At 37.3% G+C, this 63,687-nt stretch overlaps 1 protein-coding gene across 1 annotated transcript; it reads left to right on the top strand.

Annotated features, from left to right (window-relative positions):
• Positions 1 to 22,834: 22,834 nt before the first annotated feature.
• LOC121372864 (zinc carboxypeptidase-like) lies at positions 22,835 to 58,894 on the top strand. Its single transcript, XM_041499304.1, has 11 exons — positions 22,835 to 22,935; positions 27,362 to 27,437; positions 32,136 to 32,269; positions 37,345 to 37,435; positions 40,518 to 40,616; positions 42,980 to 43,087; positions 43,659 to 43,766; positions 53,197 to 53,293; positions 54,258 to 54,463; positions 57,970 to 58,054; positions 58,547 to 58,894. Exons 1-11 carry the CDS (start codon positions 22,859 to 22,861, stop codon positions 58,765 to 58,767), a joined length of 1,302 nt encoding a protein of 433 aa, XP_041355238.1. The 5' UTR covers positions 22,835 to 22,858; the 3' UTR covers positions 58,768 to 58,894.
• The last annotated feature ends 4,793 nt before the right edge of the window (positions 58,895 to 63,687 follow it).

The raw sequence follows: 63,687 nt of genomic DNA, 5'->3' as shown, positions 1-63,687 counted from the left end.
GCTAAATAGAGCTAAACAGAGTAAATAGTAAATAGAGCTAAATAGAGTAAATAGAGCTAAACAGAGTAAATAGAGCTAAACAGAGTAAATAGTAAATAGAGCTAAACAGAGTAAATAGTAAATAGAGCTAAACAGAGTAAATAGTAAATAGAGCTAAACAGAGTAAATAGAGCTAAAAACAGAGTAAATAGAGCTAAATAGAGTAAATAGAGCTAAACAGAGTAAATAGTAAATAGAGCTAAACAGAGTAAATAGTAAATAGAGCTAAATAGAGTAACTAGAGCTAAATAGAGCTAAATAGAGTAAATAGAGCTAAATAGAGTAAATAGAGCTAAACAGAGTAAATAGAGCTAAACAGAGTAAATAGTAAATAGAGCTAAACAGAGTAAATAGAGCTAAATAGAGTAAATAGTAAATAGAGCTAAATAGAGTAAATAGAGCTAAATAGAGTAAATAGAGCTAAATAGAGTAAATAGAGCTAAATAGAGTAAATAGAGTAAATAGTAAATAGAGCTAAACAGAGTAAATAGTAAATAGAGTAAATAGAGCTAAATAGAGCTAAACAGAATAAATAGTAAATAGAGTAAATAGTAAATAGAGCTAAATAGAGTAAATAGAGCTAAACATAGTAAATAGTAAATAGAGCTAAACAGAGTAAATAGTAAATAGAGCTAAACAGAGCTAAATAGAGCTAAATAGAGCTAAACAGAGTAAATAGAGCTAAATAGAGTAAATAGAGCTAAACAGAGTAAATAGTAAATAGAGCTAAACAGAGTAAATAGTAAATAGAGCTAAATAGACTAAATAGTAAATAGAGCTAAATAGAGTAAATAGAGCTAAACAGAGTAAATAGAGCTAAACAGAGTAAATAGTAAATAGAGCTAAACAGAGTAAATAGTAAATAGAGCTAAATAGAGTAAATAGTAAATAGAGCTAAATAGAGCTAAATAGAGCTAAACAGAGTAAATAGAGCTAAATAGAGTAAATAGTAAATAGAGCTAAACAGAGTAAATAATAAATAGAGCTAAATAGAGTAAATAGAGCTAAACAGAGTAAATAGTAAATAGAGCTAAACAGAGTAAATAGTAAATAGAGCTAAATAGAGAAAATAGTAAATAGAGTAAATAGAGCTAAACAGAGTAAATAGTAAATAGAGCTAAATAGAGTAAATAGAGTAAATAGAGCTAAATAGAGTAAATAGAGCTAAATAGAGTAAATAGAGCTAAACAGTAAATAGAGCTAAATAGAGTAACTAGAGCTAAACAGAGTAAATAGTAAATAGAGCTAAACAGAGTAAATAGTAAATAGAGCTAAATAGAGCTAAATAGAGCTAAATAGAGTAAATAGAGCTAAATAGAGTAAATAGAGTAAATAGAGCTAAACAGAGTAAATAGAGTAAATAGAGCTAAACAGAGTAAATAGTAAATAAATAGAGTAAATAGAGCTAAATAGAGTAAATAGAGCTAAATAGAGTAAATAGAGCTAAATAGAGCTAAACAGAGTAAATAGTAAATAGAGCTAAACAGAGTAAATAGTAAATAGAGCTAAATAGAGTAAATAGTAAATAGAGCTAAATAGAGTAAATAGAGCTAAATAGAGTAAATAGAGCTAAACAGAGTAAATAGAGCTAAACAGAGTAAATAGAGCTAAACAGAGTAAATAGTAAATAGAGCTAAACAGAGTAAATAGTAAATAGAGCTAAATAGAGTAAATAGAGCTAAATAGAGTAAATAGAGCTAAACAGAGTAAATAGAGCTAAACAGTAAATAGAGCTAAATAGAGTAACTAGAGCTAAATAGAGTAAATAGAGTAAATAGAGCTAAACAGAGTAAATAGTAAATAGAGCTAAATAGAGTAAATAGAGCTAAATAGAGTAAATAGAGCTAAACAGAGTAAATAGTAAATAGAGCTAAATAGAGTAAATAGAGTAAATAGAGTAAATAGAGTAAATAGAGCTAAATAGAGTAAATAGAGCTAAATAGAGCTAAACAGAGTAAATAGTAAACAGACCTAAATAGAGTAAATAGTAAATAGAGCTAAATAGAGTAAATAGTAAATAGAGCTAAATAGAGTAAATAGAGCTAAACAGAGTAACTAGAGCTAAACAGAGTAAATAGAGCTAAACAGAGTAAATAGTAAATAGAGCTAAACAGAGTAAATAGTAAATAGAGCTAAATAGAGTAAATAGAGCTAAATAGAGTAAATAGAGCTAAACAGAGTAAATAGAGCTAAACAGAGTAAATAGTAAATAGAGCTAAATAGAGTAAATAGAGTAAATAGAGCTAAATAGAGCTAAACAGAGTAAATAGTAAATAGAGCGAAATAGAGTAAATAGAGCTAAACAGAGTAAATAGTAAATAGAGCTAAATAGAGTAAATAGAGCTAAACAGAGTAATAGTAAATAGAGCTAAACAGAGTAAATAGAGCTAAACAGAGTAAATAGTAAATAGAGCTAAACAGAGTAAATAGAGCTAAATAGAGCTAAACAGAGTAAATAGAGCTAAATAGAGTAAATAGAGCTAAACAGAGTAAATAGTAAATAGAGCTCAACAGAGTAAATAGTGCTAAACAGAGTAAATAGTAAATAGAGCTAGACTAAATAGTAAATAGAGCTAAATAGAGTAAATAGAGCTAAACAGAGTAAATAGAGCTAAACAGAGTAAATAGTAAATAGAGCTAAACAGAGTAAATAGAGCTAAATAGAGTAAATAGTAAATAGAGCTAAATAGAGTAACTAGAGCTAAACAGAGTAAATAGAGCTAAACAGAGTAAATAGAGCTAAATAGAGTAAATAGAGTAAATAGTAAATAGAGCTAAACAGAGTAAATAGTAAATAGAGCTAAATAGAGCTAAACAGAGTAAATAGTAAATAGAGCTAAACAGAGTAAATAGTAAATAGAGCTAAATAGAGAAAATTGTAAATAGAGCTAAATAGAGTAAATAGAGCTAAACAGAGTAAATAGTAAATAGAGCTAAACAGAGTAAATAGAGCTAAACAGAGTAAATAGTAAATAGAGCTAAACAGAGTAAATAGAGGTAAATAGAGCTAAACAGAGCTAAACAGAGTAAATAGAGCTAAATAGAGTAAATAGAGCTAAACAGAGTAAATAGTAAATAGAGCTAAACAGAGTAAATAGTGCTAAACAGAGTAAATAGTAAATAGAGCTAGACTAAATAGTAAATAGAGCTAAATAGAGTAAATAGAGCTAAACAGAGTAAATAGAGCTAAACAGAGTAAATAGTAAATAGAGCTAAACAGAGTAAATAGAGCTAAACAGAGTAAATAGTAAATAGAGCTAAACAGAGTAAATAGTAAATAGAGCTAAATAGAGAAAATAGTAAATAGAGCTAAATAGAGTAAATAGAGCTAAACAGAGTAAATAGTAAATAGAGCTAAACAGAGTATAATTTTCGTGATAAATCGGATGGTAGATGTACGCTGTCATTGGGAACCAGAATTTATAACGATGACAAAATTCCGAAAACTCGTCCGATATGCTGTCACTTGGTCTCACGTGTGGTGTTTTCGTTAGTATATTTATTCCGCGCCTTCCATTATATTTAAATGTTGTTAAAATAATTTTCAAACATATTACTAACTTCAGATCAATATGATGTTATTGTTCTTATTTTATTATTATTTTGTGCCAATGTAATTTTTAACACTTCGTTCGCAGCAATGAACACCCACACTCCCAGAGTAAGGTCCGGTCCCTGATCGATCGCACCAGTCAATTCAATCATGTGTCTTATTGCCTGCTATTCTAGTCTGTGTTACCAAAGTGGCACAAGAATTTTCAGCAGAAATAATTGTATCACAATCCAAAGTACACCATTTTTGTTTAGAACATACTTTTTGGGACAATAAATTTGATAAAGAAGACAAAATGGAATGACTATCGATTTTGTAAACACAATTTTAAACAACTGTAACTGCTTTAAAATAATCACAACATTTTGAAAATAATGCTTACCATTTTGTAAATGAATATTATTTTATGTATTTATAAAAACAATAAGTGAAAATACGTCAGTAAAAGTTATTAATTTGTAGACCTATCCCATCAAAGTGGTTCTTGGTAAAAATTAATCCAGGCGAATTCCTCGAAATAATTCAATATGAGGTTAAAATACCACTTCACAAATGTAAATTCCAATCATATGCATACGTTTTGCAACATAAAATTAACAGCAAACAACAAAATAGTTTAATGTATCCTGTATTACAAGAAATTATGTTCAAAATACAAACTACAATACTAATAAATCTGCCTTTGCTTCGCTCCTAAGACAGTGAAAGAAAAAATATATTACGTCATAATTTTACTTACTACAAGTACAAGCGTTTTCATTGAATATCGGAAGTAAGGAGAATAGATAATTGGTTTTTAAAATTTGTGGGATTTCTTTAATAAAAATACAATAAAATGTGTTACAGATACTCCGAATAGGTGTAGTATTAGAATAAAGATAATATCACTGTGTTTCGTTGTTAACTATACGGATTTATCACCAAAAAAATTGGATTTAGGGACGATGATATTATCCCCTAAATAGAGTATATATAGCTAAATATTGTAAACTGAGCTAAAGTATTTCACGTTTCAGTAACTATTAATTTCTTAGAAGAATGCATTTGCACTTTAAATCAAAAGTACGTCGCTTTCATTGGTTTAACGATGCTTTATCATTTAAATTATAAATACTCAATTTTCATTGGTTTGACGATGTTTTATTTTACATTTTTTTCTTTCCAGCAAGAGGTGTTCGAAGTGAAGGTGGACAGAAGTAAAGTATTCATCAAACATTTCTCCGAAGTGTCTTTGTACCCATACTTATAAGAACCAACCAGAATGCCACTTTAATCGTTATGGACGTTCACTATATCTTGTTGTTTTCAAAGACAAATTTCCTTGAGTTAACCTCTTAAATAACACAACAAGATATTGCTTTAAAAATATAAAGATAAAATTTCCCAGAAAAGTGCTTTATTCAGTAAGAAGCACAGACGTTATATTCATGTTTTATCGACATTTTTGTAAATAATTGACTTATGGCAACGTAATCAATAAAAATAAATTAATTAATTTGGTAAACAACAATAAATACATAAATATATCTATATCTATATATCTATATATATATATATATATATATATATATATATATATATTATATAATGTTACATTTTCAGTGCAATCCAAGTATGTGATATTTTTCAGATCACATACTTTAAGAATTTGATTACTTTGCAAATTATATGTAAATCAGGGCCGTACCCTCCTGGGGGGCAGGGGGGGCAGCTGCCCCCCCTGAGAATCTTGTCCTTTTTTTCTTTTTTTTATATATCTCCAGTAATAGCATAGAAATGTTTAATCTTTATAGTATGTTAAAAATTATTTATAAAATTTAGTGCCCCCCCATGGATTTTGGTCAGGGTACGGCCCTGTAAATTAGTTGAGGTCTCGGCACTAGGTTTATTGACATTTAAGCAAACGTACTTGGGTGACACTCCATGATTGACTTATGCATTCATAGTCATCAAATAAAAAAAATTCAATGGCAATTTGACAATGAAAGCTGTCCAGCGTTCAGAAAACAAAAAACGTTAGGCATATCTTTATTTTAAAGTAAGGACATCCAAAATGACGTCAATCTAGTTTGACGTCATTTCCATTCAAAAATACACCGCGCCACATATTCTTACGTCATTTGAATATCTAGTAATGGCGGAATGGAATTAAAGTTGCGTGTTCAGTTTACAAAAAGACGTTGTATTAAGCTTGAGCTTATATGATAAAGAGATTATTACCCTCGTGTATTTCGGTATCGTCAGTATCATATATTAGGAATAAAAATAATATATTATGCTCGCCAGAGGCTCGCATAATACAATTTTTATTCCTAATATATGATATCGACGATACCGAAAAACACTGGTAATAACCTCTCTCTCTCTCTCTATCTCTCTCTCTCTCTCTCTCTCTCTCTCTCTCTCTCTCTCTCTCTCTCTCTCTCTCTCTCTCTCTCTCTCTATATATATATATATATATATATATATATATATATATATATAATAAAATAAAAAAATAAAAAAATAATTTATTAAGTGACTAATAATTCACTAGATTTGTTTAATGTACGAAAATTATTCAAAGTGACGAGCGTCTAGTTAGCAGAATAGTGTCGTGCATTCGGTGCATAATTATTTCAAGTCACGTGACACGCGGAACTCGGTTTTTAGTGGGTCATCTGCGGTGTGACCTTGTCTCTAGACATACAAAATGTGCTTGATGCATTCTACACTAACCAGGGGCTCATAGCTCAGTGGTAAACTGCTCGCTTGAAGCGCAGTCGGTTTTGAATCGATCACCGTCGGTGGGCCCATTAGGTTATTTCTCGTTCCAGTCAGTGCACCACGACTGGTATATCAAATGCCGTGGCATGTGCTTTCCTGTCTGTGGGATGGTGCATAAAAGATCCCTTTCTACAAATGGAAAAATGTAGCGGGTTTCCTTTCTAAGACTATATGTCAAAATTACCAAATGTTTGACATCCCATAGCCGATGATTAATAAATGAATGTGCTCTAGTGGTGTCGTTTAACATTTAATCTACAGCCGCAAGTATTTTTTAAAATCATTCTTATTACGCCATTATTCGATACCCGTGGACAATGCTCGCTACCTTATCCGAAATAAAAACAAATTAATCTGCATTTTATTTTCAACATTCAGAAAACTGGCACCATTCCATTCTTTTATTATCTTTATATTTACAGAATTATTAAAACTGAGCATGTGTTTGTATTTTACACCGGTAAATGCTGTTTTAATATCGTCAGGCAAACTTTCAGCTTTAAAAGTGCATTTCATAGACCAAAGTAAGGTTGTTGGTATTATTTGTGTGTGTGTGTTTTGTTCTTGTTCTTTTGATATTATTTTTGGAAATGAAGATTCAGTTTTTAACACTTAAAACACAGGAGTGATAGGTTGTTTTCTTTAAACTGCGCTGGTGGAGTCGGGGGTTTCGTGAGTGCAGAGTGCGATGCCCCATATAATCAAGTTCAAGTTCTTTGTCAGCATAAACATTGGACTCGAGTACTCGAGGGTCAAACTCGACCCGGACCCGAGTTCCTGACACTTACACTAGGTGTTAATGAGACTAAGGAATAAAGTAAAATAGCATTATACATCTTAATTCTAGCGCTGAACATGGATGTCACATCATGCCATTGTATTACATTCCACACATTCGACTTTTGTTTTCCCTTCATTTCTCATAGCCCTATATAATGTCACCGGCGGTAAGCGTATGACATAATTTATCCTATAGCTTATCATGTGTTGAGTGCCTCGTTAAATAAAACATTTCCTTCCTTCCTATAGCTTATCATGTGTTGAGTGCCTCGTTAAATAAAACATTTCCTTCCTTCCTATAGCTTATCATGTGTTGAGTGCCTCGTTAAATAAAACATTTCCTTCCTTCCTATAGCTTATCATGTGTTGAGTGCCTCGTTAAATAAAACATTTCCTTCCTTCCTATAGCTTATCATGTGTTGAGTGCCTCGTTAAATAAAACATTTCCTTCCTTCCTATAGCTTATCATGTGTTGAGTGCCTCGTTAAATAAAACATTTCCTTCCTTCCTATAGCTTATCATGTGTTGAGTGCCTCGTTAAATAAAACATTTCCTTCCTTCCTATAGCTTATCATGTGTTGAGTGCCTCGTTAAATAAAACATTTCCTTCCTTCCTATAGCTTATCATGTGTTGAGTGCCTCGTTAAATAAAACATTTCCTTCCTTCCTATAGCTTATCATGTGTTGAGTGCCTCGTTAAATAAAACATTTCCTTCCTTCCTATAGCTTATCATGTGTTGAGTGCCTCGTTAAATAAAACATTTCCTTCCTTCCTATAGCTTATCATGTGTTGAGTGCCTCGTTAAATAAAACATTTCCTTCCTTCCTATAGCTTATCATGTGTTGAGTGCCTCGTTAAATAAAACATTTCCTTCCTTCCTATAGCTTATCATGTGTTGAGTGCCTCGTTAAATAAAACATTTCCTTCCTTCCTATAGCTTATCATGTGTTGAGTGCCTCGTTAAATAAAACATTTCCTTCCTTCCTATAGCTTATCATGTGTTGAGTGCCTCGTTAAATAAAACATTTCCTTCCTTCCTATAGCTTATCATGTGTTCAAAAAAAAGAGTAAAGTTTGTTTTATTTAACGACGCCACTAGAGCACATTGATTTTTAATCTTTTCATCGGCTATTGGACGTCAAACATATGGTCATTCTGACACTGTTATTTAGGGAAACCCGCTGTCGCCACATAGGCTACTCTTTTACGACAGGCAGCAAGGGATCTTTTGTTTGCGCTTCCCACAGGCAGGATAGCACAAACCATGGCCTTTGTTAAACCAGTTATGGATCACTGGTCGGTGCAAGTGGTTTACACCTACCTATTGAGCCTTGCGGAGCACTCACTCAGGGTTTGGAGTTGGTATCTGGATTAAAAAACCCATGCCTCGACTGGGATCCGAACTCAGTACCTACCAGCCTGTAAACCGATGGCCTGCCACGACGCCACCGAGGCCGGTATCATGTGTTGAGTGCCTCGTTAAATAAAACATTTCCTTCCTTCCTATAGCTTACCCATAATATCGATGTCATAAATCCGTATTGAATATTGAACATTGCTAGATCGAGTGTTCTCTAGCCCTACCCTGGCTATAGATGATAGGGCTGAGACGATGTCAGTTTTCCACGGCCAAACCGTCGTTGAGTACTGTCTAAAATATACAGTTCCCTAAATCTGACTTCAAAGTAGTTTTAAATGATTATTTTCGTATTCACTCATTGCACTAATTAACATTACATATTAGTGGGTAGTACTAACGTTACAAGAATCAACCCCACACCCCCATCTTAAATTGGCCAACTCTGTGATTTCGATATGCCATACCTATGACTACATATTCATATTTTACCTATCCAACACCAATTTATTATTATTATTAATATTATTATTATTATCAGCATATTTCGGATATTTAAATGTATTATATACATTCCGTTATTTTGCCAGTTAATGTTTGTCGTTACATGTTTACAATTGCGTGTATGTTTAGCTTTAGTATAACTTTTATGTTGACATGATTTCATTGGCATAGCCAGGATTTTAGTCACGAGTTGGGGAGAGATGGAGGTGGTGGGAGTATTGGTGGGAGGGGGGGGGGGGGGGGGGGCACAAACACTGTGTTTTACACGTCTTATGGCGCGACAGGAAATTATATAAGGTAGTGGGGAAAAACGATCTTTAGTGGGGTGTATGCTGTGGCATTCATGTCTTCCACCCCCTGGCTAGGCCAGAGCATGATTTATAAGGTACGCTCACACCATGTGACTTCTACTAACAGGTTAATGTTTTTTACTAGTGGCAATATAACAACCCCTGCAATTGTCCGCGGCAGTTTGCAATACCGTGGGGATAGTCACATGGTTTTTCATTCTCCGCGGCACTTTTTGCCGTGGATTGTATTTGATTTGTTTTCATTGGCATTTTTTTTTTTTTTTTGCCATGGACATTTTCCTAATTACAGGGTTTGGTATATACATAACATTCGCTTCAGTTCCATTTCAAGATTTTCCTTTTTTGTTTGTTTGTTTTTGTTGTTGGGTTGTTGTTGTTTTTTTTGGGGGGGGGGGGTTGCATACACCATTCCAAATCGTGTTCATATAACATTGACATGCAGTTTTGCATTGCAGAAATGTTTTACTGAGCATGGACATTTTACTAACTAAAGCTCGATTAAAACTTATGGCTTATTTCCTATTCACGGATTCCACTGCTATGTTTATATTCGTTTTAACATAAACGTATACTCACATATTTATACTTAACATGTTTCGTTTTTAAAAATGTGTGTCTTGTTAGCTGTACCATGTCGTATACACCTCTTTTGTACTAAAACATTCTATATTTTGTTGATTGTATATTTTGGGAAAAACAAATTTCCTTGGTCTGTTTGGTATTCTGTTATTTATATCACTTAGACACTTATTCTACCTCATAGTGATCACCTACATCGGTTACATGTTAAAACGTCCAAATCTGACTGTCTACCTCATAGTGATCACCTTCGTCGGTTACATGTCAAAATGTCAAAATCTGACTGTTTATCTCATATGTCAAAACGTCCAAATCTGACTGTCTATCTCATAGTGATCACCGTCGTCGGTTACATGTCAAAACGTCCAAATCTGACTGTCTATCTCATAGTGACCACCTTCGTCGGTTACATGTCTATCTCATAGTGACCACCTTCGTCGGTTACATGTCAAAACGTCCAAATCTGACTGTCTATCTCATAGTGATCACCTACATCGGTTACATGTCAAAATGTTCAAATCTGACTGTCTATCTCATAGTGATCACCGTCGTCGGTTACATGTCAAAACGTCCAAATCTGACTGTCTATCTCATAGTGATCACCGTCGTCGGTTACATGTCAAAACGTCCAAATCTGACTGTCTATCTCATAGTGATCACCGACGTCGGTTACATGTCAAAACGTCCAAATCTGACTGTCTATCTCATAGTGACCACCTTCGTCGGTTACATGTCAAAACGTCCAAATCTGACTGTCTATCTCATAGTGATCACCTATGTCGGTTACATGTCAAAACGTCCAAATCTGACTGTCTATCTCATAGTGACCACCTACGTCGGTTACATGTCAAAACGTCCAAATCTGACTGTCTATCTCATAGTGATCACCTACGTCGGATACATGTCAAAACGTCCAAATCTGACTGTCTATCTAATAGTGATCACCGTCGTCGGTTACATGTCAAAACGTCCAAATCTGACTGTCTATCTCATAGTGATCACCGTCGTCGGTTACATGTCAAAACGTCCAAATCTGACTGTCTATCTCATAGTGACAACCTTCGTCGGTTACATGTCAAAACGTCCAAATCTGACTGTCTATCGCATAGTGATCACCTACATCGGTTACATGTCAAAATGTTCAAATCTGACTGTCTATCTCATAGTGATCACCGTCGTCGGTTACATGTCAAAACGTCCAAATCTGACTGTCTATCTCATAGTGATCACCGTCGTCGGTTACATGTCAAAACGTCCAAATCTGACTGTCTATCTCATAGTGATCACCGACGTCGGTTACATGTCAAAACGTCCAAATCTGACTGTCTATCTCATAGTGACCACCTTCGTCGGTTACATGTCAAAACGTCCAAATCTGACTGTCTATCTCATAGTGATCACCTATATCGGTTACATGTCAAAACGTCCAAATCTGACTGTCTATCTCATAGTGACCACCTACGTCGGTTACATGTCAAAACGTCCAAATCTGACTGTCTATCTCATAGTGATCACCTACGTCGGATACATGTCAAAACGTCCAAATCTGACTGTCTATCTAATAGTGATCACCGTCGTCGGTTACATGTCAAAACGTCCAAATCTGACTGTCTATCTCATAGTGATCACCGTCGTCGGTTACATGTCAAAACGTCCAAATCTGACTGTCTATCTCATAGTGACAACCTTCGTCGGTTACATGTCAAAACGTCCAAATCTGACTGTCTATCGCATAGTGATCACCTACATCGGTTACATGTCAAAATGTTCAAATCTGACTGTCTATCTCATAGTGATCACCGTCGTCGGTTACATGTCAAAACGTCCAAATCTGACTGTCTATCTCATAGTGATCACCGTCGTCGGTTACATGTCAAAACGTCCAAATCTGACTGTCTATCTCATAGTGATCACCGTCGTCGGTTACATGTCAAAACGTCCAAATCTGACTGTCTATCTCATAGTGATCACCGTCGTCGGTTACATGTCAAAACGTCCAAATCTGACTGTCTATCTCATAGTGATCACCGTCGTCGGTTACATGTCAAAACGTCCAAATCTGACTGTCTATCTCATAGTGATCACCGTCGTCGGTTACATGTCAAAACGTCCAAATCTGACTGTCTATCTCATAGTGACCACCTTCGTCGGTTACATGTCAAAACGTCCAAATCTGACTGTCTATCTCATAGTGACCACCTTCGTCGGTTACATGTCAAAACGTCCAAATCTGACTGTCTATCGCATAGTGATCACCTACATCGGTTACATGTCAAAACGTTCAAATCTGACTGTCTATCTCATAGTGATCACCGTCGTCGGTTACATGTCAAAACGTCCAAATCTGACTGTCTATCTCATAGTGATCACCGTCGTCGGTTACATGTCAAAACGTCCAAATCTGACTGTCTATCTCATAGTGATCACCGTCGTCGGTTACATGTCAAAACGTCCAAATCTGACTGTCTATCTCATAGTGATCACCGTCGTCGGTTACATGTCAAAACGTCCAAATCTGACTGTCTACCTCATAGTGATCACCTTCGTCGGTTACATGTCAAAATGTCAAAATCTGACTGTTTATCTCATATGTCAAAACGTCCAAATCTGACTGTCTATCTCATAGTGATCACCGTCGTCGGTTACATGTCAAAACGTCCAAATCTGACTGTCTATCTCATAGTGACCACCTTCGTCGGTTACATGTCTATATCATAGTGACCACCTTCGTCGGTTACATGTCAAAACGTCCAAATCTGACTGTCTATCTCATAGTGATCACCTACATCGGTTACATGTCAAAATGTTCAAATCTGACTGTCTATCTCATAGTGATCACCGTCGTCGGTTACATGTCAAAACGTCCAAATCTGACTGTCTATCTCATAGTGATCACCTACATCGGTTACATGTCAAAATGTTCAAATCTGACTGTCTATCTCATAGTGATCACCGTCGTCGGTTACATGTCAAAACGTCCAAATCTGACTGTCTATCTCATAGTGATCACCGTCGTCGGTTACATGTCAAAACGTCCAAATCTGACTGTCTATCTCATAGTGATCACCTATGTCGGTTACATGTCAAAACGTCCAAATCTGACTGTCTATCTCATAGTGACCACCTTCGTCGGTTACATGTCAAAACGTCCAAATCTGACTGTCTATCTCATAGTGATCACCTATGTCGGTTACATGTCAAAACGTCCAAATCTGACTGTCTATCTCATAGTGACCACCTACGTCGGTTACATGTCAAAACGTCCAAATCTGACTGTCTATCTCATAGTGATCACCGTCGTCGGTTACATGTCAAAACGTCCAAATCTGACTGTCTATCTCATAGTGATCACCGTCGTCGGTTACATGTCAAAACGTCCAAATCTGACTGTCTATCTCATAGTGATCACCGTCGTCGGTTACATGTCAAAACGTCCAAATCTGACTGTCTATCTCATAGTGATCACCGTCGTCGGTTACATGTCAAAACGTCCAAATCTGACTGTCTATCTCATAGTGATCACCGTCGTCGGTTACATGTCAAAACGTCCAAATCTGACTGTCTATCTCATAGTGACCACCTTCGTCGGTTACATGTCAAAACGTCCAAATCTGACTGTCTATCGCATAGTGATCACCTACATCGGTTACATGTCAAAATGTTCAAATCTGACTGTCTATCTCATAGTGATCACCGTCGTCGGTTACATGTCAAAACGTCCAAATCTGACTGTCTATCTCATAGTGATCACCGTCGTCGGTTACATGTCAAAACGTCCAAATCTGACTGTCTATCTCATAGTGATCACCGTCGTCGGTTACATGTCAAAACGTCCAAATCTGACTGTCTATCTCATAGTGATCACCGTCGTCGGTTACATGTCAAAACGTCCAAATCTGACTGTCTATCTCATAGTGACCACCTTCGTCGGTTACATGTCAAAACGTCCAAATCTGACTGTCTATCTCATAGTGATCACCGTCGTCGGTTACATGTGAAAACGTCCAAATCTGACTGTCTATCGCATAGTGATCACCTACATCGGTTACATGTCAAAACGTTCAAATCTGACTGTCTATCTCATAGTGATCACCGTCGTCGGTTACATGTCAAAACGTCCAAATCTGACTGTCTATCTCATAGTGATCACCGTCGTCGGTTACATGTCAAAACGTCCAAATCTGACTGTCTATCTCATAGTGATCACCGTCGTCGGTTACATGTCAAAACGTCCAAATCTGACTGTCTATCTCATAGTGATCACCGTCGTCGGTTACATGTCAAAACGTCCAAATCTGACTGTCTATCTCATAGTGATCACCGTCGTCGGTTACATGTCAAAACGTCCAAATCTGACTGTCTATCTCATAGTGATCACCGTCGTCGGTTACATGTCAAAACGTCCAAATCTGACTGTCTATCTCATAGTGATCACCGTCGTCGGTTACATGTCAAAACGTCCAAATATGACTGTCTATCTCATAGTGACCACCTTCGTCGGTTACATGTCAAAAAGTCCCTGGGGCAGCAATAAACAGGTGGCTAAGAGCGTTTACATGACAAAATTTACCACCGGTGGAAAATATGCCCACCAGGGTAAAAATACCCCATGGGTAAAACGTTGCATATAAACATGACTTTAGTGAGGAAACCCACTACATTTTCCCATTAGTAGCAAGGGATCTTTTATATGCACCATCCCACAGACACGACAGCACATACCACGGCCTTTGATATACAAGTAGTGGTGCAATGGCAAACTTCAGTTATATTCATGGAGCTAAAACTTGCAACAAATTGATAAGGCGACTTATAAAGAAGTTTTAGCAATACAAACCAAGACATGCTATACCAGTCAAGGGCCACTGGTTGGACCGGGGAAATAGCCCACTGAGGGTGATCGATCCTATGACCCACCACTTCTTAAGCGAGAGCTCTGCCATTGAGCTGTCCCGATTTAGAAAGAAACCATAAATTAAATAACTCTATCGGTGACGCAGCTACCTTGCCCTGTGTTCTGTCGCTGTATGTAACGAGAATCTCAATCAGAAAATATATATTAAATACGAAATATGATTGACAGCAAAAGACAATGTTATTTCATCAACGTTTGACTTGGCCTCAGATCATAGTTATCTGTCGGCGCAAGTGGTCTGCTATTTATTACCGGCTCCCACCCAGAGCTCAATGGGTAGGTGCTGTAAGGCCGCTACACCCTTTTCCCTCTCACTAACCATTAACAACTAACGCACTGTCCTGGACAGACGGCCCATATAGCAGAGGTGTGAGCCAAGGACATGTAGTTTGCAATCGTGTAAGGTTTTTTTGGTAGTAATTCTGGCCCATACAAGAGTAATGCTTTTTGTGCAAAATGAGTGTACTCCGGTCAGATTTAGTGCGTGTGTTTGTTTAAACCAATATCCTGGGAGAAAGAGCTGGACAACAGGGGTTGTCCTTTTCAGGGTATGCTGCACTCAAGTAGGCAAAAATGCGTTACAAAATCCATAGGACTACTGATAATAATAAAAATGCTGTAGCCACTGACGCAATATAGAAACATATAGCGTAAATAAGTAGTTTATGGCCACTTGGTGTAAAACATTATAGGGGAGGCAACTATGTTTTTGTAAATGTGCTCATGATCCAATGGACGAGCGGTATGTAACTTAGCCGTGTGTGATGAGTCCTCTTGGAAGGAAGTAAATGGTTTATTTAACGACACACTCAAAACATTTTATTTACGGTTATATGGCGTCGGACATATGATTAAGGACCACACATATATAGAGAGAGGAAACCCGCTGTCGCCACTTCATGGGCTACTCTTTTCGATTAGCAGCAAGGGATCTTTTATATGCACCATCCCATACACAGGATAGCACATACCGCGGCCTTTGATGTACCAGTCGTGGTGCACTGGCAGGAGCGAGAAATAGGAGTCCTATTGGAAGACACACTTAAACTAGTGTTTATCGACTGTCAAAAGTCGTGATAGTGCTGTCTTGTACGTGAGAACGTGAAAGAAAGTATATATCTATTGTCAGATGCAGACTCTCTCTCTCTCTCTCTCTCTCTCCCTCTCTCTCTCTCTGTGTGTGTGTGTGTGTCTCTGTCTATGTCTCTCTCTGTCTCCTAGTACGTGTGCAAATGTGCAAACACAATGCAGGCTCGTATGAACCAGAGGGAGAGGAGAGGCATGTGCGCCCACCCCCCACCCCCATCCCCATTCCACTCGAAGACGAAAATGTATAAAGATGTAAACATGGCTTGTGCCCGCTCGCTAGAGGTTGTGATCTCCCATTAGATATTGTGCACCCCCCCCCCCCCCCCCCCCCCTTACTCCAGATGTCGTTCCTAATATCCTGCAGTGTAGGCACTTAACGTTAACAATTCACAGTCCTATTTCTGTATTCTTATGACAGAATATTAAATTTTATAAACCAAAATGATTTTGGCAGGGTTAGGGTTAAGTAATCAATATAGGCTACGACCTTTTAATAGACTGATCAGCATATTTAAGCTCTGGAGGCGGACCACGTCTGAGGTTGCACAATATATCAAAAATGGCGACGAGATTTGTTAAATTTACAACACATTATCTTTAAAGAGAAAACACAAAACGGGCGGGGTTTAGTTCAGTAGGTAGAGCGTTTACCTGGGGAGCTTGGCTTGAAGGATAGAACCCATCGTGGACGTGTTGTCTCATTTTTTTACCCGTCCTCATCAGTGCTCCACGACTGTTATATAAACGGTTATGTGCCGTTCTGTTTGTGACGAAGTGCATATAAAAGATCCCTAGCTGCCAATGGAGAAATACAGCGGGTTTCCACTGAAAACTACATGCCAGAATTACTATGACATAAATAGCCGATGATTCATTAATCAATGTGCTCTAATGGTATTGTTAAACAAAACAAACGTCTAATTTTATGGGCATAATAGTCCGCTACTTGAAGTATGACAGGTGACATATATTTGCATTCCTATGAGTGTTTTCAAACACTGGCATGAGGTAAAAGTATGTATTTATTACACATTGTTGTTAAAATGGGTTATCAGTGTCAGTTTGTTTGCATTAAACAGTTTTCAACAATATGAGTGATATATAAATCACCTAATTTCTGTCTTTCTTTCTTTCTGTTTAATTTTTTCTCCTCTTCTCCCCGCCTCCTTTATGTTGCTTTGTTTTTGTACGAGAATGTCATCAGTGTAAATAAATAGAGCTAAAGTTTGTTTGTTTTGTTTAACAACACCACTGGAGCACACTGATTAATTAATCATGGGCTATTGGATATCAAACATTTGGTAATTATGACTCGTAGTCATTAGAGGAAACCCGCTACATTTTTCCTAATGCCCTAAGGGATCTTGTATATGCACTTTCCCACAGACAGGAAAATACACACCACGACATTTGTCCAGTTGTGGTGCACTGGTTGGAATGAGAAAAAGCCTAATCAGCTGAATGGATCCATCGAGGTGATTCGATAAATAAACAGAGAGTGAGATGGAGACAGAGATGGGGAAAGAGACATGGAAATACAAATACATATATACAGAGAGAGTAGGGAGGTAGGGAGAGATAGGGGAGGCAGAGAGAGAGAGAGAGAGAGAGAGAGAGAGAGAGAGAGAGAGAGAGAGAGAGAGAGAGAGAGAGACTTACATATATCAGTTGACTGGCACTCGTTGAGGCAAAGGGTAAAATGTATTGCCAGTGGGTCCACCTAGGATATTGGACCGTCATACTGACAGGGTTTGGACCGTCATACTGACAGGATTTGGACCGTCATACTGACAGGGTTTGGACCGTCATACTGACAGGGTTTGTCCCTGAACTAGATCTGTCTATGTGCACTAACGTGACAAACACCATTAGTGTCAATATACAAAACATGACAGATTCAAGAATAGTTTCGTGATTATTTTACAACCATACAACTGAACAGCTCAACAATTTACAATTTACAATGAAAAGAGACAAACAGTTTTCTCTCAAGTACCTGAGATATACCATCTGACGGTTTTCTCTCAAGTACCTGAGATATACCATCTGACGGTTTTATAGTGCCAAGGTGAATACCACACATGTTTAACGCGTACGTTCACCAAACCTAGGGTGATAATTTCAAGAGGTGGTCGAAATGTCCCAGCTATTTAGGGGTGCTGGTCAGTCTGTCCTCTTTATGTTCGTTGTAATCTAAAACCATCCCACAGACTACAATTAATTACGTTATATGTTTCTATATAGCGTTAGTGGCTATAACATTTTAAAAATTAATATCAGCAGGCCCATGGACTTTTATGTATCTCTGACTGCCCGAGGGAAACATACCCTGAAAAGGACACGTTGTCCAGCTCTTTCTCCCAGGATATTGGTACAAACACACCCATTAAACCGGGCAGGAGTACACCCATTTTACACAAAAAACACTGCTTTTGCATGGACCGGAATTACCACAAAACGTGTTCAGTGTCAACAAGTTACATATGTTTGCTAACTAAATGCTCTCCCCTGTCAACTTCAGTCTAATAGTCGCCACTTCAAAGCTGTCTGCCATGAAATAATCAAACAGCAGACTACTTGCGCGGACATATTTCCGGTCAACCAAATGGGAAGATAATAGTGATCTGGGGCCACCAGCCTTGGTGGCTTACTGGTTACGCTATCGGTCTTAATGCAAATGGCTTAAAGTGACAAACCCTAGTTTATAAACACTATGACGTATATTTTACTATTAGAGCCTTTTTTTTCTTTTTTTTTTGTAATTCAAATCAGACATATCTTAGATTTTCTTGTTTAGATAATCCATTTCCATATAATCGAAGTGTTTCTGGTCATCCTGGTGTTTCTACTAACGAAATGCATTTTTCATATTTTTAAAAATGCACGTACCTCTGAGAAGTATCGGAGTATACGAGGTAGTACCAGTATAAAAAAGTCGGTGTCTAGAAAAGAGTAGTAGGGGAGGACCCCGCTTCATATTGCGTCTTAGATTGGGGCGGTCAGTCTTCCAGTACTGCTAGGACAGGCTCGGACATGTAGAGACTAAACGCGAACAACCGTGGCGTTCTGCAGAATGGCTGCCATACAAGTCGCCAAACCAGTCGACTAAAATCAGCCGGGAAAATGGCCTTGAAGCAAGGAATCTTGCTAGAAAAAAAGAACCTACTCTGCAAGTGCAGGCTGTAGAAACGAGAGGCGTACTGCCGTTCAATCAAATCCAATGGCCTCATGCATCTCAGGAGAAAACTATTTCATTGACAAAAAAAACAAAATAGAAGTCTCCCAATTCGATCAGTCACCAAAAGTGCGCGTGGTGGCACAGCCGAAACACGTCCTACTGCGGCTAGCTCCACACTGTGGGTGCCAGAATATGTCCATACACCTCGCTAATAGCTTCCCTCCTGGCCTCTTCAAATATCCTTTTTACCATTAATGTACATATTGAATCATTTATACTTTAAGTAAACCCACAAAATATCTCAACTTTTAAACACTAAAAGTTTGATAACAATATCAAATTAATATTCTATCATTATCGAAATCCGTTCACCCACTCTTAGGCTTGGTTCCCATCAAATCTGTAACAAAGCCGCAGATGTCCGCAAATAAACACAGACCAGACGTCCATTCATTGTAACTTTTCAGCCCCCCCCCCCCCACACACACACACACAGAGCCGCTATAAACCGTGTGCGATCATGTTTCCAGAAAAAATGTCATTGGTCGGGATAATCTGCGGTTGCCTGTGACGCATGTCATATTTTACGGGGACCACTCTAGTTACGAGCTATGACTTTGCACAATTACACGCTATATCACAAGCAAACAGCTATTTCGATTGGTTGACACATACAAGAGTAATAAATTAATACCAAAACACAGTACAGCCAGACTAAACGATCATCAATCTTTGACATCACTGCATGGGCTGTTTTTCCTGTTACAACCAGTGCCCCACGACTGCTATGTAAAAGGCCACCCTATGTGCTAACCTGTATGTGGACAATACATATAAAAGGCCACCCTATGTGCTAACCTGTATGTGGACAATACATGTAAAAGGCCACCCTATGTGCTAACCTGTATGTGGACAATACATGTAAAAGGCCACCCTATGTGCTAACCTGTATGTGGACAATACATGTAAAAGGCCACCCTATGTGCTAACCTGTATGTGGACAATACATGTAAAAGGCCACCCTATGTGCTAACCTGTATGTGGACAATACATGTAAAAGGCCACCCTATGTGCTAACCTGTATGTGGACAATACATGTAAAAGGCCACCCTATGTGCTAACCTGTATGTGGACAATACATATAAAAGATCCCTTGCAGGTAATGTAAAATTGTAGCAGGTTTCCTCTGAACACTACGAGTCAAAATTACCAAATGTTTGACATCCAGTAGCAAATGATTAATGCAATTAATGGTCCCTAGTGATGTCGTTAAACAAAACACTTCTCTTACATGAGGGATCTGGGATTTGCCATGAGCATTTGGGGATATATTGTCTGTTGTCCACTTCAACGCATCCCACTTATACAAATGAAAAAACAACCCAGCAACAACAAAAAAACGTATTTTTAAAAAAAGGTTTGTTTTCTTTAACGAAATCACTAGAGCATATTGATTAATTAATAATTAGCTATTGGATGTCAAACATGTGATAATTATGACAAGTAGTCGTCAGAGGAAACCCGTTACATTTTTCCTAGAGCAGCAAGGCATCTTTTATATGCATTTTCCCACAGCCACATACCACGGCCTTTACAACATGTATTAAATCTGTAATATCTCCACCCATCTTAAAACATTATCTATTTATGAAATGAAATAAAATAAAATAAAAACACTATAAAACACAACTGCTGTTTAATAAACACATTCGTTTTCGCTATCAATGTGGTCAGTTGCCTTGGAAGTTGTGTCCTAATACATTGTTACAACTACTAATGGAAAAATATAGAGGGTTTCCTCTCTAAGACTATATGTCAGAATTACCAAATGTTTGACATCCAATAGCCGATGATTAATAAATCAATCTGCTCTAGTGGTGTCGTTAAAATAAACAAACAAAACTTTAACATTGTTGCAGAGATCAGTAGCGAAATTATTATTAAATTATTTCACTTTTTTGTTGCTCTTAGCGTATTAATAAATTTATATGACCTAAATTAAAGTGTTCATCTAAAGGACATTAGAAAATGGCGTGTTACAGGAAATAATAAAGTGGTGATCTATTCTAAATGGTTAAATAAAAAGGTTATCAAGATTTAAGTTTTAAAGTACCCATAATGCATCGACGATTCCACCATGTCCGGAGAAAATAAGACTTATGCCTCAAGAAGTGAAGCTAATATCAATATTTATTTATATGAGAGTTGTTTCCCACCCCTTATACATGATTCAACATTTTCCTTATTTTCTTTATGTATTAATAATTTCAGTATAAGCAATTTCGATAAATATCCATTTATCCACTGGTTAAAGGTATATTGTTTCAGACCATTGACATATTTAATGGTCTAACAAAGTATTACCTGAACAAAAATAATTTGATTTGTCCCTAAATGTACTTTATTCAACCATCTTCATAACCACCATACTATATTTTGTAAAAAAATAATTGAATTATGGCAATGGTCCATAATTCAAAAACTAAAATTGCCGAGAGGGATGACATGGATTTCACTGCATCATGGTTCAGTTAAGGTGATGCGATAGCTAGATTTGGTTTCCAACAATTAATGTCATTTTTATTTATTATCCATTTTCAGAGAAATAAGGTCCTTAAATCTGTGACAGTATGCCTTTAAAAGGAGAGAAAGATAAACCTGTTGTAAACTATGTCTAGCCCGAAGAGAATAATGAAGATAAAAGACTGTATAAAACGATATAATGGCCTGGGATATGTAAAGAATCCTTCTTATTCAACTTTAACGCTACGTCAGTGAAAAAACCACCTTCCGTATTGAAAATAATCTTTAGGGATAAAAGGGAGAGAGAGAGAGAGAGAGAGAGAGAGAGAGAGAGAGAGAGAGAGAGAGAGAGAGAGAGAGAGAGAGAGAGAGAGAGAGAGAGAGAGAGAGAGAGACAGACAGACAGACAGACAGACCTCGAACATCGAAAAATGGATGTTGATTTAAAATTTACCTCTTACTTGGATCTTCTTCCGAAAATATAAAACACTTAAGACAAAAACAGCAGCAGCAAAGAAACAAAACAAAATACGAAAACAAACCTCACCATCCTTCCACCCAAAACAACTCCCACAAACAATCAACAAAACTAATTACGTTTGTAGTAAAATAAAAATGTAAACTTATATAACTTTTCTAATATATATCCTGGAAGACATTTTGATAACCTCCTGAATCCTGTTTTAAAATACTAAAATAATGTTGAAGGACAAGATAAAGTACTTATATAAAGCACTGTGTCGATTTCCTCCTACTCGCATTCACCCAATCTCCTGGTCCTCATACTTCAAACTTTAAATGTATGAACACACTTTCAAATGTTTTAAGCCCAGTGGTATAGCGCTCGCCTGATGCGCAGTCGGTCTAGAATCCCCGTCTGTTAACACATTGGTGTTATTTATCGTTCCAGCCAGTGCACCACGACTGGTATATTAAATACAGTGGTATATGCTGTCCTGTCTGTGGAATGGGAGATTATAAAATATCCCTATGCTACTAATGCAAAAATGTAACGGTTTTCCTCTAAGATTATATGTCAGAATTACGAAATATTTCACATCAAATAGCCGATCATTAATAAATCAATGTGCTCTAGTGGTGCCATTAAACAAAACAATTTATTTTACTGATTATAACTGTATGACTATAACTTTGGAATCCGACGTGTGAACACCACTGTCACAGTTTTGCACACGGTTTGTGGTTGGGTATAAAGAGAGCGCGAGGGAGATACTTCAGTTCTGTCGTCTGCTGATATCGAGGATGAGAACTTTAGTCATCGTGCTGGTGCTGTGCGGCATCGCCAACAGTGCACCCATGGAGAGAAAGTCGTACAGAAAGTAAGTGACACTTCATTTATAATACATTAGTCAACAGTGCACCCACGGAGAGAAAGTTGTACAGAAAGTAAGTGACACTTTATTTATAATACATTAGTCAACAGTGCACCCACGGAGACAAAGTCGTACAGAAAGTAAGTGACACTTCATTTATAAAGATTAGTCAACAGTAAGTCGTACAGAAAGTAAGTGACACTTCATTTATAATACATTAGTCAACAGTGCACCCACGGAGAGAAAGTTGTACAGAAAGTAAGTGACACTTCATTTATAATACATTAGTCAACAGTGCACCCACGGAGAGAAAGTCGTACAGAAAGTAAGTGACACTTCATTTATAATACATTAGTCAACAGTGCACCCACGGAGAGAAAGTTGTACAGAAAGTAAGTGACACTTCATGTACAATACATCAGCCAACAGTGTACCCACGAAGAGAAAGTCGTACAGAAAGTAAGTGACATTTCATTTATAATACTTTAGCCCACTTTGCATCCACGGAGAGAAAGTCGTACAGAAAGTAAGTGACACTTCATTTATAATACATTAGTTAACAGTGTACCCACGGAAAGAAAGTCGTACAGAAAGTAAGTGTCACTTCATTTATAATACATTAGTCAACAGTGCACCCAAGGAGAGAAAGTCGTACAGAAAGTAAGTGACATTTCATTTATAATACTTTAGCCCACTTTGCATCCACGGAGAGAAAGTCGTACAGAAAGTAAGAGACACTTCATTTATAATACATTAGTCAACAGTGCACCCAAGGAGAGAAAGTCGTACAGAAAGTGACACTTCATTTATAAAGATTAGTCAACAGTAAGTCGTACAAAACGTAAGTGACACTTCATTTATAATACATTAGTCAACAGTGCACCCAAGGAGAGAAAGTCGTATAGAAAATAAGTGACACTTCATTTATAAAGATTAGTCAACAGTAAGTCGTACAAAAAGTAAGTGACACTTCATTTATAATACATTAGTCAAGAGTGCACCCAAGGAGAGAAAGTCGTACAGAAAGTAAGTGACACTTCATTTATAATACATTAGTCAACAGTGCACCCAAGGAGAGAAAGTCGTACAAAAAGTAAGTGACACTTCATTTATAAAGATTAGTCAACAGTAAGTCGTACAAAAAGTAAGTGACACTTCATTTATACTACATTAGTCAACAGTGCACCCAAGGAGAGAAAGTCGTACAGAAAGTAAGTGACAGTTCATTTATAAAGATTAGTCAACAGTAAGTCGTACAAAAAGTAAGTGACACTTCATTTATAATACATTAGTCAACAGTGCACCCAAGGAGAGAAAGTCGTACAGAAAGTAAGTGACACGTCATTTATAAAGATTAGTCAACAGTAAGTCGTACAAAAAGTAAGTGACACTTCATTTATAATACATTAGTCAACAGTGCACCCAAGGAGAGAAAGTCGTACAGAAAGTAAGTGACACTTCATTTATAAAGATTAGTCAACAGTAAGTCGTACAAAAAGTAAGTGACACTTCATTTAAAATACATTAGTCAATAGTGCACCTACGGAGGGAGAGAGAGTCGTATAGAAAGTAAGTGACACTTCATTTATAATACATTAGTCAACAGTGCACCCACGGAGAGAAAGTCGTACAGAAAGTGACACTTCATTTATAATACATTAGTCAACAGTGCACCCACGGAGAGAAAGTCGTACAGAAAGTGACACTTCATTTATAATACATTAGTCAACAGTGCACCCATGGAGAGAAAGTCGTACAGAAAGTAAGTGACACTTCATTTATAATACATTAGTCAACAGTGCACCCACGGAGAGAAAGTCGTACAGAAAGTAAGTGACACTTCATTTATAATACATTAGCCAACAGTGCACCCAAGGAGAGAAAGTCGTACAGAAAGTAAGTGACACTTCATTTATAATACATTAGCCAACAATGCACCCAAGGAGAGAAAGTCGTACAGAAAGTAAGTGACACTTCATTTATAATACATTAGCCAACAGTGCACCCACGGAGACAAAGTCGTTCAGAAAGTGACATTTCCTTTATAATACATTAGTCAACAGTGCGCCCACGGAAAGTCGTACAGAAAGTGACACTTCATTTATAATACATTAGTTAACAGTGTACCCACGGAAAGAAAGTCGTACAGAAAGTAAGTGTCACTTCATTTATAATACATTAGTCAACAGTGCACCCAAGGAGAGAAAGTCGTACAGAAAGTGACACTTCATTTATAAAGATTAGTCAACAGTAAGTCGTACAAAACGTAAGTGACACTTCATTTATAATACATTAGTCAACAGTGCACCCAAGGAGAGAAAGTTGTATAGAAAATAAGTGACACTTCATTTATAAAGATTAGTAAACAGTAAGTCGTACAAAAAGTAAGTGACACTTCATTTATAATACATTAGTCAACAGTGCACCCAAGGAGAGAAAGTCGTACAGAAAGTAAGTGACACTTCATTTATAATACATTAGTCAACAGTGCACCCAAGGAGAGAAAGTCGTACAAAAAGTAAGTGACACTTCATTTATAAAGATTAGTCAACAGTAAGTCGTACAAAAAGTAAGTGACACTTCATTTATACTACATTAGTCAACAGTGCACCCAAGGAGAGAAAGTCGTACAGAAAGTAAGTGACAGTTCATTTATAAAGATTAGTCAACAGTAAGTCGTACAAAAAGTAAGTGGCACTTCATTTATAATACATTAGTCAACAGTGCACCCAAGGAGAGAAAGTCGTACAGAAAGTAAGTGACACGTCATTTATAAAGATTAGTCAACAGTAAGTCGTACAAAAAGTAAGTGACACTTCATTTATAATACATTAGTCAACAGTGCACCCAAGGAGAGAAAGTCGTACAGAAAGTAAGTGACACTTCATTTATAAAGATTAGTCAACAGTAAGTCGTACAAAAAGTAAGTGACACTTCATTTAAAATACATTAGTCAATAGTGCACCTACGGAGGGAGAGAGAGTCGTATAGAAAGTAAGTGACACTTCATTTATAATACATTAGTCAACAGTGCACCCACGGAGAGAAAGTCGTACAGAAAGTGACACTTCATTTATAATACATTAGTCAACAGTGCACCCACGGAGAGAAAGTCGTACAGAAAGTGACACTTCATTTATAATACATTAGTCAACAGTGCACCCATGGAGAGAAAGTCGTACAGAAAGTAAGTGACACTTCATTTATAATACATTAGTCAACAGTGCACCCACGGAGAGAAAGTCGTACAGAAAGTAAGTGACACTTCATTTATAATACATTAGCCAACAGTGCACCCAAGGAGAGAAAGTCGTACAGAAAGTAAGTGACACTTCATTTATAATACATTAGCCAACAATGCACCCAAGGAGAGAAAGTCGTACAGAAAGTAAGTGACACTTCATTTATAATACATTAGCCAACAGTGCACCCACGGAGACAAAGTCGTTCAGAAAGTGACATTTCCTTTATAATACATTAGTCAACAGTGCGCCCACGGAAAGTCGTACAGAAAGTGACATTTCTTTTATAATACATTAGTCAACAGTGCGCCCACGGAAAGTCGTCAGTGACATTTCATATATTAATATCTTCATGGAGCGGGATTTAGCTTATTTGGATGAGTGCTTGCTTGACCTAACGACCTCGGTGGACCCATCTTCGTTCCAACCAGTGCACCACAACTGGTCAAAGGCCGTGTTATGTAAGAAAGTATACATGATCCTTTGCTGCATTAGGGACAATGTAGCGAGTTTCCTCTGAAGAGGGGACACGTAGCCCAGTGGTAAAGCGCTCGCTCGATGCGCGGTCGGTTTGGAACTGGTACATCGAAGACCGTGGTATGTGCTATTCTGTCTATGATATGATGTATATAAAAGATCCTTGCTGTTAATCGAAAAGAGTAGCCCATGAAGTGACGACAGCGGGTTTCCTCCCTCAATATATGTGTGATTCTTAACCATATGTCCGACGACATATAACCGTAAATAAAATGTGTTGAGTGCGCCGTTAAATGAACCATTTCCTTCCTTCCCCTGAAGATCTGTGTGTCAGAATTACCAAATGTTTGACATACAGTAGTCGATGATTAATTAATCAATGTGCTCTAGTGGTGTTGTAAAACAAAACAAACTTTTATTGTAAGATATTTCTCACAACATTGATGGTATTTTTATCTAAAATAATCTAAGATGTAGCTCCTTACTTGAAATACTCTTTTTGTCTCTCTGAGCTTTCTATTTTGTCTTCTTTGTTTATTTGTTTGTTTTTTCTCACAGATCTAAATAATGTTATTTTTAATCACCTACAAATTCGTTAAACACTCACAAACCAAGCATTTTCATATTTCAAAGGAATTTGACACACATAAGCACGCACCCACGAGTGCGTATACGGATGCATGCTAATGTAGTGGTCATTCCTTTCATTTCAGCTGGAAATTGGTGCAGGTTGTCCCAGTTACCACAGAGCAAGTCGACTTTCTGAGAAAACTTGAAAACGATTGGCTGGTAAGATTTTAGAATCATTTAGGTATTTCACATGTAAAAATGAATGTCAAAATGGGAACGTTCAAAATGATCTTAAACATAATTCATTTTGTAGATAGGTATTTAATTTAAATGATATAGCAGAAAAAGACTTTGAGAAATTGACCTGCTTCATAAAGCCTTCACCAAAATGGATAAAAGTCAAAAGAGATCTTCTCAAAATCGTTAATTAACCACTTACTGACTTCCTTCTTTAGGAGTAGCCCAGTGGTAAAGCGCTCGTCTGATGATCAATGATCTATCCCTGTCAGTGGGCCCACTGTGCAATTGTTCGTTGCAGCGAGTGCACCACGACTGATATATCAAAGGCCGTGGTGTGTGCTATCCTGTCTGTGGGGTGGTGCATATAAAATACCCCTTGCTACTAATGGAAAAATTATATTCAGTAGCCGATGTGCTCTAGTGGTGTCGTTAAACAAAAGAAACAAACTTTTCTTCTGGAGGGAAGAGCTTACCTATCTGCATGTGTCTTATTTAGTGTCACAAAACCCAGCAAACATCGAAAATAAACACTACGTTTCATTCTTAGTATTTAGGTAATATTTTTATGGCATTTTGGTTGGACACTACGCTGGTAGGCTACTGCATATGTTGAGGACTTGCACCATTCCGAAGTTAGAGTAAAGTCTGAAAGCAATAGACATATCTCGAGGAGTTGCACCATTCCACAGTTAGAGTAAAGTCTGAAAGCAATAAACAGATCTCGAGGAGTTGCACCATTCCACAGTTAGAGTAAAGTCTGAACGTAATAGACAGATCTCGAGGAGATGCACCATTCCACAGTTAGAGTAAAGTCTGAACGTAATAGACAGATCTCGGGGAGTTGCACCATTCCGAAGTTAAAGTCTGAAAGCAATAGACAGGTGTTGAGGAGTTGCACCATTCCACAGTTAGAGTAAAGTCTGAACGTAATAGACAGATCTCGGGGAGTTGCACCATTCCGAAGTTAAAGTATGAAAGCAATAGACAGATGTTGAAGAGATGCACCATTCCGAAGTTAGAGTAAGTCTGAACGTAATAGACAGATCTCGTAGAGTTGCACCATTCTGAAGTTAGGGTAAAATCTGAACGTAATAGACAGATCTCGAGGAGTTGCACCATTCCGAAGTTAAAGTCTGAACGCAATAGACAGATGTTGAAGAGTTGCACCATTCCGAAGTTAGAGTAAAGTCTGAATGTAATAGACAGATCTCGAGGAGTTGCACCATTCTGAAGTTAGGGTAAAATCTGAACGTAATAGACAGATCTCGAGGAGTTGCACCATTCCGAAGTTAAAGTCTGAACGCAATAGACAGATGTTGAGGAGTTGCACCGTTCCGAAGTTAGGGTAAAGTCTGAACGTAATAGACAGATCTCGGGGAGTTGCACCGTTCCGAAGTTAAAGTCTGAAAGCAATAGACAGATGTTGAAGAGATGCACCATTCCGAAGTTAAAGTCTGAACGCAATAGACAGATGTTGAAGAGTTGCACCATTCCGAAGTTAGAGTAAAGTCTGAATGTAATAGACAGATCTCGAGGAGTTGCACCATTCTGAAGTTAGGGTAAAATCTGAACGTAATAGACAGATCTCGAGGAGTTGCACCATTCCGAAGTTAAAGTCTGAACGCAATAGACAGATGTTGAGGAGTTGCACCGTTCCGAAGTTAGGGTAAAGTCTGAACGTAATAGACAGATCTCGGGGAGTTGCACCGTTCCGAAGTTAAAGTCTGAACGCAATAGACAGATTTTGAGGAGTTGCACCATTCCGAAGTTAGGGTAAAGTCTGAACGTAATAGACAATTGTGGCCTATGTTTGGCTGAAATCGAGCGCCTTGCCCGACAGTTTCCGGGGAAGGGACAAAATGGTTTATCACACCTGGAATGAGAGAAGTACACATTGTCGTAGTCAGGATTTTATATTCTTCACCCACACGAGGGCTGGTACTCGAACTGTGTATGAGTCGTGTATGAGGCAACAGGCAAATATGAATGATGTATACCACCAAATAAGATGACATAGACGACAATATGTAGCTACAGGTGCTACACGCAGGTTTTTATTAACCTATACATCGTGGATATAACTATTACCACCCCTCACCATTAAAGTAAATCAGACAAAAACGGAGGGCTAAGTAGTTCGAGTCACCTGTAGCCATGTACACCGCACAAATAAGGGGAGGGCTAAGTAGTTCGAGTCACCTGTAGCCCTGTACCACATACCAATAAGGGGAGAAGGGGAGAGCTAAGTAGTTCGAGTCACCTGTAGCCCTGTACACCGCACAAATAAGGGGAGGGCTAAGTAGTTCGAGTCACCTGTAGCCCTGTACACTGCACAAATAAGGGGAGGGCTAAGTAGTTCGAGTCACCTGTAGCCCTGTACACCGCACAAATAAGGGGAGGGCTAAGTAGTTCGAGTCACCTGTAGCCCTGTACACCGCACAAATAAGGGGAGGGCTAAGTAGTTCGAGTCACCTGTAGCCTCGTACAACACACCAATAAGGGGAAAGCTAGATGTGACTCAAACTAAGGGTTAAGCTGTTCCTTATGCCCAACAATTGTCATGCTATTTTTAGTAGGACACCGCACGTTTCAAACAATAATAGCTGGCACGTCAAAGTAAATTATAGCAATTTACTGACCAGATGAAACAATATAAAAAATAATATCATGACAACACATGTTTCAAACACAATAATAGCTGGTACGTCAAAGTAAATTATAGCAATTTACTGACCAGATGAAACAATATAAAAAATAATATCATGACAACACATGTTTCAAACACAATGATAGCTGGTACTTCAAAGTAAATTATAGCAATTTACTGACCAGATGAAACAATATATACTCTTCAAAAGAAGAAACGCAAAACCACATTGTCGTAACATTTGGAGAATTGATTTAATTATTGAATGGTGAGTCCGATAATTACCAAATGTTGCAGGATTGTTCACAGTTCACTCTAGTCCATTGTGAGTAAGTGATAGGACACACCACCAAGGTCAAGGTCATCTGGAGTCAATACCGGGTGTGGCCTCCGCGTGTGTTGACAACTGCCTGGCACCGCCTGCCCATTGAAGCAACCAGAGTACGGATGACGTCCCGGGGGATGGTGGCCCACTCGGCCTGCAAGGCTGCTGCCAGCTCGGGCAGGGTCTGGGGCTGTGGTTGTCGCTGTCGGAGGCGTCGGTCCAACTCGTCCCATAGCTTCTCAATTGGGTTCAAATCCGGTGATATCGATGGCCAAGGAAGGACATTAATGTTGTTGTTCTGTAGAAAAGCCGTTGTGAGACGTGCTGTGTGAGGCCTGGCGTTGTCATGTTGGAACACTGCGTTGGCGTTGGCCATAACTGGAACGATGTGTGGCCGGAGGATCTGGTCAATGTAGCCCTGTGCATTCAGGTTGCCCTGCACGTGGACCAGGTCAGTTCTGCCAGTGTGTGAGATGGCTGCCCACACCATGACACTACCCCCGCCGAATCTGTCCACTTCCTGCACGCAGTTTGCCGCATAACGTTCACCACGACGCCTATACACGCGACATCTTCCATCATGACGTCGGAGCAGAAATCGGGACTCGTCACTGAACCACACCTGTCTCCATCGCAGTTGAGGCCATTGTCGATGAATCTGGCACCACTGCAGTCGGAGTCGACGGTGTTGTGGTCTTAAGATGACACCTCGAACTGGACGTCTGGCACGAATTCCTACCTCACGTAGGCGGTTCCGTACGGTCTGGTCGGATATCCTGCGCAAACCTGGTATTGCTGCGGCTGTGGAGGTGGCAGTAGTCAATCGTTCCCGAAGGTGGCGTACCCGGATGTAGCGGTCCTGCCCGGGGGTAGTGACCCGTGGTCGACCGGATCTAGGGAGGTCAAGTGTTGATCCATGTTGCTGGTAACGGTCCCACAGTCTGGAGATGGTGTTTGGGGACACATGGAATGCCCTGGCAACGGCCGTTCTGGATTCGCCTGCGTCTAGTCGGCCGATGGCATTGTTTCTCTGCGGTTCACTGAGACGTGGCATGTCCTGGATTGTCAACTGTCGGCCAGATACAGAGGCCAGGCAAGCGAACACCCTGCACTTTTATACTGTCGGTGTTCATGTTGCACGTGCAGACAACGCACGTGCAGTGGTGACATGGTTTGCACGTGGCTGCGTTTTTGCGAATATTCACATTTTGGAACTTTATTGTACAGTAGCTGCGTTTTATCGAATGTAACCGTGGGAATGTGTTTGGGACATGCAATGACCTTATATTCACAAAGCATGAACCGGTAGGAAACATAAAATCGGAGTTATAACCCATTTGTACCCTTTTGCGTTTCTTTTTTTGAAGAGTATATTATGACAACAAATATTAATAACCAATGTTGGGTATGGTAGCGTTAACTCTGGAATAAAAAAGTTGGGTGCATTTCAAACTTTGACCCAGTGGGGAAAAACCGAGGTGTTACTGAAGGGCATCCCCACATCCACCCCCAACCCCACCCACAGCAATACCAGTGGAAGTATAGCTGGAGAGATTAATTTTAGCGCATGCGCAAGGATATTAGTGGGGAAGGGAAGGGGTCTAGACTGTGGCGAGCGATGTTTATAGGTGGGGATCTAGACGTGCTTTCCCAGAAAGTGTATTGTAGGTAAGGCCCAGTGAAGTATTTATAGTGACTGTTTCAGCTGGATTACTGGGAACATGTCCACATCAACAAGGCCGCCGCTGTCATGCTATCTCCGGAAATGTACCCAGCTTTCGTGTCAGAGGTCACCGCGCACGGAATGACGTCACACGTGGCCATCGAAGATCTTCAAAAGTAACACACAGTATTCATCTTTACGAAACTGTTATATCTACTATCTGTCGGTCTGTCTGTGTGTCCATCTGTCTGTCTGTCAGTCTAGCCGTCTGTCTATCTGACTGTCGGTATATATGTCTGTCTGTGTCTATCTATCTATCTATCTATCTATCTGTCTATCTATCTATCTGTCTGTCTATATGTCTGACTCTCTGTCTATCTATCTAGCTAGATAGCTTATCTATCCTATCTACCGTATCTATATGTCTATCAGTCTGTCTGTCGGTCTATCTGCCTCTGTCGATCTATATGGCTGTGTCTATCTATCTATCCATCTATCTATCTGTCTCTCAGTCTCTCTGTCTATCTAGCTGGCTAGCTAGCTTATCTATCCTGTCTGTCTATCTATCTATCTATCTATCTATCTGTCTGTCTATTTGTATGTCCGTCCATTTGTCTGTCTGTCTATCTGCCTCTCTTTCTGTCTATATATCTATCTGTATATTTGTCCGTCTGTCTGTCGTTCTGCCTGCCTGCCTGTCTATCTACGTTTCTATCTCTGTACCAAAACATGAGTGTAAACGTCAGTGTGTGTGGAGGAGAGAGATGGAGATAGAACGAATTGGAGAGACAGAGAGATGATGTATGTATGTGTGTATTGTATGTATGTATGTATAAAATATATTGTTCACAAAACAAAGTCAATAAAACAACATAATATATGACTAAATGTTAATGCAATTTGTAATAATCATATCAGAAGGCAACCACCCAACCCCCACCCCCCAAAAAAGAAAAAACCCAAACAACAAAAACAAAACCCCCCACCAAAACCCCCAAAAACAAAACAAACAAACAAACAAAAACAATCACTACAAAATTATTTGTTTTCCATTTAAAAAAAATTTGAAACTTATATCCAGCTAATGCTAGATTTGGACTACCAACTTTCATTATGGAGTTGGCCAACTCGTCAGTCTCTCGACTTCTACGATTGTTCAGTTGCTAGTCAGAGCACTCCTGCAACTCGATCTCCTTCCCTCTACGCTTTCATTAAACATAAATTATAAATAATATGAAATGTTGAAAATACATTTTTTAAATACATTTTGATCTATGTAGCATTTTAATAACCCACTGGTTGGAACTTACTTGTTATTTCTAGTACTAACTGATAACAACCGTGCAAGTGGTTTTCTGTCAATTACAGCAGAATAAGGCGGCGCTTTGTCATGATAGTGGATAATTGATCATTTTAGAGGTGAACCTATGTTGATATTTTTGCAAGGCAGTTATCAAGAAAGGGTATCGCCTAAAACTAGCAGTCACGTAACCTTCTTGATATTAGAGAGTTTGAGATTTATCTACGGGAGATCCCGCGTAACGTGCCTCACTCGCGTGACGTGTATCTAGGTGAGGGCGTGTAGAAGACTAACCACACGTTCATACATATGGCCCCTCGTCAAAGATCCTGTAGTAAATGTACATATCATTAACAGCGAAACACTGCACATTAAGAGAATGTCTTTAAGAACATTGTGAAAACAACAAATAATTTCGTTCTTACGTTTAGAAAATGGAAAAGAAATCCGAGATCAAGAAGAAATTCTTAAAGAAACTAGAGCTTTCTATCAAAAACTTTACTCCGCACCAGAAGGACAAGATGACAACGATATAATAGAAAAAATGGGTGGATTAATAGTACTAGCATTTCTCAAAACTATGAAAAACGATAAAAGTCCTGAATCTGATGGATTTACTGCAGAGTTCTTTAAATTCTTCTGGACTAATCTCGGTCACTTTATAGTCAGGTCTATTAACCATAGTTACTCCATTAAGGAAATGTCCAGTATACAAAACTTAGGTATAATTACAGGTATCCCCAAAGGAAATAAACCTAAAGAATTTCTTAAAAACTGGAGGCCGTTAACTTTATTGAACTGTACTTATAAAATGGCATCCGGCTGTATCGCAAACAGAATAAAACAGGTATTAGATAAAATAATAAATAATGATCAAACCGGCTTTATTAAAGGACGATATATTGGAGAAAACATTAGACTCATATACGACATTATGCAGTACACTGAAACACAGAACATTCCAGGTTTATTGCTACTTGTCGATTTCGAGAAGGCCTTTGACTCGGTATCGTGGTCATTCATAAATAAAGTACTTGATATTTTTAATTTTAAATCTTCGATTAAAAATTGGATCAAAACATTGTATAACAACTCCTTATCAAGAATATTGCAAAATAGTTTTCTGTCTGAACCGTTCATGCTAGAAAGGGGGTGTAGACAAGGGGACCCGTTGTCGCCATATATTTTTATTATTTGTGCTGAAATTTTAGCTATTATTGTTAGAAATAACGAAGCCATTAAAGGTATTGATACAGACGGCCAAGAATACCTTATATCGCAATACGCCGATGACACAAGCTTCATTCTTGACGGATCTCCCGAGTCCTTGTACGGTACATTCAAAGGTTTAGATTATTACGCACGTATTTCTGGTTTAAAAATAAATTATTCTAAATCAAAAGCCATATGGATTGGAAGTAAAAAGTTCTCTAACGAGGTTTTTCACAATGCACGATGTAAGTTGGAATGGGGGGGGGGGGGGGGGGGGGGTGGAACAGATTTTTGTATACTTGGTATTAATTTCTCGGTTACCTTGGAACATATCATGCATCTAAATTATAATATTAAAGTACTCGAAATTCAAAAATTAATAAAATTATGGTCCATTAGAAAATTAACGGTTTTGGGGAGAATAACTGTTCTTAAAACCTTAATAATACCCAAGCTAATATATTTGCTAATATCATTGCCAGACCCAGGGAAAGGTTTTTTAAAAAAATATAACGACGCTATTTCATAAATTTATTTGGCAGAATAAACCAGAAAAGCTCAAACGTGATTTAATAGCACAAGGTTATAAAGCAGGGGGTATTAAAATGATAAACATATATCATTTTAAAAACTCATTAAAATGTTCATGGATACGAAGACTGTTTTTAAAAAATGCAAAGTGGGTTACTCTTTTCAAATCCGTTACAAGTATCTCAAAGAACGATTTAATAATATATGGTGATCCTTTTATTTCTAAAAAATGCAATGAGATGTCAAACATGTTTTGGAAAGATACATTACTGAGTTGAATAACTACTGAACAAAAACATAAGCCACAATCTGTAGATGATATTTTATCAGTTAATAGTTGGCATAATAGTGAAATAGTTATAAATCATAAACCATTTTTATATAAACATTATGCCCAAAAAGGTATAATCTTCCTAAACGATTTAGTAGATGATTATGGAGAATGTTTAAAGTATCAACAATTTGCAGAAAAATATCATGTTAATTCAAATTTCATTAGCTATGCTTCACTAATAAATGCTGTGAAATCATTCATATCAACATTTAGTGATTTAAGGGACGATCGTTTCAAAAAAGTGAATAATCCAATTTTTCATTTTATGTTAAGACTTATTTTGAAAAGTAAACAGGAATGTACGGACATGTATTGCATACTCAACCATAAACACATAATCCCAAAAGCGCAGATAAAATATAGAAATCAAGGATTTAATTTTGACTCAAGTGATTGGGAACAATACTATGAATTACCTTTCCAAAGCATTAATGATACAACTTTATTATGGTTTCAGTATCGCATCCTACATCGGATATGAGCAACAAACACTTTTCTATATATGATTCATTATGTAGATTCTAATATGTGTATATTCTGTAATAACTTCCCAGAAACTCTACAACATCTTTTCTATGAATGCACTCAGGTTAATACTTTATGGAAAGCTGTAGAAGACTGGGTTTTGTCCAAAACAGGAATTGTTGTCCACTTTGACAAACATATTGTTATGTTTGGTATTATTAACAAAAAGAACGTTAATATAATTAACTGGCTAATTATTAACATTAAATATTAAATATACTGTACGAAAATGCAAGACAAAAAATTAACTTTCGCCCCCGTTCAAAATGTGTTGCAAAACAAATTTGAAATTGAGAAATATATTTATTTCAAAAACTGCAACTATGAAAAGTTGAAAAATGGCTCAACCTTTTTATATAGTGAAAGAAAGAGAAAAAAACCATCACACATAGATAACGATCTACTCAAAGGAAAAATGTTTTGTAATTGCATGTTCATATAACATTCCAGCACAGGCCCGACTGCTGTTCCTGTTATTATCATCAGTTTAATTCTGCTTCGTTACTCATTATCAACTTTAGGTTTTTCTTCCTCTTCTTCTTCTTCCATTTTTTCTTCTTCTTGTTCTTCTTGTTTTCCTTCTTTTTCTTCTTCTTCTTCTCTCGTTGTTACCCTTTTTTCTTTTTCTTTTTTAAAAGTCCTGGACCATAAGACGTGCATAAAAGGAAGTACTATTTTATTTTGATTTATACCTGCATATATCAGAACAGAATGCAATGTGAGTGCGTACGTGCGTGCGTGTATGCGTATGTATGTGTGTATGTTTGTATGTATGTATATTTACACATGTATGAATATTAATTTTAAGATAAATTGTAAGGCGGTGTATCAGGGCTCCCCAACCCTGGCACTGTCTAATGGTCTGGGGACCATAAAAAAAAAAAAAAAATAATTAAAAAAAAAAAAATAAAAAAAAAAAAAAAAAATTCGTTCTTCATAGATTTCTGTGAAATCATTATATGAAAACAGGCATGTTTTTAACCATTGTGAAATGCTAAACTGGTGGTACAGAGGACGAACATGCTTTTGAATCAAATAGACAAATAATTTCCTATTAACACTAACACATTAAAATAAATTAACACATATTTAAAAATACATTATTTACAAATGTTTTGCGTGCATTTCTAATAACAACGTGAGAAAAATCAACGTGTACACAACACGTCCTCGATACAGACGCCTCTCACACGCTTTACAGACGTTTCGTGTAGATAAATCTCACACTCTCTATTGTTATAATTTTCACACAATATATTCTAACATAGAAATTGTCTTGAATGACAATCAAACGGTAATGGTGGTATGTAACATTAAACGACAGTCTGCAAGTGAACGTTCTGTTGTAGGTTGGCGGAAGATGCTATGATACCTGCGCAGAACATCAAAGTGAGCCCCCAACTTGATATGGATCACTCGAAATACCACAAACTCAATGATGTAAGTGTAGACCAGCTTTAAACAACCACAAAAATAATATATCTGGAAAAATTTAACGCACGTTGTGCGACAATTGCAGGAAATCGGCGTGAAATGGTCAGATTTAGGTGAATGCACGTAAAACTCGGGGAAAAGATTGGTGGTAGTGATGGGTATTTAAAGCTGCAATGCTCGCAATAATTCGTCATTTCGATTTCGACGTAGACGAGTTACAAGATGCTAAGATTAAGCCTGCCGAATCGAAACATTGCAACAGGCCGCCTCCAGTTAGGTGAATCGCAGTCAGCAGTCGCACGCCACATGAACGTCCATCAGAGCACCATTTCACGTCTCTGGGATAGGTACCAGCAGTTTCAATCAGCTGAAGACCGGCCCAGAAGTGGAAGACCTCGCGTAACAACTGCAGCACAAGATCGCTACATCCGGGTTCTGCACTTGCATCACCGAACTGCCACAGCAATGAACACTGCTGGACGCATACCTGGTTTGAGAAGGGTGTCTGCACCAACCATTTAGAACCGACTTCGAGAAGCTGGTTTACGGGCTAGGAGACCGTATGTTGTCCCCGTCCTGCGACGTCAACATCGACATTTACGTGTTGGCTGGTGCACGAATGTACAGGGGTGGAACTTGGGAAACTTGCGGCGAGTATGGTTCAGCGACGAGTCACGTTTCCTTCTACAGCGACGTGATGGACGACAACGTGTTTACGCCGCAGTGAATGTTTTGCCAACAACTGCGTCGCCCAAGTTGACAGATTCGGTGTAGGGAGTGTCATGATGTGGGGAGCCATCTCATACACCGGCAGAAGTGAACTCGTGTTCCTACAAGGCAATCTGACAGCTGTACGCTACCGGGATGAAATTCTTCGCCGTTATATGCTTCCCATTTTAGATCGACAGAGAGAACTCTTTCAGCAGGACAATGCCAGGCCGCATACGACACGTGTAACGATGGATTTCCTACATAATGAGAACATTAATGTGCTGTCATGGACATCAAGATCGCCAGATCTCAACCCCATTGAGCATCTATGGGACGAACTGGACAGACGTGTACGCCAGCGTGACCCGGAGCCGCAGACGCTTCCACAACTGTCACATACACTGCAGGAAGAATGGGCTAGGATTCCACGTGCCCGGATTCAGAGATTCATTCAGGCTATGCCAAGGAGATGTCGCGCAGTGATTGTTGCTGCTGGTGGCCACACAAGGTACTGATTTCAGCGCCCTCGTGCGACGCTGTTTGGTGACGAAAACGCCTCCACTGCCGTCATTCCATAGCAAGAGCATTGTCACATACTCATGTCAAATTTGACTGTGATACGATCATAAATAATGAAATTATGCCACTTTGTATTAAAGAGATAATTCCATGAATATTTCGCCTATGCATTTATTTTTTGATAGAGTATACATACATATATATATATATATATATTCTTCAAAAAAATGTAGGGGAACTCTAATAGGAATTTACAATTCCCAAAATTGTAAGGTATATTAGCTGTGGGGAATGGTAACATGATAATAGTGAATTAATTGGGCAAATATTACAACCGGCAGTTCAGTATTACAGTAGGTTTTATGACCACCAAAGATCTTGAAGGATGATTGGGGTCAGAAGTGAAATTTGAAAGTAAAAGAAAAAAGAAAGAAATGTTTTATTTAACGACGCACTCAACACATTTTAGTTACGGTTATATGGCGTCAGACATATGGTTACGGATCACAAAGATATCGAGAGAGAAAACACGCTGTCGCCACTTCATGGGCTACTCTTTTCGATTAGCAGCAAGGATTCTCTTTTATATGCACCATCCCACAGACAAGGTAGTACATACCACGGCCTTTGATACACCAGTAGCTGGAACGAGAAATAGCCCAATGGGCCCATCGACGGGGATCGATCCCAGACCGACCGCACATCGAGCGAGCGCTTTACCACTGGGCTACGTCTCGCCCTCAAATTTGAAAGCTGACGTTTTTTATCAGTAGTGGGTGATACCGCCACGATGTGTCAAACATTCATTCAGTCGACGAGGCATACTGCATACGAGTCTCCCAACGGCCAGTTGAGGGAGTCTGCTCCACTCCTCTTACAGCGCCTGACCAAGTTCCGCTAACGTGGTCGGCGGTCTTTGACGTCGACGCACACGTCTCCCTATCATGTCCCAGACGTGTTCAATGGGGGAAAGGTCTGGGCTCATTGCTGGCCATGGAATTCGATAGATGTTGTGCTGCTGGAGGTGATCATTGACGATTCGTAAACGGTGAGCACGGGCATTGTCGTCCTGAAAACAAACACGTCGACCCACACGCCTAGCAAACGGGACGACAAAGGGTGTCAGTATGTTGTTCCGGTAGTACTGCCCAGCGACCCTTCCTTGCACATTATGGAGGGGGGTTCTGTCGTTCATAGTGATACCACCCCACACCATAACCGATACACCGCCAAATATGTCATGAAATCGCATTGTGACGTTGGCGTGCCGTTCATTTCGCCGTCACCAGACCCGACCACGCCTGCCAAAGAAGAATAGGGACTCATCTGAAAACATGACACGTGACTAGCGACGAATACTCCAGTTCTAACGCTCCCTACACCATTCACGTCTGTGGGCAATGTGACGATTTGTCAAGGTAGGCACAACCCGGGGCCGTCGAGCATGAAGATGGGCTACATGAAGACGATTTTTAATCGTCTGCCCCGTAACTCGAGATTCGAATCGTCAAATATCTGAAGACATCGTGTCGTGTGTTTTCTAACCCTAACCCTGTCCGTAAAGTCACACAAAGCTCGCCAATTGAACATAATTTGCGAGAAATTAAGAGCACACACATTAAAAGTAACAAGATATGAATGTGCAAAACTTATGGATGTTGTTATACTATAAGCAATCATTCACCACCATTTCAACAAGTTCAGAATCCATGAATCCAGACGATCAAATAGTCTGATATGATTGCAAACAAAACCACCCTCTGATAGAAACCCTCGATTTCGCGGTTACCGTAGCGTTACTACAAATTGTAAGGTGAGAACGCTCCTTAATAAGAAACATGTCTGGTTTGTTTTTCAGGTAATGAACATGATTGATTACTTCGCAGAAAACAAGGCGTCTGTCGCCAAGAGAACCATAGGTCACTCATTAGAAAACAGACCGATAGAAAAGTTGGAGGTAAGCTACCAATAGGTCACTCATTAGAAAACAGACCGATAGAAAAGTTGGAGGTAAGCTACCAATAGGTCACTCACTTGAAAGCAGACCGATGTAAGCTACTACTAGATCACTCAATAGAAAACGGACCGATAGAAAAGTTGGAGGTAAGCTACCAATAGGTCACTCAACAGAGAACAGACCGATAGAAAAGTTGGAGGTAAGCTACCAATAGGTCACTCAATAGAAAACGAACCGATAGAAAAGTTGGAGGTAAGCTACCAATAGGTCACTCAATAGAAAACAGACCGATAAAAAAGTTGGAGGTAAGCTATCAATAGGTCACTCAATAGAAAACAGACTGATTGAAAAGTTGGAGGTAAGCTACCAATACGTCACTCAACAGAAAACAGACCGATAGAAAAGTTGGAGGTAAGCTACCAATAGGTCACGTAACAGAGAACAGACCGATAGAAAAGTTGGAGGTAAACTACCAATAGGTCACTCACTTGAAAGCAGACCGATAGAAAAGTTGGAGGTAAGCTACCAATAGGTCACTCAACAGAGAACAGACCGATAGAAAAGTTGGACGGTAAGCTACCAATAGGTCACTCACTTGAAAACAGACCGATAGAAAAGTTGGAGGTAAGCTATCAATAGGTCACTCAATAGAAAACAGACTGACAGAAAAGTTGGAGGTAAGCTACCAATAGGTCATGCAACAGAGAACAGACCGATAGAAAAGTTGGAGGTAAGCTACCAATAGTGGTCTTGATTGCATCTACAATGTTATATCAAGCCAATTCGATTGCTTAACATTTGAAACTGCTTATCATTACAAGTGTTAGATACTGAATTGTGTCTATCATTATTAGTCTTAAATAGAAAACTTGGAGGTAAGCTACCAATAGGTCACTCAATAGAGAACAGACCGATAGAAAAGTTGGAGGTAAGCTACCAATAGGTCACTCACTTGAAAACAGACCGATAGAAAAGTTGGAGGTAAGCTATCAATAGGTCACTCAATAGAAAACAGACTGACAGAAAAGTTGGAGGTAAGCTACCAATAGGTCACTCAACAGAAAACAGACCGATATAAATGTTGGAGGTAAGCTACCAATAGGTCACGCAACAGAGAACAGACCGATACAAAAGTTGGAGGTAAGCTACCAATAGGTCACTCAATAGAAAACAGACCGATAGAAAAGTTGGAGGTAAGCTACCAATAGGTCACTCATTAGAAAACAGACCGACAGAAAAGTTGGAGGTAAGCTACCAATAGGTCACTCACTTGAAAACAGACTGATAGAAAAGTTGGAGATAAGCTACCAATAGGTCAGTCAATAGAGAACAGACCGATAAAAAAAAGTTGGAGGTAAGCTACCAATAGTGGTCTCGATTGCATCTACAATGTTATATCAAGCCAATTCGATTGCTTAACATTTGAAACTGCTTATCATTACAAGTGTTAGATACTGAATTGTGTCTTTCATTATTAGTGTAAAATAGGAAATTGTGTTTATCATTACTATTGTTAAACATGAAATTACCTTTATGAGTACAGTGTTGTGTGTTCAGAGCATGGCATTTTCGATTATCTGTTATTCGTTGTGAGGTATAGATACGGCAATTCCAACCCTCGGGACAAAACGTTTTTGTCCCTCTGGATGGAATTGCCTTTTATTACCCATATGGGCAGCGAGATGCGGGTGAATATATTTTCTCTATTAGTCATATCCATATCTTGCTACTAGCAGGATATGACTTTTGACGTCACATGCATAGCTACATTACAAAATGGCTCATTTGACCTCTAGGTCATCATACAATGTGGCTGAAATAACAGAAATAATAGCTTTTCCCTTTAATTTTTATAGCAGAGCCTCGCGGAATTTCCCATTCTTACCTTCACCTTCACAGGATAAATATCCGACATCATTAACTAGTTATTTTCTATGTAACAGGGCCACATATTGTGAACAGTCGTGCTCTTACTTAGTGATCACGTAACCGATTGCGTGCAGTTCTTCCACTCACTAACCTGAACTCCGAGATCTTTTGGGATATCCCTTTGTCGTTTCCAAATGATTCCGTAGGTGTTCTAGCCTGATATAGGCATTATGCAAATGTGACGTCAAACGTAGGCTACCTATATACAGAAGATCTCTTGTTCTCCTAACTGTTGATAATATGTCAAACGACACTGGATGGTGTTCTGATGAATACTAATGAACACCACAACGTCTACTGTCCGAACCAAAATATATTTGCTTTCACATATGTGGAGGATTTAATGTGCCACTCTAAATATTATACAGCGATTTTTGATCGTCTGATTAAACAATGCACCATCTTGACGTTACATAAACCTTATTTTTCCACAGATAAACAGTGCCAGTGGTGTGCCCAACAAGAAGATCATTTATCTGGAGGTTCTTGCGCATGCGCGGGAATGGATTACAACAGCGTCAACGATGTATTTCATTGACAATGTAAGAACATATACAGTTATCAAAATTGTGTTGTATACTATTATCGATATTTACTGATAGAATGAAGGTATGTAAACTATTTTGATTATTCTTTTGTAAAGGTGTACGGGCATCTTTGTTTTCCCTGTGCAGTATCTAAGTAAATAAATAAATAAATAAATAAATGAAAATAAAATCCATAAATAATAATTCCAAACACCAGCAGGCGACTTTTTAATTTTAATTTTTATCGTGACCTATGTTTTCACAATTTGCCTATAAAAAATGGAGCATTTTTGTTATTTCCAAAACAGTTTTCGACAATTATTGACCCAAAAAATAGTTTAAATGTTTTGCTGATTACAGTTATAGATAGGTATATAGGCAGTAGGTATATATATACCGGTGAAGATATAACTTTTCCTTTTTACTTAATAAACCTGACCTTCTAAATAACAATTCACCAAAAAGAGTAATGTATTATATATTTAGGGGAGAATTATGTTGCATTTGACCATTTGCGGACATAAATGTTTGAGACTGTAAAAGGGATATTTGCGACTGTAAAACGAGCATTTCTATTGGTTTACAGCTTCTCAACCCGGATGCAGCCAAGGCGTCCGAGGCTCAGTTTCTACTGGATAACTTTGAGTGGCACATCGTACCCGTCACAAACCCGGATGGCTACCTCTACTCATGGGTAACATTTTAATAGTACTTCATGGCTAGCTCTACTCATTGGTAACATTTCAATAGTACTTCATGACTACCTCTACTCATTGGTAACATTTCAATAGTACTTCATGGCTACCTCTACTCACAGGTAACATTTTAGTAGTACTTCCAGTGGCTACCTCTGCTCATGGGTAACATTTCAATAGTATTTCATGGTTACGTCTGCTCATGGTTAACATTTTAATAGTACTTCATGGCTACCTCTACTCATGAATAACATTTTTAATAGTACTTCCGATGACTACATCTACTCATGGGTAACATTTTAATAGTACTCCATGACTACCTCTACTCATGGGTAACATTTTAATAGTACTTCGTGGCTACCTCATGGGTAACATTTCAATAGTACATCGTGGCTACGTCTACTCATGGGTAACATTGTAATAGTACTTCATGGATACCTCTACTCATGGGTAACATTTCAATAGTACTTCATGGCTACCTTTACGCATGGGTAACATGTTGATGGTACTTCCAGTGGCTACCTCTACTCATGACTAACATTTTAATAGTACTTCATGGCTACCTCTACTTATGGGTAACATTTTAATAGTACTTCATGGCTACCTCTACTCATAAGTAACATTTTAATAGTACTTCGTGGCTACCTCTACTCATGAGTAACATTTCAATAGTACTTCCAGTGGATACGTCTACTCATGGGTAACATTTTAATAGTACTTCATAGCTACCTCTACTCATGGGTAACATTTTAATAGTACTTCGTAGCTACCTCTACTCATAAGTAACATTTTAATAGTACTTCGTAGCTACCTCTACTCATAAGTAACATTTTAATAGTACTTCGTGGCTACCTCTACTCATGGGTAACATTTCAATAGTACTTCGTGGCTACCTCTACTCATAGGTAACATTTCAATAGTACTTCCAATGGCTACGTCTACTCATGGGTAACATATTAATAGTACTTCATAGCTACCTCTACTCATGGGTAACATTTTAATAGTACTTCATAACTACCTCTACTCATAAGTAACATTGTAATAGTACTTCATGGCTACCTCTACTCATGGGTAACATTTTAATAGTACTTCATAGCTACCTCTACTCATGGGCAACATTTTAATAGTACTTCCAGTGGCTACCTTTACTCATGGGTAACATTTCAATAGTATATCGTGGCTACGTCTACTAATGGGTAGCATTTTAAAAGTACTTCATGGCTACCTTTACGCATGGGTGGCTACCTCTACTCACAGGTAACATTTTAATAGTACTTCCAGTGGCTACCTCTGCTCATGGGTAACATTTCAATAGTACTTCGTGGCTACGTCTGCTCATGGTTAACATTTTAATAGTACTTCATGGCTACCTCTACTCATGAATAACATTTTTAATAGTACTTCCGGTGACTACATCTACTCATGGGTAACATTTTAATAGTACTTCGTGGCTACCTCATAGTACATCGTGGCTACGTCTACTCATGGGTAACATTTTAATAGTACTTTATGGCTACGTCTGGTCATGGTTAACATTTTAATAGTACTTCATGGCTACCTCTACTCATGAATAACATTTTTAATAGTACTTCCGGTGACTACATCTACTCATGACTAACATTTTAATAGTACTTCGTGGCTACGTCTACTCATGGGTAACATTTTAATAGTATTTCCAGTGGCAACCTCTACTCATAAGTAATATTTTAATAGTACTTCCAGTGGCTACCTCTACTCATGGGTAACATTTTAATAGTACTTCGTGGCTACCTCTACTCATGGGTAACATTTCAATAGTACTTCGTGGCTACGTCTATTCATGGGTAACATTTTAAGAGTACTTCATGGCTACCTCTACTCATGGATAACATTGTAATAGTACTTCATGACACTATCTTTAGTTTTCTACGATTGTCACATTTTCTAAAGACAAAAAGAGCCTTTTAAAAAAGAAAAAAAAATATATATCTGTATTTTTATTGGTCAAAAACCAGTCACATGACCTTCCGTAAATAGTGATATTGCCCTGAGACGGTCCCACCTGTCCATCAAAAGAGATATTGCCCTGACCAATGAAAATAAAGATGAGACAAATTTTATCCAATTAATGACTAAAGTCCGAACCAAATTGTTAACAACTACGAAAAATTACTCTCCTACCTTTAATTGCCGTTAGATTTCCTCCAAAGTTTGTCCAGACAGAAATCGCAAAAAACCCACTACAAATATACAGATTCCCCACACGAGACTGCAACGATGTCGCCGATATCTTCTTTGCTGAGATTGCATAGGGAAAAATACATGCAGTTTTCTGCCGTCTGCCATGTTGCTTTTTTATGGAATGCTCTTCAAAAGGGGTGGAAGCCTCCAAAGTATTTGACACAATTAATATGAAATCAATGATCTCTAGTGGTATCATTAAAAAAATAATAATAATAAAATAAAATAATAAAATAATAATATGATGTCATCGTGTTTGCTTTTATAACATAACATGTTATGACGTTGTTAGATTAAGTCCTATCCTTTCACCCCTCTTGAAGAATATTCCATAAAAAGTCAAAATGGCAGCTGATACAAAATTACATGCTTTTTTCCAGCGAAGTCGATATAGGTGACAGAGTTATCATCTGGTATGTGGAATCTGTGTCATTGTAATGTTTTTTTTCAAGATTTCTGTCTGGACAGACTTTGGAGAAAACCTAACGGCAATTAAAGGTAGGAGAGTAATTTTTCGTAGTTGTTAACAATTTTGTTCGGACAATAGGTAACGTATAGTTCATAAAAATAAACTCGAATGTAAATGCACATTGAGTTTATAGGCCCGGCGCCATTTTCCATTAGCAGATACAGAGCCGTTCCGAGCAATTTTGCTCGGAACGGAATTGTGGTCGAAATAATGACTGACACCACGTTGACACCCTAATCGTGTAGTGTGATCTTTTTCGGGCATATGCAGACTAAGAAATACTTACTTTGAAACGATCTTCCCTTTGAATTAAAGGAAAAACGACCGACTGTATGACTTGGGTTTAAAACGCGCGGTGCATTATGGGAGGAAAATGAAACTCGGAACAATCTTGTATGTGGAAAAGGATCGGTGAAGTCATTTCTCGTTCCATAATGAATAAAACAAAAACCATAAAACTAAAAATTAATTAAAGTTAATAAAATTACTTAAAAAGTAAAAATAAATTAAAGTTAATAAAATAAAATAAAATAAAATAAAATAAAATAAAATTAAAGTTAATAAAGTAAAATAAAAGAACATTTATTAATTAATAGAAATGAAATAAAAATTAATTAAAGTTAATAAAATAAAATAAAATAAATGAGATTAAAGTAAAATAAAATAACATTTTATTAATTAATAGAACACACACACACACACACACACACACACACACACACACACACACACACATATATATATATATACATATAGATATAGATATAGATATATATAATGTTGTTTTTTTTGTTTTTTTTAAATTATTATTATTTTTTATTTTTTTTCTTAACGAAAAACAAAGTTCATAAATTTCTCTAAAAATAACTAAAACATAAGTACTAAGTTTTAAACTGTTACTTACCTGTCTTTTTTCTGAGTTTTATTCTGAAAACGGGGTGGGTGGGTGGGGGTGGGGGGTGGGGGTGGCAATGAAACATATTTCTCTCTTGTTTGCCAGTACGTAAAAACGTTACTGTTGCCCCTTCCTCGCCACGAGGAGGCCAGAGAGTTGAACAAGATATACCAAATTTGATGTGTGCCTTGTTAAGGATTTTACATAAGTTAAACAGAAATGATTCCTCATTAAAAGGTTCGAGCTGCGCTGTCTTAACATGATGGCAACATTCCTTCAGCTTATTGTTGGTGCACATAATGAAATCGCGTGTAGTATCGGTCACATGTTTGGACATTTGGTGCCCACTTCGAGGTATTCAAACGTCACAGTTCACTCTGGTTCTGCACTCAATATGGTATGCACATTTGTTAATAACATGCCGATTCCAGTGACTGGCACAGAGTTGCGAGGCAATCCTCAACAACTAATTGCCTTGTAGATACGTCAACTTTCGTGGACACAACTTTTAAAAAATGCATTTTGAGGTAATCGGTAACTGTTCAGTATAAATGTATGTTTAGATTTATCACATTTTGTGTTTTATTTTTCTATTAATATTTTGACACTCTTGCTGGTTATAATGTCTCGATTTTGATTTTTGTCTTGGTAATGTTTCAACTATTTATTTCCGCATTCCTCTGCGTATCATACAACGTCATAGGATTACGTGACGTCACTAAATCCCATTAGTTTTAACGCATTGCGGGAAATTATAAGCGTTGGCATATTTCGATTCTGATAAACAAAGCAGGAATGTACGAGTCTTATGGATGAAATTATGTAATAAAACAATTATTGACCACATTTCAGGCAATATCATGTTTTATGGACCGAAGAAATTGTTATTTATCTTGGCCGTTGGCCTCGGTCAATATCAATTTCTTCGGTCCATAAAACATGATATTGCCCTCAATGACGGTCAATAATTGATATATATATATATATATATATATATATATATATATATATATATATATATATATATATATATATATATATATATATATACACACACACATACATACACACACACACACACACACACACATATATATATATATATATATATATATATATATATATATATATATATCAGATGGGGTAATCGTAATCAGTAATCGTAATCGATTGTAATCGATTACATATTTTCATGTAATCGCAATCGTAATCGATTACATTGTTTGAGAATGTCATGTAATCGCAATCGTAATCGATTACATTGCTAATGTAATCGTAATCAGCGATTACTTTCATGATTACTCAGAATTATTTACTAAACTTAGATGTGTTTAGCATCAACTCCAATAACAGTGCCTATAGTTAGAAGCAGTACTGGTCAGTCAGTCAGTAGAACTGATCTCCCATTGTCTACTACTCTCATAGTAGAACTATTATTTGCCTTGAGAAACAGGGGATCATAACGTCTGGATTATCAAATGAATGTTACCCAGGGGATGAAGACACACATTCACATAATGGTATCTATCGTGTTTACGTTTACTATAAAACCACTTGAATGAATACAGTGTTCTAGCTAGCAATATACAAAAGGGCGCTGCACCATGCCCAAGTTTTGTGTCCTAATTCATTGCCGTAAAAAAAAAAAAAATATATATATTTGTTTTTATAATAAAACACTTGCGTTCCTCTGAATGCATATACAGTGTTATAACGGGTCTGAATTCAACTAAGAAACGCTTGACAATATCTTGTTTTGCCTCAGTATGAAAGTCCACCAATGGTACCGTGGCAAACTTTCTTTTCTTTTGTTAGTGGTTACAGAACAGAACAGAACAGAACAGAACTTTATTACACTCAGGCCGTTCCACAACGGCGTTAGAGGAACATACATAATAAATAGTATAAACGTGACAAGATGGTTTACAGGAGGATGAAATAATAATATATGATAATACATACTACATGCATTTACTTGTATATGATATTAATTGATAATAACTGTAACAGTAGTAGTAGTAGTATTAGTATTAGTAGTAGTAGTAGTAGTAGTAGTAGTAGTAGTAGTAATAATAATGGTGGTATCAGTAATGGTAGTCGTAGTAGTATAGTAGTAGTAGTAGTAGTAGTAGTAGTAGTAGTAGTAGTAGTAGTAGCAGCAGCAGTAAAAGTAATAGTAATGGTACTGCATGGTACAGTAACAATAATAATAATAATAATAATAATAATAATAATAATTGTAATATAGCTAGGAAACAGTTTTGATTGTGACATGAGTTATTCAGTTACCAGGACGTTTATAAACCTGGCCAATTACATTTATAAATTTCGCCAACTTCTTTAATACACTTATTTTCTTACTGCTCATTAGTTATTTGAATTTGTAGGTGCTTAGTCTAGTATAATAATAGGGATGTAAAAATCTTACTCGGGAATTATGAAAAAATTTACATACAAGCTTCATTACATGGGCATTCATCCTCACCCTGTCGCAGACACAACCACAAACAACGTAACTAATTAAGCAAACACCCAGTTGAAAGCAGTCTATCACGATAAACCTTGGTTTGTTTTCCTTTTAAATAGCTTAAAATATTAATACGTCTGATAAAAATTCCCGAAAGCTGATTTTAATAGATGTTCTACGAAACGCGGCGCTTCTAATGATACCAAGATAAACACACCCAGACCAAGATACTTGTAATTTTCACCGATACAATTGGATCGTTATAAAATGGCACAAAGATACTTGTAATTTTCACCGATACAATTGGATCGTTATAAAATGGCACAAAGCAAGCATGACTGCAAATCGATTCCTTAATAACAGTCATTTGTAGAATGTCAACAATTAAATGCAATGAGCAACTTGTGCACATGTATATGTATGCAGATATCAATTTAATTATTTATTTACTTGTTTGTTCTTTTCTTTCGTTCTTTATTTCTTCATTTATAGATTTTAAAACAATTATAATTTATTTTAATTTGTGGATGGTATTAAATGGTATACGTTCTACAAACAATAAAAAAACCCAACCAATAATAGTGATCAGACAGTTTGCAATTACTAATTATGGCTTATTTCAATAATATAACAAAATATATATGTTATGCATTGATACAATAATTATACCTATGGTAATTGGTACCTTTTCGTCAATAATCCAAATTTAAGAATAATAAATCTGGTTTTGGAAACTGATTCCCTCCCTGCAGTATACATACGTTTATAAATGGTTGAAATAATTTAATAAATAATCCAAAATTATCCATTGTCTTTCAATGAATGAAATCGGTATGTTTGTAAAATAAAGTGTATAACTTCATGGTTATCATCATTTCATTATTTGTGTAGATTTGTGGAAATGTAATCATGATTGTAATCATGATTGCTAGACAATGTATTCGCAATCGTAATCGATTACTTTCAATTATCTTGTAATCGTAATCGTAATCATAATCGTGACATTCTAAAGTAATCATAATCGTAATCGATTACTTTTGTCAAGTAATCGCCTCATATATATATATATATATATATATATATATATATATATATATCCAGCAATCACTGTATACATTGGCAAAATATGATGACTAGATAAATCTCTATATTTTCGGTCACTGGCCAAAAATATAGGTCACATGACATAAGCCCTACTGGACTGAGTATTTCAGAGTAGATTTTCAACAAACATACTCTTTAAATCATTTATTGAAGTATAGTAAATACAAATAACTTTCAGTTTTGCTATAACAATACAAAATTTGTATATTTATTTATGAGAGTTTAGAAACGTTTTTTTAATGTGACAGAATGTAGCTAGCGTCTTACAAATAATGACGTCAAGGAAAAAGCCTTGCTAGGTTGACAGTATTCGATTTGTGTACACAAAACAGGAATAAATAATGATTCTCCGAATATTCCTGTAGGATTGCTGGATAAAATAAATAACTGGTTTCTGTCTTAAGATATCGACTTTATCCTGCTCGGGCTCGGCATATCCTCGCTGCATTCGCCATTCTAACCTTCGCAGGATAAAGCCAATATCTTAAGACAGTAACCAGTTAGTCCATATATATATATTCGTACCTACGAAAATATGAAGTAAAATTCAATTTGGGCTACTACAGACATTAAATCGACCAGAAACACTTATGTACAGACACTGCTATTCTAAACAGAAACATATATTTAATACCGTGTGCAATTGTGTTCACTATATTCTTGTGTCAAATACAAAATTCCCACGTCTACTGAGAACGTTTGACTGTTTTTTAGGTGACACTTTGTTCAGTTAGTTTGATCACGAGGGGCACATTATGTCAGCGTCGATAAAATGGCTATGACATTGTCTGGTGTCATTTTTATACTACTACTACTACAGTTTAGTTTAGTGTCAAATACAGACTGCTGGCAACATTCATGGCTATGTTTTTTGCCGATAACTAACAGTTCGTTAATTGATAAACATATTTTATTGCATATAATGTTTATATACAAAAGGATTGGTCAGGGTTTTTTTTGTATGTGTATTTATTACTCACATGGCTACCAAATCTACTTAAATACAAAAGTGCTACCAAAATCGACTCTCTATGAATTTACCATAGCTACGAATTACACGATGTTCCTGTGTCAAATACAAATAACTACCAAAGAATAGATGCTATCAAATGTTTTTCTAATATCAAGTGGCATGTTGAGTTAGTGTCAAATATGAATAAATGGCTACCAAAAATATTCATCTACAAATGACCGCCAAATCTCCCGGACATACTAGCTCCAAATGACTTCTTGCAGTTTATGTCAAATACAAATGACTATTGAATATCCTGGCACACTACTTTTGTGTCAAATACAAATGAATGGCAATGAACTGTATTTAAAAACAAATGACTACCAAACTGACTGTTTTTGTATCATAATTACTGGTGATTCAATGAATGAATGAATGAAGGCATGCTTAAACGGACAGTCCTGAGTTTACAACCATTGTAAAATGTTTCTGACCAGTAGAGCATTTTCGATGACGTAATATACAAATTAAATTAAAAAAAATTTTTTAAATATCAGTGTCTGTATTTACAATGTGTTTGTTGTCCTAATGCTTGTAGTAGCATAAAATTACACATGAGCTATTAGATGTCAAACAAAGTTGAGTACATGAATAACAGATTTATCGTACATCCACTGCTTGTATTGACCGATTATGATGACCGATTAAAGCAAAGTCATAAACGTATAACTAGCAGATTATGACTGACGTCACGCACATGACGTCACGCATATGACGTCACGCACATGCATAGATACAAGTAATTACAAAATCGCTCATTTGCCTTCTTGGTAATCGCACAATGTAGATGAAATAACAAATAATTGCTTTTCCCCTTAATATTTTATGGACTGTATTATAAAAATAATAACTAGCTTGGGATCAATCCCCGTTGGTGGGCCTATGGGGCTATTTCTCGTTCTAGCCAGTCCACCACAATTGGTACAACAAAGGCAGTGGTATGTACTATCCTGTCTGTGGGTTGGTACATATAAAATATATCTTACTACTAATGGAAAAGTGTAGCGGGTTTCCTCTCTAAGACTATAAGTCAAAATTATCAAATGATTGACATCCAAAACCGATGATTAATAAATTAATGTGCTCTAGTGGTGTCGTTAAACAAAACAAACTTTAAATTTAAGTACGGTTTTAAACGAAAGATAATGGAACCTGAGATGAAACGTTCCGATTACTGACAATGCCCATGATATGTACCAGTAATTCAAATTTAGTGAAACATTGCACCAATCCAGTTATTTTCGCTCATTCCTCTTTACAAGGGTTCTGATCGTTATTGGCGCAAAAACAGACGAAACACAGGAAATGCCAATTGCCCAGGTGTTGACTTGAATCGAAACTTCGATGCCAATTGGGGAGGTAAGAAAATATTTGTCTGTTTCTCTTCATTGGTCTGTGTGTATGGCTATGTGTATGTCTGCGTGTAAGGATGTGTGTGTGTGTGTGTGTGCGTGTGTGCGTGTTTGTGTGTCTGTGTGTCTTATCTATGTATATGTGTGTCTCTATGTTTGTGTCTCTATATGTCTGAATACCTGTGTATGTGTGTCACTACGTATATGTGTCTATATGTCTGCATTTCTGTGTGTCTCTGTGTTTGTGTCTCTGTATCTATGTCCGTCTGTGTCTCTATCTCTGCATTTGCGTGTTTGTGTCTCTGCATTTGTGTGTTTGTGTCTGTGTCTGTTTTTCTATGTGTGTCTGTTTGTTTCTGCGTCTGTTTGTCTATGTGTGTCTGTGTGTTTGTGTGCCTGTGTGTCTCTGTGTTTGTGTGTCTGTGTTTATGTGGCTGTATATGGTTGCCCAGTGGTGAAGCGCTCGCTCGATGTGAGGTCGGTCTGGGATCGATCCCCGTCATTGGGCTATTTCTCGTTCCAGCCAGTGCACCACAACTGGTTTATCAAAGGCCGTGGTATGTACTACCTTGTCTGTGGGATGGTGCATATAAAACAAGCCTTGCTGCTAATCGAAAAGAGTAGTCCATGAAGTGGCAACAGCGGGTTTCCTCTCTCCATATCTGTGTGGTTCTTAACCATATGTCTGACTCCATATAACCGTAAATAAAATGTGTTGAGTGCATCGTTAAATAAAACATTTCCTTCCTTCCTGTGTCTGTGTATCAACCGTTAAAACGTGTGTCTGTCTGTCTGTCCACCCACCCGTCTGTCCATAACCTCGTTTTTCAAAACTGATTGATTGATTTGATTTGACTTGATTTATGTGTTAGTTACTTAGATATTTATTTATTTATTTATTCATTCAGTGCTTACTTGTTTGTGTGTGCGTTTGTTATCTATTTTCATTGTTATTTTTTTTTTTAATTTAGGACCCGGAACTTCCACATCTCCTTGTTCGTCCACATATTTAGGAACTGCGGCTGAATCGGAACCGGAAACAAAGGCAATCACCAATGACGTCAGAGGCATGTCGACGAAACCCGTAGCCTACATAGCCGTGCATTCGTATTCGCAATACCTTCTCATCCCTTTCGGCTGGAAGAGTGAGCCAGACCTACCCAATATCCAGGACATCGTAAGCCATTTAAAGCGACAGTCGCCTCTAGTTTATTGTAATATTTAAACATCAACGTTTGTTTTCTTCCCTTGACGCTTCTTTAGTCGAATTCATTGAGATGTTATTGGCAATTTAGGTCACGATGTAACGCTCTGTACGTGAAACAAACATCTAGCGATACGCTGCGAGGGAATATCGCTGCCGAATCCCTGTCAAATACTAGCCTCATACTACCAACTGTTACGGCCGCCATGGCCTTCTCGCCACTTCTACGACTGCCCAGTTGCTAGACCGAGCACTCTTACATTTGCATTCTGGTCGTATACAATCCCTACGACCGATTAGTTCTTAATCTGAGCACACCTGTCTAAGTTGGGAGTGGGTGAAATCACAACGCAAGCTTCGGGATGGCCAACTCCGTCGTGAAGTCTAGCATTAGGACAAACAAAATATATTACTGGTCTCTGATCAGCGCGCACGTTTATTTTGATCCTACACGTTAACATTTCCCCCCCAAATTTACAACGGTAGCAGAGCCATCTATGCCAGTAATAATGCGGCGGCGCATCAGTTATTAATATTGTGACACACCATTATATTTTGGGTCGAAATTAGGTTATTTGGGTACAAAATAAAGTCATTAAAGTTGACCTGACTATATGGTACGAAATAAAAATAAAACAGACCACAAATGTTCTATAGGTGGTTATGGGTTTGAAATGTTTTAAAAATGACCACTGCATTGCATGTGCTTTGTTAAATTCTAAACAGCAGTTCTCTTATCATTTATCGGAAAATTGTAAAAATATATCCATTAATTTCCAAGATTTTAGAGTACGTAATTACCCACTGACAGAAACCCAGAAAGGCAAATGAAGGGGCACCATCGCCAAATGAGGAGGACATAAACAACTAAATATACCCACCTTTTCTGTCCAATACATGATATTTATTACATAATGAAAATATATCTTTATTCTTATTGGTCAAAAACCCGTCGCATGGCCTTCTGTAAATAATGATATTGCCCTGAGACGGTCCCACCGGTCCATCAAAAGTGATATTGCCCTGACCAATGAAAATAAAGATGAGATAAAATTCTATCTAATTAATGAGTAGGTAACATAATGCAACGTCAACTGCTAATTCTAGTATAAACACGCACAAACTTGTCTCGCAGATTTAAAAACGTACATGATGCATCAAAATGCAGTTGAAATCGGCACTCAGGATTTTATGTTACAAATGAAAAAATGCATTTGGATATAATCGGTAATTCTTCAGTATTAAATGTATGTTCAGATTGATCACATTTTGTGTTTTATTTTGCTATTAATTAGGAGATAACCATATGGAGTTTTTAAATTTGCGGGTGTTATTGTCTATTTGATCCTGCAAATGTAATTTTTGAGCGAAGGCCCTGGCTATCCAGAGACAGGCCCCGGGACGGACATGCTCGAAACTCTAGTGGTATATGATCATGTAAAAATTATTCGTACTCGCACTCCTACTTTTAATTACCAATATATATTCCTCACATTTGCGAAGACAGAAATTGTGGAAAAAAACACATTTAGCGTTAAGTATTACGTAACCACTGGCTCGCCAGAGGGCGGGTTCACTGGGGTGGAACAAAAATGGCTGTTACATGTAATAGCCGTCATGTTTAACTGTTTTGTTAATTAAATATACCAACATACTTGTTGATATTAAGCAATAATATGCATTAAATATCTTTGAATGTACAAACGCCTTACGCGTGCATTCCTTTAATAAGAGTTGCTTTCATTTTTCCTTTTCGGACCTCGAGTGGTAATATTTCAAATTCTAGGTGCGAAATTGTTTTGTTTTTTGTTTTTGTGGATTTTTTTTTTATTATTGTTCTTGCTGTTGTGGTGGTTTGATTGAAACATTTTATTGCATATAATGTACAAATGGATTAGGCACAAGTTATCCAACTTACGAGGCCCTCTCCTAATAACATACAATAATGACAATATGACAATAACGGCGACTACAACTTTTACACAAAAAATAAAATATTCAAAGTGAAGTATATACATGAGAGAAAAAACACAGAAAAAAATAAAATAAAAAATAATGAATGAATGAATGAAAAAATTAAGAAGGAAAGCAAACGAAGGTGATTTATTTTCCAATCAGACAACCCAATTTATAAAATATTCTTAGCAGACAGGTTCCTGCGTAAGTGATTTAGAATTAATTAGACATTATTATTATTATTATTATTATTATTATTCAAAACGCCATGTTTGTTTAATATATTTATGTACAATGTAGAATATTTGTTTGTTAATAGTATCATTTACACAGTACTGCCATACAATACTAATTATTGCAGATTAACCGGTGTAAACGTTTTTTAAGAATCTAAAAGAAGTTGTCTCTGTTTGGTAAAAAGAAATAATGATAGCAGTTTTCAGAGTGGTATCCACAATTATAAGAGGGATCTGGTATAAGTCCACAACGATATAAGCCGGCATTTAAAGTACTGCAACCCTGTCTTAATCTAGTGTGGGGGATGATTTCCTTTCGATATGTAATGAAATTACCTTGCAGCTCTGGGGTGCTACTGCTTTTTTGAAAGTGGAAATTCCTTCACTGTTTCGAATTTCAAATGGCAATGGCAAGGCATTCCACAGGTCTATTGTTAAATGTAAAAATGACATTTTAAGTAAATTAGTTCTTGCAAAAGGATTTGATATGATTCCTTAATCTATAATGGGTGGTATACAATTTACTAAGAAGTCATGCCATTAAGTATTTTATTAATAGTATATAATTTGTTTTGCCTTTCGGCGTTCTAAAGTGTCTGAGTTTCTGAGTATAGCGCGTATCTTGATGCGAACAGTGATAGACCGACCCGTTATTATTCTTGCTGCTTCAAGTTGGACTGTTTCTAACTTTTCCTCATCCATTACAGAACATCCATCCCAAACTTCAGACGCGTATTCTACTGGGCGTATAAACGTTATATATATTTGCATTAGTATTTGTCGATTTAGAGTATTCTGGTATTTTCTCAATGCAGAAATCATAGACGAAGCTGATTTACATATATTATGAATATGGTTTGTCCATTTTGCATTGTTTGTAAATGTTAAATCTAGATATTTATGTGTCTCAGTTATATTAATATTTGTAATACCAAACTGTAGGTTAATAGTACGTGGTGTGTTGTTATTTTTTGAAAATAATATTAGTGTGTTTTTTCGGGGTTAAACGTCACTAATCACTGATTTGACCAATGATAGAGTTTGTGTAAGTTTTCGTTAAGATTAGATTCTATAGGATGTAAGTCACTTGATGTTGTAGTGGTGGTTTGGCTTTTTTATTGTTATAATAATTTGTTTTTAGTAAAATACATCATGTTTTACTGGTTCAATTATTACATAGTATAGCTAACGTTCATATGTTCCAGTAAGTAAAGACAATAGTGTTGTTACATTTGGGGCTGTATTTGTAATTGCTGATATCATCATTATTATTAAATTTGTTTGTAGAGGAACACCGCAAACCTTGGTTCCCAAGCTATTAGTTCAACGAGTGGACGATCTTTCGAAGTGGGAAAGCCTTGGGAAGTTCTGTGTAAGTACTTAGTTTATAATTGTTTGGTTCAAATAGAATGTATTACCAAGTTTAAACAGAAAAAAAGAAGAAAAAAACGGTTAAAAAAAAATAGTTAAAAAAAAGAAGAAAAAAACTGAAAAAAAAGAAAAAAGAACAGAAAAACAAAACGAAAAAGACCCCACCCCCACACGACGAAAACATTAACACACACCACTCATACACACACACACACACACACACACATACACCACTCCTACACATACATACATACAAAAACACACACACATACACACAAACATACACACGCACGCATGCACACACACCATACACACACACACACACACAACTATACACACTCGCACACACACGGACGCGCGGGCGCGCACCTAAACATAACAGATCAGTAACTATTTTTCATATATAGCTTGTCAAAAACTTTTGATTCGATTAACATAGATATTAAAAGAAGACGGTTTTGGAAATAACATGATACGCAATGTTTACATGCAGACGAAGCGGCGGGCACATCACAAGACTGGGCCTGCAAGGAGAGCCTGGTCAATATCCCGTTCTGCATCACGTACGAACTACTTCCGTCTGGTAACCAAGGCAACTCGGGTTTCGCCCCTTCTGCCAGCATGATAGTGCCATCTGGCGATGATCTGTGGCACTCTCTGTATGCCATGGCAGTGGAACTGAATGACAACAAGTGGCAGCCACCGTCAAATTGACATCTATGTTGCGCTACGGAATAAAATAGTGTATTTATTCCTACACGCCATACTAGTTACTAGAAACATGAACTTTGTGCATTGGTGTTCACTGATGACTGAAAGGAATAAACAAATTACTTTTGAATTTCTTGTTTGTTTTTAACTTGTTCATGCTTCTAATAACTTTAAATATTAAACTATTTATACAGTTTTAATAATGTGTCAACCATAAACATAAAACAGCTAAAATATCCAGTCTTTTGTCTCGTTGAAAAGCTGCAATATCGAAAATATCACCTTGCCGGAAGTCAGTAGTTTTGTGGAATTGACTCTACTTCCCCCCCCCCCCCTCCTCCCCCTCCCCCCTCCCCCTCCTTTCTCGTCTCTGTTATTCTCCCTCCGTCCGTCCGTCTCTCTCTCTCTCTCTCTCTCTCTCTCTCTCTCTCTCTCTCTCTCTCTCTCTCTCTCTCTCTCATCCTTTGTCCACTTACTAGCAAGGATCATAGGATCTGATGAGCGGTCGGTCCAGGATCGATTCCCGTCGGTGAGCCCATTAGGCTATTTCTCGTTCCAGCTAGTTCATTACGACTGGTATATCCACCGACGGGGATCGATCCCACACTGACAGCACATCAATCGAGCGCTTTACCACTGAGCTACGTCCCGCCCTATAATGAATGAATAAATAAATAAATAAATACCTTCATCAAGCCAGAGTAGGAAATCCGCCAGATCCGACATCGTCAAGCCGAGGCCCCCGCCGTTGTTACCATAGGCATCAACGTTATCAGGTTCCACTAGACGATTTTTAACATAACCTTTTTAAAAGTGTCTATTTCATTACATGGTTTATTTTCTTCTAACATTTTACGAGAAGCCCAAATCGGAAAAGTGCCTAATTTGCATAAATCCAATATGGCTGCCACAATATTAGTCATTACGCAGTTTTTATAAATGTTCACCTCTAACCAAACTAATTTCAGTGTTTAAATAGTGTAACATATGTAATATAAAATAGAAACAAATAGAAACAACTTGCAGTACAAAAAAACGTGCATTTTATTTAGATATTTGGGAAAGAAATCAAAATGGCTGTCACAACATCCTGATTTTAATACATTTAACATATAGTATTTTTCTCTTAATTTTTAATCCTTTAATATTAATATTTAAGTTCTGTGACATGATAGAAGGTATTACACCATACATTTCAATGTTATATAAATAAATAAATGTGGTAAATATTTGTAGAATACTTCCTCTTTTATAATTATAGTCGTATTGATTAATGTTTTGTTTGGAAAGGTAAAACCGCTTGGATTTCGTATTGCAGTTAACTCAATATTGTTATCTCCACTGACTTGATAAAAACAGTTAAATCAAATTAATTCATGGATAAGAAAAATGTTAATGAATTTTGGAATAATTATTATCCAAGTATAATGTACACCTCATTTTGCAATTAAACGTAACAACCTCTTTAGGGGCTGGCTCTCTGTATGTTAAGACTGGCAGGTACTTCTTCGCACAGTGTCATCCACTACTGCAGTTTCAGTTAGACGTGCATGCTATGAATATGAGAGTTCCTGGGGCTGGAGGTAGTGGGTGTTGGGTGGAACACGGCTGGCTTCACACACGGTCATGATGTACTCCCGCCTACCTTCTGGTAAACGAATTGTAGTTCAAGAAAATCCAGCTTGTCACCTTATAAATAGGTTGTGGTGTTCTGCCAACTGCTATTATATCTGTTTTTGTGCCGTTTCATTTTCTAAACACTTACTGGTTTGTGTGCCTCAGTGCAAGGCATTTGTAACATAGACAGTTCATTTAGTTGTTTTTGTAGCCACAGCAATGGCAATGTGCATACTTAGTAGATCAGCATCTACCTAGACATGTTCTGTGTGACACCCGTGCCACTGTGGTTCACCACTGAGTAGGGTGATGAACCTTTGTTTAGTAGATCAGCATCTACCTAGACATGTTCTGTGTGACACCCGTGCCACTGTGGTTCACCACTGAGTAGGGCGATGAACCTTTGTTTATTCTCTTTGTTAGAAAGACAATCTTCTATTTGCCCTTAGATACCACAGCCCCTGAGTGGCGGGACATACCTTAGTGGTAAAGCACTCACTTGATGCGTGGTCGATCTAGCATCCATCCCCGTCGGTGGGCCCAGTGAGCTATTTCTCGTTTCAGCCAGTGCACCACGACTGGTATATAAAAGGTCGTGGTGTGTGCTATCCTGCCGGTGGGATTGTGTTTATAAAGGACCCCTTGCTATTAATGGAAAAATGTAGGGGGTTTTCTCTTTTAGACTATATGTCAGAATTACCAAATGTTCAAATGCACGAATACGATATTTACGGAAATACTATTCTACATTTTCCGATACAATACGTGAAACAAAATAAATTGCATTCAAGTAACGTAAAAAATCAACAATGTGGACGTAAAACAAATCCATTCTAATAAATAAAAGTGAAACACCCTCCAATAAACAGGAAAGGGTGCGACGTTTCTAATTGCGTTCAGGCGCATGCGTTTGCAAAAAGTATCCTACTGCGCATGTGCGGTTCGTCATTTTCCATTTTTAAGGCAACCACATGAAAAAAATATATGTTTCTTAATTATGCACAGTTGCCGAACACTTAATTTATTTTAAAAAAAATTAAGGAAAAATTCAATTTGTCAAGCGTTCTGGCCAGGACCGCGTTTTACCAACACACATCGCTCACACTTGATGTCAATACTGATAGGCATTACGTTCATACCCGCGAATAGTTTGTAAAATATAATTTTTTAATGAATTGATTCTAAATTAACACAATTTATATACTCAAAATTATTTACAACTGTTATGAATTGATTATGAATACTATTCACTACAATAGCGGCACAAAAATGTAGCATACCTTTTGCAGATCGAATATAATAATTGAAAACAAATTCTAACAACAGGGGTCTTAAAAATCGTAAAAAATGAAATTCTTTGGCCTTGTTGATCTTGCACGTGTGAGGTCATCTGACACGCACATAATGTTAATTCATATTTCTCCATTTTAAGTCAATTTCTACGAGCCATGTGGACCCGATATCGGTAATTTTAAGGAATAAACAAAAACGACTTAGTAAAATTAATGGTTTTAGAGGTTTGTAAAGTTTTGTATTTAGATACTTACTTTTGTCAACTTTATTGTTTATAAAAATGTTCCTGAACTGTGAAGAAAAACCTCATAAATGAACGACATGCCGATGACAACAAATCGGATGCTGATTGCGCGAATCGTGCACGAGAAAACAAAATTGAACGGAATTTGAAGCATAACGCAGTTAGGGACGTTGACGATAAACTTTGTATACATTTAATGCAAGTTTCAAACACAAAATGATCCTAACACACGCGCGCGCACACACACACATACATACATATCGGGTGACTCCCCCCCCCCCCCCCCCCCAGAAACAATAATCCTACAAGTTACAGAACTATTTTAAAAGTATGGGGACCATTAATTTTGATATTTCACACCCATTACTATGTAGATATTTGTCACCTTCAGTGAATCAGTGAAAATTGTAGGAAGGATTGTATACGTTCATGATAGCGAAAACACACAAACCACGAAGGAATTGTATACGTTCATAACGAAAACACACAAACCACGAAGGAATTATATATGGTCATGCAATCTGATTAAAATTAGCTCTACTGGGTCTAACATGTAATAGTGGAGCTAATTTTAATTAGGGTCTCACTACACAGATCACTTCTGGGTGAGAGTTCATTCATCACGGTCCACTATAGTTCCTAATTGTGACACAAGTTATAGTTCACATATTCACTTTTAGGAAATGGTGAAGAATTAAAACAATATGTATGTTTAATGGTAAGCCTTCTGGCTGTATTTTACCCATGTTATTTTATAATATTGTGCATCGACCTTTTGGGACATGGGTGTATAGCGCAAGAGACAGCCGGAGTGAATCGGTTAATGAACCACCTGTTCGGAACGGTACTACAGCCAGATGCGGTCAAATAGCAAAAAACTGAGACGGAAATGTTCTCAATTTTGGAGTGAAAATAAATGCTTATATAATGTATGTTCGCAATGGTGTATGTTGTTAGTGCCAATGAGAACCCGTTCTATTGGCAATCTTCGTTTGAAGTTGGGCATTTAACATGGGTTTCAATGGCAGATGACATATGTGTAGTGAGACCTAGATTGATGGTCATGCAAATGAAAACACACAAGCCATGAAGGAATTGTATATGGTCATGCTAACGAAAATAACATCTCTCTCTCTCTCTCTCTCTCTCTCTCTCTCTCTCTCTCTCTCTCTCTCTCTCTCTCTCTCTCTCTCTCTCTCTCTCTCTCTCTCTCTCTCTCATTATTAATATTAATTGAACAGCACTATTTGCATACCATGCCTTCGATATCGTAGGACATTGCCTGGGATTGGGGAAAGCCCGTGTCTATCCATATCGAACGACCCAACGAATCTCTCACGAGGCTCTATGACAGATAAATTACATCACGCAATTGTTTGGTAACGAACTGTGACCTCCTCAAAGTCAACAAAGATCTAATAAAATAAATATGTATATATGTGTTAGGTGTGTGCGTGTGCATATATGTTGTTTAAAATGTGCTGAGGTTTGGCTAAACAAACACCCCTTTCCATATTTCTTTCACACAACACGAAAGGTGGCATGATAACTAAACGTCCCAGACTCCAATGAAAAGGGTGGTGTTTCATTGATGTCTATTTTCACAAAGTCCAGTTACACTACTGTTTATCTCCGCCTAACTAATTCAAAAGCATTGCACCATAATGAATTCATGTCATGATGACGTCACTTGGCTTCCACGAAACCAACATCGATAAATAATTAAATAATAAAACTCTTGATATACTTGTGGAAAGAAATAAGGCAGG

The sequence above is a fragment of the Gigantopelta aegis genome, chromosome 5, assembly GCF_016097555.1.
Source record: "Gigantopelta aegis isolate Gae_Host chromosome 5, Gae_host_genome, whole genome shotgun sequence".
In the NCBI taxonomy this organism is placed as follows: Eukaryota; Metazoa; Mollusca; class Gastropoda; order Neomphalida; family Peltospiridae; genus Gigantopelta; species Gigantopelta aegis.
Note: the sequence above shows the minus strand (reverse complement) of the source record. Positions and strands in the feature narration are given on the sequence as shown.

Bases quoted from the DNA above. Each gene is read 5' to 3' on its own strand.
- LOC121372864 (XM_041499304.1), top strand. From the start codon at position 22,859: ATGAGAACTTTAGTCATCGTGCTGGTGCTGTGCGGCATCGCCAACAGT. The intron at 43,088-43,658 runs GTAAGAACATAT...ATTGGTTTACAG, and splicing joins CGATGTATTTCATTGACAAT to CTTCTCAACCCGGATGCAGC. The intron at 54,464-57,969 runs GTAAGCCATTTA...ATTTGTTTGTAG, and splicing joins TACCCAATATCCAGGACATC to AGGAACACCGCAAACCTTGG.